Source organism: Struthio camelus, chromosome 16 (assembly GCF_040807025.1).
Source record: "Struthio camelus isolate bStrCam1 chromosome 16, bStrCam1.hap1, whole genome shotgun sequence".
Classification (NCBI taxonomy): Eukaryota; Metazoa; Chordata; class Aves; order Struthioniformes; family Struthionidae; genus Struthio; species Struthio camelus.
This window is the reverse complement of record NC_090957.1, coordinates 6,452,908-6,522,123: the sequence shown is the minus strand read 5'-3', so window position 1 is coordinate 6,522,123 and position 69,216 is coordinate 6,452,908. Positions and strand designations below refer to the sequence as shown.

At 59.2% G+C, this 69,216-nt stretch overlaps 1 protein-coding gene across 1 annotated transcript; it reads right to left on the bottom strand.

Annotated features, from left to right (window-relative positions):
- Positions 1-47,835: 47,835 nt before the first annotated feature.
- On the bottom strand, positions 47,836-50,615 carry LOC138061168 (maestro heat-like repeat-containing protein family member 7). Its single transcript, XM_068909625.1, has 5 exons — positions 50,445-50,615; positions 49,655-49,810; positions 49,259-49,360; positions 48,796-48,898; positions 47,836-48,205 (listed from the first exon to the last, which is right to left on the bottom strand). Exons 1-5 carry the CDS (start codon positions 50,610-50,612, stop codon positions 48,039-48,041), a joined length of 696 nt encoding a protein of 231 aa, XP_068765726.1. The 5' UTR covers positions 50,613-50,615; the 3' UTR covers positions 47,836-48,038.
- Between the last annotated feature and the right edge of the window lie 18,601 nt (positions 50,616-69,216).

Sequence of the window (69,216 nt, the reverse complement as noted above, 5' to 3'; positions counted from 1 at the left end):
TTTTGCCCTCCAGAACCGGCTCCACTGCACTGCAAAGAGAGAGCGAGAGAGAGAGAGAGATGCCTGTTGGACACTGGTGCTGGGAGCAGTGCCTGGATGCCCTGGGGAGGTGGCTGTGGGCCGCTGGGGCAGGAGTCCCCCGGCTGCTACAGAGAGCACGTGAGGGAGCCCTGCAGGGAGGCACCTCCTCCCTCCATGAACTGGCCCAGGGCCAGAGGAGAGCCCAGGCAGCTAGGCCTCCCCCCTTCTCTACCACCTGCCTCCCCTTCTGCACTACAAGCCAAGGGGCCCTGGGGAGCTGCAGCAGGCAACCCTCTGCCCTCCCATCTGCCCTACTGACAAGCCTGGGCCAGGGGAGAGCAGAAGCGCAGCAGACAGCACCGCCAGCCTCCTCCCACCATGGTGCACACCTCCCAGCCAGGGACGGTGCCATCAGGCACATGCTGTGCACAGGTCCTGGCCAAACCAGGGGCTCTGCTAGCTACCTCATTGCCGTGATAGCAAGCATGGCTTGCTGGCGCACTGCTGTGCCCAGGCGCTCCAAGGGCTCCTCTTCCAGCAGCACCTGCACAGCACAACCGGCAGTCAGCGCGGCAACTGCCATCACCCAGCACCAGCAGACCCAGGGCCCAGCTGGCCTTGCCCCTGTCCTCACACCTGCTGCCTCTCCCCTCACCTCGATATGCTCGGCCAGCTCGTGTCGGCAGCAGAACACCTCCAGGCCCCAGGACAAGGTCTTGGCGCTGCTGCCTCCACAGAGGGTGCCGATGGACGCTAGAAACTTCAGCTTCTGCGCCTCTTGCTGACAGACGGGGAAGAGAGACAGAGTGAGCGCGAGAGGAGACAGGAAAGGCCAGCAGGACCAGAGCAGCCAGGGGGCTGCAGTGCTGGGCGGGACCCCGGACGGCAGCAGCTCTGCACAGCCAGCACCTCCCCAGCAGCCTGCCAGCAGACATGGGCGGACCCGCAGGGAGACCCAGGCACAGCCCCCATGGAAACGGCTGCACTTACCTGTTCTCGGCCACCCACAAAGGCCTGGATGAAGTCCAAGGCTTCCTCATCCTCTCTGGACAGCTCGGACCAGCTGCTGATGGAAAACCTTGCACCTGAGAAAGGAAGAGAGCCGGGAGCACTGCAGAGATGGAGGGCAGGCAGCAGAGAGCCGCGCAGTGAGCTCTGCCCGCCGGCCAGCCATGGGCCTGCTCCCGGGCACGCAGTCTCCCCCAGGCTGCTCAAGGCTGCACGGTGCCCAGCACATGGGCTGCCCTGCTGCAGCCAGCCAGCCAGGGCAAACCTCAACTGCACCAGGCTGGGGAACGTGCTGCCAGACAGGCAGCATCCCTCCTCCTGCCACGGAGCTGCCGCTCGCTGCCCGTCCCAGGCAGCAGGAGCTGTGTCCATCTGCGCTCTCCCTCCTGGGCACATGCTGTGCTGGGGCCAGCTCCCAAGCCCCGAGCGGGCCCTGGCATCCGGGCACCGCTGTGCCACCACCCCGGGCACCCCGACACCACGTGCTGGGGAGATGGGAGCCCGGCGCAGAGCAGGGTGCGCTCCCCGGCCCTCACCCCAGCCCGGCCCAGCCCCACGGGGGCTCACTCACCTCTCCGCCACGCCTGGGACTCGAACCCCTCCAAGGGCCTCGAGGCAGAGCTGCTCTCCTCGGCAACCCTGTCCTGCTCCTGGGATGCCCGGCGCGGGCAGCCGTACTCCTGCTCCCAGGCCACCCGTGGGCGGCTGGGGGGTCTCTCCGCCATCCTGCGGCACGGAGCAGAGGCAGGAGGGGGACACTTGTTTAATGCAGAGCTGGGGAGGGTCCCCACGGGGGTGGGGGCAGCGCAGTCAAAGGTCCCCGCGCCCGTCCCGGCCCTGGAGCCAGCTCTCCTGCGCCTCAGCCCCTGCCGCAAGGTCCTGCCCCCGCCACGGCCGAGGGCCCCCGCAGCCCCGTGGCACTGCCGAGCCCGGCCCCGTCGCTCTCACCCGCAGCAGGAGCTGGCAAGGCCTCGGCAAACGCCTCGACTCCGCGGGGCTGCCGGGGCGGCAGGGAAAGACGCGGCTGCGCTCGGGGGCTCCTCCTCGAGCTCCACGCGCTCCTGCCCTCTCCCGTCGCCGTCCGCCCGGACACTGCCCGCACCTGACAGCGCCGCCGGTGTCACAACGGGGGGGGTCACAATGGCCCCGCCGGGGGCGGCTCTGAGGTCACCTCTGCTGCGCGAGCTGCTCCAGCAGCAGCAGCCGGCGCCGCCAGGGGCTCCAGGGCCGCAGCGCGGCCGCCCCGGGCAGGAGGGAGCTGGGGCAGGGCAGGGCGAGGCAGCTCGAGGGGCCGCGCGCGGCTCCGCATGGCCAGCTCCCTCCTCTTTCATCCCCGGCTGCCCACGCCTGGCCGCACTCACCTGCTCACCACTAACCACCAGCACCACCTCAAAACCTGACCCCACCGTACCTCTTGCCCCAATCCCCTCCTCTCATCCCTCACCCCAAACTCTAACCCTCCAGCCACAACCCAGACCTCCAACCCCTTTCCCTAACTCTTGCTCCAGCCCTCACCGGCATCTCCAACCCTCAGCCCTAGACAACAAATGCTAGCCTTCACCCCAGCCCTCACCCCTGCCATAGCCCACTCCCCCACAAAGCTAGCCAACGCTCACAGCAAGCACCAGAAACCCGCAGCACAACCACCAAACCTCGCCCCACGCCTCACCCAACCCCTCACCCCATGCAGCCAGCTCTCGTCCCCAGCCCTGCCCTCAACACCAGCCCCCAAGCACCAACCCCAGGGAGATGCCCGAACCCTCACTGCCAGCCCCAACCCCTTCTCCCGCCCGGCACCTGGCCCCTTCTCTGCACGGCACAGATTATTGGCCTTGCCAGTTCTGCTGGCCCCCGGGGCCGTGGCCGGGCTCCCAAGTGGGCGGAAAACCACACGGACGTCGGGCAAAGAGCTGGTGAGCAGCCTGGACTGCTTCAGGCTGGAGCACGTTGTACGGTGTAGAAATTATGCCCTCCACTCCTGCAAGTAGGAGGATGTTGGCCCGTTCAGCTGGCACGGTTGGAGCTGGAAAAGGATGCCTGCCCGTTGTCTAAAAGAAATTGTTGTAAAACCTAAAACCTTTTCCCTGTGTTTTACAAAAGCAAAACAGCTAACCTCGTGTGAACTCAAGGAGCAATTTCTCTGGGAGGACTGTATGAAAACTGAGGGTTTTTTTTTTGTTTGTTTTGAGGAGAAAAGCACTCTTTCTTTTCCAAACCCTTGAGTTGGTGTTCTTTGACCTTCATACGTGAGTCGATTTCAGCCTAGAAGGCTCTTTTCCCACCGGTAGGTGTTGATGTTGACAGAGGCACCGCTGTGCTTTCTAGTGTGGCATGCTAGCACCTATTCCAAGAAGTGGAACTCTCTCTGCTTATTGCGTTGTGGCCAAGCAATACATCCGCACAATGGAAGAAGGTTGAGGGCAGAAGCCTGGCTGTGACTGACCACAGGTGTTGCCAAGAAAGCTGGATGAATCTCAGCACAAAGGGCGCCACAGGCTGGCCTTTGTTTTAAGGCATGCCCTGGACTCCTGCAAGCACCTGAAGGCTGGAAATCCATCCTTCCAGGAGCAGAAACGATGAGCAGTAGAGGGAATGTGCTGCGCAGGTGAGCTGCAGCTGGTGCAGCAAGCATTGCTGGTTTGAAGCGGTGGCTTGCTCCTTTGCCCTTTCCCAGAGAAATGCAATCTGATAATGGATGACATCTGTAAGAACAAAGAACTGCAAAGGTGGAGTTCTTCCCGTGGAGTCCAGTGGACTTTCCACCTACCGTGTCGAGCTCAATGCAATGGGGGAGGAGAAAGATGCAATGGATGAGAGAAAGGACAGCAATGCAAGAGTGACTCTTCTCTCTTAGAAGACTTCTAAGTGGGGATTGGATTTGTGGGAAGTCTGAAGTTGGCTACGTAAGTGACACCCTCCCACCATGGGAAGTGTCAGAGAAGGACATTGTATCTGATTTAGCTTCAGCTTAGTCTCAGGGCCTAAAGTAGATGAAGCCTGCGGGCCTCAAGGCCGAACTGTGAATGAACTTGAGAAACATTGCTGGCAATGTAGCTGCAAAACCATTTATGACCAGCTACTAAGGCTACAAAAGGGGCTAATGAGGATGTAAAATAGGATGCAGGAGACAAGATGGGATGCACGTGGGTTGGGGTTGACCCTGGAGGAGATAAGGGCCTGGGCTGTAGGCCAGGAGCTGTCCAAAGGAGAGAGAGAGCAGTCAGAAGGGGAGAGACCAGTGACTCAGAAAAGAAGACTGGAGGAGACTGTCACTGGCAGGTGGGGAAATAAGACTGCAAAGGGTCTGATTAGCCCAGAATGTCTTTGTTCAGGGTCCCTGCGTGGAGGCAGCCAGCTCGAGCTGTTACTTCCTGTACTGTCATTTATTCTTGTAATTCATGTCAAAGAAATAATTAATTCTGCTCCTATATGTGCATGAGACTCTGCTCCTCGGAAACCTAGGGTGGGGCCATGTCTACAACAGGAAGTCCCCTAGATGAGGGGTTTGTGTCAGTAGCTGCACAAATTCCTTTGCAAACACTGTCAAGGTCCTGGAGAATCACCGATCACAGGACGGTTGAGGTTGGAATGGACCTCTGGAGATCATCTAGTCCAACCCCCCTGCTCAAGCAGGGTCCTCCAGAGCACATTGCCCAGGACCCCACCCAGAGGGCTTTTGAGTATCTCCAGGGAAGGAGACTGCACAGCCTCTCTGGGCAACCTGTGCCAGTGCTCCGTCACCCTCCCAGCCCAGAAGTTTTTCCTCCTGTGCACATGGAACTGCCTGTGGTTCAGTTTGTGCCCGTTGCCTCTTGTCCTGTCACTGGGCTCTACTGAGATCCCCTCTCAGTCTTGTCTTCTCCAGGCTCTACAGGCCGAGCTCTCGCAGCCTTTCTTCACAGGAGACATGCTGCAGTCCCCTCATCATCTTTGTAGCCCTCCGCCGGACTCTCTCCAGTAGGGCCATGTCTCTCTTGTACCCTCTTTCCAGCAGGTCAACCCCCAGCCTGTCCTGGGCCATGGAGTTCTTCCTCCCTAGGTGCAGGACCCTGCACTTGCCTTTGTTGAACTTGAGAAGGTTCCTCTCTGCCCATGAGGTTGTGATTAAACAAGGTTGTGGCTCTTTTTCTGGATGGTGGACGGGTGGGATGGCAGTAGGACAAGGAGTCATGAGGGGAGGAAGGGGAATTCCATTAACTTCTGCACCTGGGTTAGGTTCTTGGGAGGGTTATTATTGTGGGAAGTGAGGACATATGCAGCGTGAGTGCCCAAGCTGTGCACGAATTCAGCCACAGTCAGGGGTGAATCCTCCTTTGGGAGAAAATCAAGATGTAGGCCGAACTGATGAATGACTAGTTGAGGAGGAATATCCTTGTGCTTGTATTCGATGTGTATGTATGTTTTTGGATGCAATCCCTTTGGCTAGTCAGGGCCGCATAACCAGGAAAGTTGCTGGAAAGCAAGTAACCTTTCTAGTGGCTACAGGGGCTACTTTATCTCTCAAGCCATGGAGCTCAATGACAGTCCTTCCGAGATGGGTGTGTTATAAAGGTCCGCAGGCATTCACCACTAAGTCAGAGTCAGACTCTTATGCGATCGTTTGTTTCAGCTGGAGCTGGGTGCCTCCAAAGAGGGACCCAGAACAAAGACATTCTGGGCTAATTATACTCCTTCCAGTCTTATTTCCCCGCCTGCCAGTGACAGTCTCTTCCAGTCTTCTTTCCTGAGTTGCTGGTCTCTTTCCTTGTAAATGGATTGTGTCTACATCCCAGGACGGTTGCTGTGTTCCTGCTTCAAAGTGCCTTATCTTATCCGGAGGCTAACCGTGACCTCTGTCCATTGTGTTCTGTATGTTGGAGGGCTGATTCTGGCTGCTTCTGCAGTTGTTGCGTCAGCAGCAGCCCACAGGTTCGGTAAAAGCTTCGGCCTGCAGGCTTCAGGGCATTATTTTAAATAAAATAATTACTTATTTAAATGATTTTACAGCATAGAAACAGCTCGAAGTGGGTGCCTCTGGAGAAGGACACCGGACAAAGAAATTCTGGGGTAATTAGACCCCTTACAGTTTTATTTTCCCACCGGCCAGTGAAGGCCTCCTCCAATCTTCTTTACTGAGTCAGTGGTCTCTCCCCTTCTGATTGGTGTCTCTCTCCTTCTGACAGCTCCTGGCCTACAGCCCAGGCTGGATGCCATGTCCTTGTTTCTCCCAGGCCCTTATCTCCTCCAAGGTCAAGCCCAACCCACGTGCATCCCATCTTGTCTCCTGCAGTCTACTTTGTAGCCTCATGAGCTAGTTTTGTATCTTTGTCAGCTAGTTTTAACTGGTTTGGCAGTTACAACATTGGCAAGGTCACATCCTTCGCAAAGTTTCTGGAGTTCAAGGACAGTTCAGCCTTGAGGCCTGCAGGCTTCATCTACTTTAGGCACTGATGCTAAGCAAGAGTGAGACTTATGCGAAGCGGAAGCTAAATCGGCTACAATTTCCTTCTCCAACAGTCCTCCCTTGGTTTCTATGAGCACACCTGCTGGATACATATATTGGGGTAGAGTATTTGTGCACATCATAGAGGAGAATGTGAGGCACTTTTTCTCCCTTTTTTTTTTTTTGTGAAGTTTACCTTAGATTAAATAATCTAATGAAAAGGCGCCCAGGTGTTGCTGGGTTGTTAAGAAAGCCTTACTGCACGGATTTGGTTTGGAGACTCAAGAACTGAGATGCAGCTGTGCTTTTGCAGCCGGGCACTAATTCGTGAAGCACAAAGTATAGGCATTCCTCTTTTTCGATTGTAATCCCGTTCCCAATAGTGCGTTATGACAAACAAGAAGTTACGTTACCATTTTTAGTTATTGAAGGCAGAACACTGAAGGAGATAAGCCCGCCTAGGATAACTAGGATAATCCTTCTGTTAAGCAAACATGAAGATGGTACTGCTCTTTTGGAAGTTTGTCTGCAGCTCTTGAAAAAGCAGGTATCTCCCTAAGAGACAGCATCTCGAAGATGTACACAATATGCTAAACATTTCTCTCTCCTCAGAGTTTCTGGATTCCCCTGTCTCTAGTCATTGTGAATACTGTCCACCCTCCCAAGCTGATCCGCTTGCCTGGGGGCTCCTTACTCCTGGGGGCCTTCTTGGACAAAGGGGACATTCTCTCTGCATACGTCCTACATTGCCACAGAAATAACATTCCGGTCCCTCACTGTCTGCCCATCTTCTCCTGTCCCCTTCTCGTCCTTGCCCTTGGCATTGCCCTAGCCTTCCTCGGCCTCCTCTGTCTCTTCCTCTACCCCTTCCTCTAATTTGCAAGTTCCGTGCTGAAGCTGCTGCTAAGAGATTAGCCTCTTCTTGGTTTTCCTTTTTCCGTTCCTTTGCTTGCTTCCCTTGCTGTTTCTCCTCTCGCCTGTCATAGACCAATACTGCCACGCTTAAAATCCTTTGTGAAGTTTCTCCTTGCCACCCTGGCATGTGCTCCTTCAACTCTTTTGGGCTATCCGGAGCGGCCTGATGGACAAAGACACTAATGGCTAGTGCATCATTCCAATTCTGGAAAGTCCTTCCCCCATAGTTCAACAAGGCTTGCCCTAGTCGTCCCCCAAAATCCCTGGCCTCTTTGTCCAAGCTCTGTCTACGCTCCTGCACTCTAGTCCAATCCACTCCTAGTTTGCTACATGCTCTAATAGCTTCTACCGAGTTCCGGAGTCCTGTCTGGCAAGCGACTCTGTCCCCTGCGTTATTGTAATCCCAATTTGGATCGTTTGCTGGCTAACGATTTGTGTTTCCCCCAGTCTGTTGTACAAACTTTGCCTCTTTATTAACTATTTTATCATCTCGCTCGTTTGGTCAGAACAACTCTCTCAAGAGCACTTGGGTATCCCGCCAGTTTGGATTATACCCAGTGCATATATATTAGAAAACAGCTGAGCGCTCCTTTCCGCATCCTCCCTCAACCTGGGCATTTTGCTTGCCCACAATGCTCAATCACTCGGACTCCAGGGTTGGCTAGTAAATACATGCAGTACCACGTGAGGGGGGTTAGCTCCCCCACCCCGCCCCCGCTGCACTCGGTTGTAATGCTGCTGCATTAGGTAAAACATTAGCAACCATAGGATGGAGGCCTGCCACGGGAGGAGGGGAAGTCTGAGTAAGAGGAGGAGAGGGACAGATAGACAGATCTTCGGGAGGCGCCACCGGAGGAGTGTAAGGTGGAGCAGTAGCTCCTGGGGCGTTATTTGGGACACCTATATCTGCTGCAGCAAGAGTAGTTTTACAGAGGGTGCCGTTTGTCCTCCTTGGATCTCGCCGGTCCCACATCCAATTATCCCCACACATACCAATAATCCATTCAGTGAGGCTTTTCATCTTCCAATATAAGCTGTAGCAGAGCTCATTTCTTAGAATCGAAGGATCCTTCCTTGGGTTAACCCCCACATTAATTGTAAGATGGACAATCATCCTGACATAAAGGGACAGCTAACTAGCTAGGGATCGATTTGACTGTAACGGCTTTTTTCTCCTTTTTGTTCCTTTTCCTTTTCTAAATTTGGATGTTTGGAGCCAAGAGGGTGCAATGGTGGTTGGCTACACTGCCATCTGGGGTGCCAAAGTGCTGTGGAAACACTTTGATCCTAGGTTTCCAAGAAGCAGAGCCTCACGCACATCTAGCAGCAAAATTTTATTTCTTGAAATGATGGTGCAGCATAGTAACTGCTGGAGCTGGGTGCCTCCAGGGAGGGACCTTGAACAAAGGAATTCTGGCCTAATTAGACCCTTTACAGTTTTATTTCCCACCTGCCAGGGAAGGTCTCCCCCAATCTTCTTTACTGAGTCTTCTTTACTCTCCTTCTGGTTGGTCTTGGCCTTCAGCCCACACTGGTTGCCATGTCCTTGTTTCCCACAGTCCCTTATCTCCTCCGAGGTCAACCCCAACCCACGTGCATCCCATCTTGTCCCCTGCAGTCTACTTTTTAGCCCCATGAGCTAGCTGTGTATCTTTATTAGCTGCTTTTAATGGGTTTGGCCGTTACATGCTCAGCAATGATTCTGGAGTTCATGGACGGTTCGGCCTTGAGGCCTGCATGCGCAGGGTAGGCAGTGGCGATAGAAACAGAGCTGCATGTCATACCCCAGCTCTGCCCTTCCACCTGAGATGCAAGCCCTGAAGACAGCAGGGGCCTGCTCTTGCCCTGCGGTGACTGGAGAGGGCAGGGGAGGCCAAAGCTTTTCTCCCCCTTTCCCTTGGCTATTGTGGGCCAGCAGAGCAGTTGACGCTTTGCAGCAAAACCAAAGTGTGTCAGGCCGCTCTACGCTGGCCTGGCATATTGGAACGAGTGGACACCCCGTCCCCCCCAGGACAAGCCAGATTCATGCAGGCAGCAAGTTTTGCCCCTTGCCTTTGGCTCCCTAAAAAAAGAACACTCACTCCGGCTGAGGAAACGGGGCTGTATCTTTGCGGGAAGCCCAACAAAGCCATGAAGCGGTAGCACAACAGGGGCTGTGCTTGAGGAGTCGAGCTGTCCTGGGGCTGCGGGAGATGCCAGCAATGAGCCAGACCTTCCAGCACACTTGCGTGTGTGCGTGGTGTGCAGCACCATGGCATTGGCACAGCTGCGTCAGCTCTGCTCAAACAGAGTCACGTCCTGGCGGGAGGGTGCCACCTCGCCCATGCTCTCGGGAGCCAGGGACACAGTGCTCCGAGGTGGAATCTTGATGTTCTCCTTGGCACCCTCAGGTTCATGATGGTCTGTGACACCAGGCAACGGACTAAAGGTTCTGCATCATTTTCCAGGGGCTGGAGGGCTGCGAGAGAAAGGCACCGAGCTGAGAACAGACTCCCACCTTTGCAGAGATCCCAGGAATCCCCCCCCAGGCAGGGCCAGCCCCACTCAGCTCTTCCCATGCGGAGGAGGCAGCAGGTAAGACAAATGGATCAGCTGGCACTTGCAGGTCGGCCAAGCCCCAGATGCGCCCCAAATACCCCCTGCTCTCCCCCACATAGGGACACAGAGCCTTCCTCACCTGGGGCAGGCCAGTGAACTGCAGCTCACTTCCCAGCCTCCTCCCTCCTCCCTGCCAGGGCTGCCTGACACAGCGCTGCTCTCACTCACCAGTGCACAGCTCCTGCACCTTCTCCTTCCTCCGCTTCTTCACTTGCTGCCCGATGAGCCCTAGGCAAACACCTCCACTCACCCCTCATACTCCCCAGCAAGCCCCCAGCAGCACAGCTCCCATCTGGCCTTGCCAGCTTGGCCACGCAGCCTGCTCCCCTTGGGCAAGGCTGGCCCCAGCCCCGTCCCCACGGTGCAGGACCCAGGGACGGTGGGAGGGACTGAAGACCCTCCTGTGTGCCCGTCTGGGTGGGCAGGCATGGCCCTGGGCTTGTGGCTCACCAATGAACCTCACAGCTGCCTCCCGCAAGGATGCGTCCGGGTTCTCCAGGTAAGGCAGGCTCTGGCGCAGGTGTTGCTCCGCTCTGCTCCTGTCCCTCAGCAGCTGCAGACAGCACAAGGACAGGGGGTTGGCACCGAGCCTCCCCAGAAGGCCAGGCCTGTCCCTCCTCCCAGCTCCGGCCTCCTCTTCCTTCCTGTTCACGCCTCCCAGCTAGAAGCTGGCTGGTAGCCAGGTTCAGAGGGAGCAGAGGGCAGAGCGGGGCCTGCAGGTGCTGAGATCCCCGCCATGCTTCTGCCAAGGCCCAGCCAGGCCAGGGGCCCCTTCAGCACCCCAGCGGGCACTTAGAGTAGAGGGCTCTGGGCTGCAGCAGTGCGTGAGGGGCACAGCTGTGCACCCTGCCCACTGGCCATGGCGGCAGGCCTCATCCCGCCGCGGCCCCGGGGGCTTTGGCCACGTCCTTACCACGCACTCCCCGATCTTCCATGTCTCCGCTCTTCTGGCCAGCTGCTTGAGCTCCTCCCACTTGAGGAACTGTGCAGCGCTCACCAGGGCTTCCTGAGAGGCCTGCAGAGCAACAGAGACCAGGAGATGCCACCGCAGCCACGGCAGGACACCCTGGGTCCCCCTCGTCTTGGCAAGGCTCCCAGCCTTTCCCAGCCCCAAATGGCACGACGCAGCGTGCCACTAGGTCTGGCCCTCCCTGAAGGCAGAGGCAGCTCTGCCTTGTCCTTCGGCACACAGGAAGCTGCACCTCATGCTGCCATGCGTTCCAAGGCACACTTGGCAGCAGCCCTTGCCTTGCTGCTCACCTCCACCCACGGCATGTCAGCATTGCTTCCCCAAAACACTGCTCCCTACCTGGGCCACTCTCTGCACCTTGTCACTCATGTGGAGGAAGAGCGGCACCAGGCTCCTCTGTGCATGCTGCTTCAGGTTCCGTTTGTTCTTCCCCACCACAATCTCCAGCAGGTCTTTGAAGAGGAGCATGGAGAGCTCTCGCACTCTGCTGTCTTCCTGCAGGCAGGGAGGAGAGGAGGGGAGGCCTCAGCAACGACTCCAGGAACGGGGCCCGACAAGAGCGTTTGCCGTGGCAAGGCCTCGTCCTCTCCGGGCACAACTGTCCCCCAGCCCGGCCAGAGGTCGGAGCTGAGGACAAGCCTCTGCTGAGGCAGCCTGGACAATGAGGGTTGTCGGCAGCAGCACGACAAGCCTCCCTGGGCTCTGTCTCCCTCTCCCTCTGGAGGGAGCTTCTTGGATTTCCCGAGGCCTCCATCAGGGCCCCCGCACACAACAAGAGGACAGAAAGGGACAGCCCCGCGGCACGGCCTCTCCCTTGCTCTCTAGCCTGCTCCTACCTCTCTGCTCATCGCTGCCCCAGGCCACGGCAAGCGCCGCACGCAGTCAAGCACGAGACGCAGCAGCCGAGAGCAGACAGGGAGCTGGTTTGCTCTACTCCCACAGCCCTGGACACCAAGGCCAGCACAGGGCATGGGCTGAGAACCACAGGGCAAAAGGTTTCCTGACATACAGCAGGGCCTGTGCGGGGACGTGCCAACAGGCACGTATGCAGAGGGGCACACAGCACCCAGACCACGCATACGGACCCCCGGACACACCAGCAGAGCCCCGGCTCTCCCATCAGCCTTACGTCATCAAAGCGAGGCAGAAGCTTCTCGGCCAGCTGCAGAACAATCGGGTTGGAGCCCTTCTGTTCCAGGTAGCTGAGGATGTTTCTCAGCAGCATCAGGCTTCCCACACGCACTTCCCTGCAAGCATCCTGCAGCCACTCCATGCTGTCTGGGAGCAGGCTCTGCATTCTCCTTTTCTGTGGGAAACACACAACTTTCTTTGTGGGAAGCAAGGCCAGACCCCCCCCCGCCCCCCGCCCGCCCAAAAGTGCTCTGCCTGCTCTTTTCCCATCAGGGCTCAGTGGCCAGGGCCAGGGCTCTGCACACACGCAGGCCTTGGGCACAGAGGCTGCAGTGCAGGGCACAGATCTCCAAGGGGGCCCTCAGCATGCACTGGCCTCTGTAGGGAGCAAAGCTGCTGCCTCAAGGCCCAGGAGCAGCTGGCTGCCTTAGCCCGGCCCTGTGCTCCAGCTCATTGTCCCTCTCCCAGATCTTCCCGCTGGGCACTGGTGCCTTTCTCCTTGTGCAGCACGGCCAAGGGCCTGGCATGACACTCGGGGCAGATGAATGGGGCAGCGGAGACTTGGGAGCAGCTACCACACCTCCGGATTGCCAGCCAAGTCCAAGCCACTCTCTGACCCAGTGTCTCCTGTCAAGCCCCAGGCTGCCAGCATGGCTTCACCCGCCTGCCCCCCTCCTCACCATCTTGGGTCTATTCAACAGGGCCACGAGGCCTCTGAACGCCAGTCTGCGCATCTCCAGGCTCTCACTCTGCGCATAACCCTGGATGAGTGGCAGGACCTCCTCATCCATGTCGGCAAGGTCAGGGCATTCCAGCAGCTGAAATGGACACAGCACTGAAAGACTGGCACAGCCGGCAGCACTGCCCGCAGCGTGCAGCTCTCCATCCCACCCACCATCCAGGGCAAGGGCACCAGGCCCTCACAAAGCTCAGCCCAAACACAGCAGGCATTGTGCAGACACCCCTGGGCCCTGCTCACAGCCCCGCGCCTCACGGCACACTGCACACACTGCTCGCCTCCTCCTCCCGTCCCCTGAACCCTCCGCAGCCTCTTGTTCTCATCCCTTGGAGGAGCAATTGAACACAGAGAGCTGCCACAAAGCAGGCACGAAATACAAGTGCTTACGAGTGGTCGCCCAGCAGAAACGAGCCAAGGCCGGGGCTACTACCAGGAGCGTATGCATTGCCCCAGCTCCATTCACCAGCATCACCCCACACGCATGTGCACAAGCGAGCACAGCATTTAGAGGCCCCTCCAGAGAGGCACTGCTTGCCATGAGGCCCACCTCGACAAAGAAAGCCATGACGGGCAGCTGATGAAACTGGTCCTCCCTCCTCAGCAGCCTTGCCAGCTGGCGGAAGATCCAGCGACGCAGGTGACTGGCAGCCCCCCTCATTGCTCTGTCAGAGGCAAGAAGGCAGTGTTGGGCCTCAGCCGAGCAGGCAAACCTCCTCTGGCATCGCTCTGCTTGGCACGCAGCTCCTGCAGCCAGCGGCATTTGCTCATGGAGCACTGCTCTTGCCCTACCACACCTTGCCATTAGAAAGTCAGCGTCAGGCATCATTACGTTCCTCTTGGTGGGAGACCGGAGAAACAGCCTTCCTGCCCAGGCGGCATGGCCTGCCCACACATCCCCTCTCCTGCCCGCTTTGGATTCCTGTGCCCCTGGGCCCTCCCCAGGTTCTCCTGCGCACGACCCTCTCCCACAGCTCCTAACACCACCTGCTCCCCCAGCAGCTCTCCAAGCTGGGCAGCATGGCAGCTCCCAGGGCCCTTCTGCTGGGCGAGCCCTTGCCACAAGGGCTGAGGCTGCAGCCCCTTTCTTGGAGAAGTGGCGTTCCCCCTCCCCCACCAAGAAGCACATGGGGAGGCACACTCCACAGCCAGGGAAGAGGTGCTGGGCCAGAGCAGGCCGGAAAGGGCTCTACCTGGCCAGCACCACCACTCCCTTCTGCGAGGTGTCCGCATGCAGAAATAGGTCCCAGCCGCCCTTCCTCTCAACAGTCACGGCTACGGTCTCATAGTGGGCGCAGCGCAGCAGACTTTTCATGGCCTGCACGGCGCACCTGCATGCAGAGCAAAGCCCAGGTCACACTGGCAGCCCGGCCCTGCCTCCAGGTGCAGCGCAGAGACAGGGCGAGCGGGATCGAGCACCTGACGTGGCTGGTGGGACGGGACTCATCCCGTTGGCATTCCCTCAAGAAGATATTTGCTTCCTGGTGGCTGAACTCTGCTGTGAAGACCATCTGCAAGAGCAGCGCCAGGAAGAGCTGGGGGAAAAACGCCTTCACCGCCTCTGGGCAGACGGGCTCCCGGATGATCTCACACAGTGCCCTCGTTGCCTGCAGAAAACACTCAGTCACACCTCTCACTCCCGAGCAGTCCCCGGCATGCTTCCACAGCCCTCCAGGTGGGAGGCTCGAGCACAGCCTTGGAGCATGGGAAATGCAGCTGGAGGCCTCAGCCTGGCTGCCTGACCAGGGCCAGCGCCCGCAGGCTCTTGGGCCTCAGCTCCTGGTTGTACACAGTGAGCCTTCCTGCCTCAGCATGACCATCACCTCGGCAGGCTTCGTGTAGCGTGCACGCTCGGCCAGGCTCCCTGTCCCAGGCCGTGCTGCCTGCCCAGGTTTTGCAGGAGCCCTACTCCTGCCCCTCACCTTGCCCCCAACCCGACCCTGGCTTTCCAGCCTGCTGAGCGAGGTCGGCGGATGCAGGGACAGCGTCGGATGGAGATTTCCTGGGCATGGCCAGCCTGGCTGTTGGTGTGCAGAGAGGCCAGGCAGCACTTGGCAGCCCTGTGCGCTGGCACAGTCGGAGGCCTGGCGCTGGCCATGTTGTAGCCATGGGCCCAGGAGAGGTCCCTGCTTGGGGGCACACGGGCAGCGGAGAGGGGGAGGGGGCCCAGGGAGGCAGGCACCAGCCTGGGGGCACGGGAGGCCTTGTCCCCTAACTCACGGCCAGCGGAAGGATGCAGTTGTTGTCCCTGTCGGAGCTGGACTGCTTGCGCAGTGGCCGCTCCTCCAGCAAGCTCAGCAGCTCCCGCAGCATGTCCGGCGCAAGCATCGGCTTATCCATCAGCACCTTCCACATGCTCACGGCAGTGCTGCAGGCCCAGAGCGCCTTGTCAGTGGCACTTCCTTGGCCGCAGCACCGTAGCCTGGGCCAGCCCTGGAGGTCCCCAGCTGTGTGCCAGCCCTGCCCCTGCCCACCCCCTCCTCCCTGGCAGCCCCAAGAGGGTCCTGCCCAGGCAGGCAGCACATGACCAAGCTGAAGCCCCTTGCGCGGCAGGGAGCGTGCAGAGCCGCTGCGCTCTGCGGCTCAAGGCAGGGACACTTGCTCAGCTCTGGCTCCTCAAGGCCTGCTTGAGGCACCAGGGCTGGGAAACGGTGGGCGAGACACAGGGCCCTGCCCCTCAGCCGTGTGCTGGCCATCTGCTTGCCTCTGGCCCTCTTTGGGCCCTTCTCCCCATGGCCAAGGAGCCACTGGAGCCGTCCAGGCTGACGGGCCCCATACCTGTTGCACAGTGGCGAGCAGTACAGCAGGCTCACGGTCACCTCGCTGGGCTCCAAGCAGGCCAGCTGGCAAAGGGTCTTGTTTAGGGTGACCCGGGCCGACAGCTCCCTCACATACTTGACGTTCCTGTAGAGGCACCTTATGATGCGTGGCACCTGGAAGACACAAGGCGGACGGTGAGGCTGCTCCCAGAGAGCAGCCAATACCCCAGCTCCCACTCACTTCTCCTTCCCTCTCCACCACTCCCACCGCTCCTTGCTGCCTTCCAAGGGGCTCCGCTGCCCACGAACACTGGCTCTCGGCGGGGAAACAGCGCCCCAGAGGGTCGAGCCCCACGCACGCCAGCCCCAGGCTCCTTACATCTTCCAGCACAGAGAAAGCGTCCAGCAGGAACATGGTCAGCATGTGGGAAGCCACCTCCGTATTGTAGGTGCTGCAGTTCCTCATGCCCTCGATGGCTGTGACAATGACGTCTGTCCTTTCGGAAGGCTGCAGGTTTTTCACAAACAGCTGGGGCAGAAAGGACCCAGGAGAGAAGAAATGTCACGCTGCGGGCCGCACTACTGCTGCTTAGCTAAGCAGTGGATGTGGCTCTGGAGAGAGGTGCGGGGCAGTGCTGGCACCGTGGCCCAGGAGAGCCAGGAGCACGCGCTGTGCTGGGTAGCAGCAGCATGGGGCATGTGGCCAGAGGGCCACCAGGGCAAGGCAGGATGCTCGGGAGCAGGCTCACAGTGCACTGGCTCTGCAGGCAACCCTAGCTTGCCGGTGGCCAGCAGGCTGCAGCTGCTGCTGGGACTCTTGGAGCCAAGCCTCTGGCTAGTCCCCCCGCTCAGGGACAGCGGGAGACACAGCAGTGAGAGCAGGGCTGCTACCAGGCAGCAACCAGTACTCTAGGTGCCACTCAGAGCTGCTTCCTTCTCCACCACCACCTCTGCATCAACCCCAAGGCCCCCTCAGCCCCACTCGTTAGGCATCCCTTTGCTCATCCACGTCTCCTCAGGACCCCATGGCCAACAGTCCCAGCAAGGGAAGTGCTCCTCACCCTCATGATCACGCTCATGTTGCTCGTCCACGAAAGGCAGAGCTCATTGTCGGCTTCCCTCTCCTTCTGGGGCTCCACATACTCTGGATCATCCTGCAGCATCGCCCGGCCTGAACAGCAGCAGAAAGACACAGCGGTCAGCAGGAGTCATGCAGAGCTGCAGCTGGCAGACTCATGGCATCAGAGAGAAACCAGCCTGGCAGAGACAAAGGGCATGCCACGAATGGATGGGGAGCAGGATTCCCAGGGAGGGTCGGGGCCTATTCCAGGGCAGAGAAGGGCAACTGCTTCAAAGGGTACCAAAAGCCTCACGGGCTTTCCGGTGCGAAGCCCGACACAAGCCGTAGCCTCTGAGCAGGGGCTGCTGAGCGTTTTCCAGGCCAGTGGTATCCAGGACAGGTACTAAGAGCCCACTCCCCTGCTCCTACATCAGCCGCGCCTCCTGCTCCTTTGCCTCACTGAGCAGAGGGGCCGAGGCAGTGCGATGCCTTCCCCGGCCTTGCCAGCGTGGCCGCGTGCAGAAGCACACAGCCCAGCACAGCTTCTCTTACGTTTTCGCTGCACGACGAATCTGAAGAGGCAATGAAGAGCATCCAAGGCCCCGCCCTTGGTCTCCGCGTCCTCGTAAGCACAGCAAAGGATGAGACAGCCCACCAGCTGTCCCAGCATCGGCACGGGGATCTTCCCATAGCAGGCAGGGCTCTCATCCACTCCTCCAAAGGGGTGCCACACCTGGGCAAGGCGGGTGGGACAGGTAGAAGGGCTGACGGGAGGCAGTCGCCACCAAAGCCCTGAAGCCAAGACTCTGCCCAGGCATGGATCCCAGCGGAGCCAAAGCTCTCGAGGGCCCTGCAGGCCTTGCCTCCCAAAGCAGCAGCCCAGCAAAGGCAGCACTGCCAGGCTGCGGCTCACATCATGCTCCGCGCGCACTGCTCCCCTGCACAGGGCTGGGGGCACAGCTGGCTCCTGCGACAAAGGGACTGCAGAGAAAAGCCCATGGAGAGAGGGCCAAAGAGCTTTGCTTCAGGGCAGAGCCTTGCTCAGTGCCTTAACCTGTGCCCACGCTTCCCTCCGAGGGACCCCCTGAGCTGCACTGTGCTCTGGGCTGCTGCAAAGGGCCAAAGCGGGGGCTGCACGGTGCTTGGCTCCTTACCTCCAGCGAGGAATAGTTGGCCAGCAACTTGCTCAGCCTCCCAATCCTCCCCACGGCCCTCTCACGCACAGCTGCTCTCTCCGTCTTGGTGAAGGGCAGCAGCATCTGCAAGGAGAAAGGCTACTGCTCTGCCCGGGGAGCTGACGCCCACTCCAGCAGAAGCAGCTCTGCTAAGCGCCTGCCTGCAGTCCTACAGTGCACCAAGGCTTCCTCGGAGCTAGAGCCAAGCCTGGAATGGCCTTCCTGCCCCTACAGGCCCCAGCCTGCAAGGCCCACCTTGCCCTCAGGCAGCCAGCCACACCCAAGCCCCCTCCCAGCCTCTGCTCCTGGCCATGCACATGGCCCCGGGTGCCCTCTTCAGGATGGCAGGCCTTTCAGGCCACACCTTCCCTAGGGGTCTGCAGTGGGCAGCCTGGCCTCCGGCCTCCTGGCATGGCAGAAGAACCAAGCTTCCGGGCTCGGCTCCCCTTGCAGCACGGGCAGCTCCCAGTGGGTCTCTGCCCCATTCCGATCTGGCAAGGAAAGCACAAGGCACGCGGAGGCAGGGGGGCAGCAGCACCAGCTGCCATCAGTGCAGTGCCTAGAGAAGAAGGGTGACATTCCTCCCACTGCTTTGGTGCAAGGAGAGCTTTGGGGGCAGAGGTGGCCCAGGAGTGCTCATGGGGGCAAGGTGTTCCCAAGAGCCTGGAGGATGTTTGGGGTGGGAAGGGACTTGGGCTGTAGCCAGGGGGCACTGGGCTCACAGAAGAGCCCAGTGGGGAACCTCCGCTCACCCAAGCGAGAAACGCCCCCTGCCTGCAGCGTGCTGCCTGTACATGGCACTCAGGGGGGGAATGTCCACTCGAGGGTGTCACTTCCCTCTGGGCTGAGGAACAGGCCCAATGCAGCCCACTCTTTGCAAATGCCACACCTGCAAGATCTTCTGCAGCTCCAGGAGGCTGGAAGTGGCCGACTTGAGCACCAGCACCTCCAACATGTTGTCCATGGCATCGAGGGTCTGCAAGGAGGACAGGGGGCTGTGGCATTCCTTCCCCACTGCCTCTGACCCACAGCAGACTCAGTTGAACCCCTGCTGCCCAGCGAGGACACCCGCTGCCCTGCACGGGCCAACGAGAGGCCTCAGGGCAGGAGACCTGCTGTGCACGGACCAGCCCCTGGGCACTGCCCATGGCCCAGCCCACGGGAAGGGCATGAAGGCAGGAGGGTGGGAAAACAAAGCTGAGATCCTGCCCAGCCTTGGAGCTGACAGTCACCTCTCAGCACAGCGGAGCCAGGGGCAAGCCCAGAGGGGCTGGCGGGCTCCCTGTAGCTCACCCAGCACCTACCTTGGAGTAGAGGGACATGTCCACGGTCTCCATGTCTTCTCTTGGAGGAAGCAAGAAGACACTCTTGAAGCAGGCATGGAGAAGGCTGCTCTTTTTGCCCTCCAGAACCGGCTCCACTGCACTGCAAAGAGAGAGCGAGAGAGAGAGAGAGATGCCTGTTGGACACTGGTGCTGGGAGCAGTGCCTGGATGCCCTGGGGAGGTGGCTGTGGGCCGCTGGGGCAGGAGTCCCCCGGCTGCTACAGAGAGCACGTGAGGGAGCCCTGCAGGGAGGCACCTCCTCCCTCCATGAACTGGCCCAGGGCCAGAGGAGAGCCCAGGCAGCTAGGCCTCCCCCCTTCTCTACCACCTGCCTCCCCTTCTGCACTACAAGCCAAGGGGCCCTGGGGAGCTGCAGCAGGCAACCCTCTGCCCTCCCATCTGCCCTACTGACAAGCCTGGGCCAGGGGAGAGCAGAAGCGCAGCAGACAGCACCGCCAGCCTCCTCCCACCATGGTGCACACCTCCCAGCCAGGGACGGTGCCATCAGGCACATGCTGTGCACAGGTCCTGGCCAAACCAGGGGCTCTGCTAGCTACCTCATTGCCGTGATAGCAAGCATGGCTTGCTGGCGCACTGCTGTGCCCAGGCGCTCCAAGGGCTCCTCTTCCAGCAGCACCTGCACAGCACAACCGGCAGTCAGCGCGGCAACTGCCATCACCCAGCACCAGCAGACCCAGGGCCCAGCTGGCCTTGCCCCTGTCCTCACACCTGCTGCCTCTCCCCTCACCTCGATATGCTCGGCCAGCTCGTGTCGGCAGCAGAACACCTCCAGGCCCCAGGACAAGGTCTTGGCGCTGCTGCCTCCACAGAGGGTGCCGATGGACGCTAGAAACTTCAGCTTCTGCGCCTCTTGCTGACAGACGGGGAAGAGAGACAGAGTGAGCGCGAGAGGAGACAGGAAAGGCCAGCAGGACCAGAGCAGCCAGGGGGCTGCAGTGCTGGGCGGGACCCCGGACGGCAGCAGCTCTGCACAGCCAGCACCTCCCCAGCAGCCTGCCAGCAGACATGGGCGGACCCGCAGGGAGACCCAGGCACAGCCCCCATGGAAACGGCTGCACTTACCTGTTCTCGGCCACCCACAAAGGCCTGGATGAAGTCCAAGGCTTCCTCATCCTCTCTGGACAGCTCGGACCAGCTGCTGATGGAAAACCTTGCACCTGAGAAAGGAAGAGAGCCGGGAGCACTGCAGAGATGGAGGGCAGGCAGCAGAGAGCCGCGCAGTGAGCTCTGCCCGCCGGCCAGCCATGGGCCTGCTCCCGGGCACGCAGTCTCCCCCAGGCTGCTCAAGGCTGCACGGTGCCCAGCACATGGGCTGCCCTGCTGCAGCCAGCCAGCCAGGGCAAACCTCAACTGCACCAGGCTGGGGAACGTGCTGCCAGACAGGCAGCATCCCTCCTCCTGCCACGGAGCTGCCGCTCGCTGCCCGTCCCAGGCAGCAGGAGCTGCGTCCATCTGCGCTCTCCCTCCTGGGCGCATGCTGTGCTGGGGCCAGCTCCCAAGCCCCGAGCGGGCCCTGGCATCCGGGCACCGCTGTGCCACCACCCCGGGCACCCCGACACCACGTGCTGGGGAGATGGGAGCCCGGCGCAGAGCAGGGTGCGCTCCCCGGCCCTCACCCCAGCCCGGCCCAGCCCCACGGGGGCTCACTCACCTCTCCGCCACGCCTGGGACTCGAACCCCTCCAAGGGCCTCGAGGCAGAGCTGCTCTCCTCGGCAACCCTGTCCTGCTCCTGGGATGCCCGGCGCGGGCAGCCGTACTCCTGCTCCCAGGCCACCCGTGGGCGGCTGGGGGGTCTCTCCGCCATCCTGCGGCACGGAGCAGAGGCAGGAGGGGGACACTTGTTTAATGCAGAGCTGGGGAGGGTCCCCACGGGGGTGGGGGCAGCGCAGTCAAAGGTCCCCGCGCCCGTCCCGGCCCTGGAGCCAGCTCTCCTGCGCCTCAGCCCCTGCCGCAAGGTCCTGCCCCCGCCACGGCCGAGGGCCCCCGCAGCCCCGTGGCACTGCCGAGCCCGGCCCCGTCGCTCTCACCCGCAGCAGGAGCTGGCAAGGCCTCGGCAAACGCCTCGACTCCGCGGGGCTGCCGGGGCGGCAGGGAAAGACGCGGCTGCGCTCGGGGGCTCCTCCTCGAGCTCCACGCGCTCCTGCCCTCTCCCGTCGCCGTCCGCCCGGACACTGCCCGCACCTGACAGCGCCGCCGGTGTCACAACGGGGGGGGTCACAATGGCCCCGCCGGGGGCGGCTCTGAGGTCACCTCTGCTGCGCGAGCTGCTCCAGCAGCAGCAGCCGGCGCCGCCAGGGGCTCCAGGGCCGCAGCGCGGCCGCCCCGGGCAGGAGGGAGCTGGGGCAGGGCAGGGCGAGGCAGCTCGAGGGGCCGCGCGCGGCTCCGCATGGCCAGCTCCCTCCTCTTTCATCCCCGGCTGCCCACGCCTGGCCGCACTCACCTGCTCACCACTAACCACCAGCACCACCTCAAAACCTGACCCCACCGTACCTCTTGCCCCAATCCCCTCCTCTCATCCCTCACCCCAAACTCTAACCCTCCAGCCACAACCCAGACCTCCAACCCCTTTCCCTAACTCTTGCTCCAGCCCTCACCGGCATCTCCAACCCTCAGCCCTAGACAACAAATGCTAGCCTTCACCCCAGCCCTCACCCCTGCCATAGCCCACTCCCCCACAAAGCTAGCCAACGCTCACAGCAAGCACCAGAAACCCGCAGCACAACCACCAAACCTCGCCCCACGCCTCACCCAACCCCTCACCCCATGCAGCCAGCTCTCGTCCCCAGCCCTGCCCTCAACACCAGCCCCCAAGCACCAACCCCAGGGAGATGCCCGAACCCTCACTGCCAGCCCCAACCCCTTCTCCCGCCCGGCACCTGGCCCCTTCTCTGCACGGCACAGGTTATTGGCCTTGCCAGTTCTGCTGGCCCCCGGGGCCGTGGCCGGGCTCCCAAGTGGGCGGAAAACCACACGGACGTCGGGCAAAGAGCTGGTGAGCAGCCTGGACTGCTTCAGGCTGGAGCACGTTGTACGGTGTAGAAATTATGCCCTCCACTCCTGCAAGTAGGAGGATGTTGGCCCGTTCAGCTGGCACGGTTGGAGCTGGAAAAGGATGCCTGCCCGTTGTCTAAAAGAAATTGTTGTAAAACCTAAAACCTTTTCCCTGTGTTTTACAAAAGCAAAACAGCTAACCTCGTGTGAACTCAAGGAGCAATTTCTCTGGGAGGACTGTATGAAAACTGAGGGGGTTTTTTTTGTTTGTTTTGAGGAGAAAAGCACTCTTTCTTTTCCAAACCCTTGAGTTGGTGTTCTTTGACCTTCATACGTGAGTCGATTTCAGCCTAGAAGGCTCTTTTCCCACCGGTAGGTGTTGATGTTGACAGAGGCACCGCTGTGCTTTCTAGTGTGGCATGCTAGCACCTATTCCAAGAAGTGGAACTCTCTCTGCTTATTGCGTTGTGGCCAAGCAATACATCCGCACAATGGAAGAAGGTTGAGGGCAGAAGCCTGGCTGTGACTGACCACAGGTGTTGCCAAGAAAGCTGGATGAATCTCAGCACAAAGGGCGCCACAGGCTGGCCTTTGTTTTAAGGCATGCCCTGGACTCCTGCAAGCACCTGAAGGCTGGAAATCCATCCTTCCAGGAGCAGAAACGATGAGCAGTAGAGGGAATGTGCTGCGCAGGTGAGCTGCAGCTGGTGCAGCAAGCATTGCTGGTTTGAAGCGGTGGCTTGCTCCTTTGCCCTTTCCCAGAGAAATGCAATCTGATAATGGATGACATCTGTAAGAACAAAGAACTGCAAAGGTGGAGTTCTTCCCGTGGAGTCCAGTGGACTTTCCACCTACCGTGTCGAGCTCAATGCAATGGGGGAGGAGAAAGATGCAATGGATGAGAGAAAGGACAGCAATGCAAGAGTGACTCTTCTCTCTTAGAATACTTCTAAGTGGGGATTGGATTTGTGGGAAGTCTGAAGTTGGCTACGTAAGTGACACCCTCCCACCATGGGAAGTGTCAGAGAAGGACATTGTATCTGATTTAGCTTCAGCTTAGTCTCAGGGCCTAAAGTAGATGAAGCCTGCGGGCCTCAAGGCCGAACTGTGAATGAACTTGAGAAACATTGCTGGCAATGTAGCTGCAAAACCATTTATGACCAGCTACTAAGGCTACAAAAGGGGCTAATGAGGATGTAAAATAGGATGCAGGAGACAAGATGGGATGCACGTGGGTTGGGGTTGACCCTGGAGGAGATAAGGGCCTGGGCTGTAGGCCAGGAGCTGTCCGAAGGAGAGAGAGAGCAGTCAGAAGGGGAGAGAGCAGTGACTCAGAAAAGAAGACTGGAGGAGACTGTCACTGGCAGGTGGGGAAATAAGACTGCAAAGGGTCTGATTAGCCCAGAATGTCTTTGTTCAGGGTCCCTGCGTGGAGGCAGCCAGCTCGAGCTGTTACTTCCTGTACTGTCATTTATTCTTGTAATTCATGTCAAAGAAATAATTAATTCTGCTCCTATATGTGCATGAGACTCTGCTCCTCGGAAACCTAGGGTGGGGCCATGTCTACAACAGGAAGTCCCCTAGATGAGGGGTTTGTGTCAGTAGCTGCACAAATTCCTTTGCAAACACTGTCAAGGTCCTGGAGAATCACCGATCACAGGACGGTTGAGGTTGGAATGGACCTCTGGAGATCATCTAGTCCAACCCCCCTGCTCAAGCAGGGTCCTCCAGAGCACATTGCCCAGGACCCCACCCAGAGGGCTTTTGAGTATCTCCAGGGAAGGAGACTGCACAGCCTCTCTGGGCAACCTGTGCCAGTGCTCCGTCACCCTCCCAGCCCAGAAGTTTTTCCTCCTGTGCACATGGAACTGCCTGTGGTTCAGTTTGTGCCCATTGCCTCTTGTCCTGTCACTGGGCTCTACTGAGATCCCCTCTCAGTCTTGTCTTCTCCAGGCTCTACAGGCCGAGCTCTCGCAGCCTTTCTTCACAGGAGACATGCTGCAGTCCCCTCATCATCTTTGTAGCCCTCCGCCGGACTCTCTCCAGTAGGGCCATGTCTCTCTTGTACCCTCTTTCCAGCAGGTCAACCCCCAGCCTGTCCTGGGCCATGGAGTTCTTCCTCCCTAGGTGCAGGACCCTGCACTTGCCTTTGTTGAACTTGAGAAGGTTCCTCTCTGCCCATGAGGTTGTGATTAAACAAGGTTGTGGCTCTTTTTCTGGATGGTGGACGGGTGGGATGGCAGTAGGACAAGGAGTCATGAGGGGAGGAAGGGGAATTCCATTAACTTCTGCACCTGGGTTAGGTTCTTGGGAGGGTTATTATTGTGGGAAGTGAGGACATATGCAGCGTGAGTGCCCAAGCTGTGCACGAATTCAGCCACAGTCAGGGGTGAATCCTCCTTCGGGAGAAAATCAAGATGTAGGCCGAACTGATGAATGACTAGTTGAGGAGGAATATCCTTGTGCTTGTATTCAATGTGTATGTATGTTTTTGGATGCAATCCCTTTGGCTAGTCAGGGCCGCATAACCAGGAAAGTTGCTGGAAAGCAAGTAACCTTTCTAGTGGCTACAGGGGCTACTTTATCTCTCAAGCCATGGAGCTCAATGACAGTCCTTCCGAGATGGGTGTGTTATAAAGGTCCGCAGGCATTCACCACTAAGTCAGAGTCAGACTCTTATGCGATCGTTTGTTTCAGCTGGAGCTGGGTGCCTCCAAAGAGGGACCCAGAACAAAGACATTCTGGGCTAATTATACTCCTTCCAGTCTTATTTCCCCGCCTGCCAGTGACAGTCTCTTCCAGTCTTCTTTCCTGAGTTGCTGGTCTCTTTCCTTGTAAATGGATTGTGTCTACATCCGAGGACGGTTGCTGTGTTCCTGCTTCAAAGTGCCTTATCTTATCCGGAGGCTAACCGTGACCTCTGTCCATTGTGTTCTGTATGTTGGAGGGCTGATTCTGGCTGCTTCTGCAGTTGTTGCGTCAGCAGCAGCCCACAGGTTCGGTAAAAGCTTCGGCCTGCAGGCTTCAGGGCATTATTTTAAATAAAATAATTACTTATTTAAATGATTTTACAGCATAGAAACAGCTCGAAGTGGGTGCCTCTGGAGAAGGACACCGGACAAAGAAATTCTGGGGTAATTAGACCCCTTACAGTTTTATTTTCCCACCGGCCAGTGAAGGCCTCCTCCAATCTTCTTTACTGAGTCAGTGGTCTCTCCCCTTCTGATTGGTGTCTCTCTCCTTCTGACAGCTCCTGGCCTACAGCCCAGGCTGGATGCCATGTCCTTGTTTCTCCCAGGCCCTTATCTCCTCCAAGGTCAAGCCCAACCCACGTGCATCCCATCTTGTCTCCTGCAGTCTACTTTGTAGCCTCATGAGCTAGTTTTGTATCTTTGTCAGCTAGTTTTAACTGGTTTGGCAGTTACAACATTGGCAACGTCACATCCTTCACAAAGTTTCTGGAGTTCAAGGACAGTTCAGCCTTGAGGCCTGCAGGCTTCATCTACTTTAGGCACTGATGCTAAGCAAGAGTGAGACTTATGCGAAGCGGAAGCTAAATCGGCTACAATTTCCTTCTCCAACAGTCCTCCCTTGGTTTCTATGAGCACACCTGCTGGATACATATATTGGGGTAGAGTATTTGTGCACATCATAGAGGAGAATGTGAGGCACTTTTTCTCCCTTTTTTTTTTTTTGTGAAGTTTACCTTAGATTAAATAATCTAATGAAAAGGCGCCCAGGTGTTGCTGGGTTGTTAAGAAAGCCTTACTGCACGGATTTGGTTTGGAGACTCAAGAACTGAGATGCAGCTGTGCTTTTGCAGCCGGGCACTAATTCGTGAAGCACAAAGTATAGGCATTCCTCTTTTTCGATTGTAATCCCGTTCCCAATAGTGCGTTATGACAAACAAGAAGTTACGTTACCATTTTTAGTTATTGAAGGCAGAACACTGAAGGAGATAAGCCCGCCTTAACTAGGATAATCCTTCTGTTAAGCAAACATGAAGATGGTACTGCTCTTTTGGAAGTTTGTCTGCAGCTCTTGAAAAAGCAGGTATCTCCCTAAGAGACAGCATCTCGAAGATGTACACAATATGCTAAACATTTCTCTCTCCTCAGAGTTTCTGGATTCCCCTGTCTCTAGTCATTGTGAATACTGTCCACCCTCCCAAGCTGATCCGCTTGCCTGGGGGCTCCTTACTCCTGGGGGCCTTCTTGGACAAAGGGGACATTCTCTCTGCATACGTCCTACATTGCCACAGAAATAACATTCCGGTCCCTCACTGTCTGCCCATCTTCTCCTGTCCCCTTCTCGTCCTTGCCCTTGGCATTGCCCTAGCCTTCCTCGGCCTCCTCTGTCTCTTCCTCTACCCCTTCCTCTAATTTGCAAGTTCCGTGCTGAAGCTGCTGCTAAGAGATTAGCCTCTTCTTGGTTTTCCTTTTTCCGTTCCTTTGCTTGCTTCCCTTGCTGTTTCTCCTCTCGCCTGTCATAGACCAATACTGCCACGCTTAAAATCCTTTGTGAAGTTTCTCCTTGCCACCCTGGCATGTGCTCCTTCAACTCTTTTGGGCTATCCGGAGCGGCCTGATGGACAAAGACACTAATGGCTAGTGCATCATTCCAATTCTGGAAAGTCCTTCCCCCATAGTTCAACAAGGCTTGCCCTAGTCGTCCCCCAAAATCCCTGGCCTCTTTGTCCAAGCTCTGTCTACGCTCCTGCACTCTAGTCCAATCCACTCCTAGTTTGCTACATGCTCTAATAGCTTCTACCGAGTTCCGGAGTCCTGTCTGGCAAGCGACTCTGTCCCCTGCGTTATTGTAATCCCAATTTGGATCGTTTGCTGGCTAACGATTTGTGTTTCCCCCAGTCTGTTGTACAAACTTTGCCTCTTTATTAACTATTTTATCATCTCGCTCGTTTGGTCAGAACAACTCTCTCAAGAGCACTTGGGTATCCCGCCAGTTTGGATTATACCCAGTGCATATATATTAGAAAACAGCTGAGCGCTCCTTTCCGCATCCTCCCTCAACCTGGGCATTTTGCTTGCCCACAATGCTCAATCACTCGGACTCCAGGGTTGGCTAGTAAATACATGCAGTACCACGTGAGGGGGGTTAGCTCCCCCACCCCGCCCCCGCTGCACTCGGTTGTAATGCTGCTGCATTAGGTAAAACATTAGCAACCATAGGATGGAGGCCTGCCACGGGAGGAGGGGAAGTCTGAGTAAGAGGAGGAGAGGGACAGATAGACAGATCTTCGGGAGGCGCCACCGGAGGAGTGTAAGGCGGAGCAGTAGCTCCTGGGGCGTTATTTGGGACACCTATATCTGCTGCAGCAAGAGTAGTTTTACAGAGGGTGCCGTTTGTCCTCCTTGGATCTCGCCGGTCCCACATCCAATTATCCCCACACATACCAATAATCCATTCAGTGAGGCTTTTCATCTTCCAATATAAGCTGTAGCAGAGCTCATTTCTTAGAATCGAAGGATCCTTCCTTGGGTTAACCCCCACATTAATTGTAAGATGGACAATCATCCTGACATAAAGGGACAGCTAACTAGCTAGGGATCGATTTGACTGTAACGGCTTTTTTCTCCTTTTTGTTCCTTTTCCTTTTCTAAATTTGGATGTTTGGAGCCAAGAGGGTGCAATGGTGGTTGGCTACACTGCCATCTGGGGTGCCAAAGTGCTGTGGAAACACTTTGATCCTAGGTTTCCAAGAAGCAGAGCCTCACGCACATCTAGCAGCAAAATTTTATTTCTTGAAATGATGGTGCAGCATAGTAACTGCTGGAGCTGGGTGCCTCCAGGGAGGGACCTTGAACAAAGGAATTCTGGCCTAATTAGACCCTTTACAGTTTTATTTCCCACCTGCCAGGGAAGGTCTCCCCCAATCTTCTTTACTGAGTCTTCTTTACTCTCCTTCTGGTTGGTCTTGGCCTTCAGCCCACACTGGTTGCCATGTCCTTGTTTCCCACAGTCCCTTATCTCCTCCGAGGTCAACCCCAACCCACGTGCATCCCATCTTGTCCCCTGCAGTCTACTTTTTAGCCCCATGAGCTAGCTGTGTATCTTTATTAGCTGCTTTTAATGGGTTTGGCCGTTACATGCTCAGCAATGATTCTGGAGTTCATGGACGGTTCGGCCTTGAGGCCTGCATGCGCAGGGTAGGCAGTGGCGATAGAAACAGAGCTGCATGTCATACCCCAGCTCTGCCCTTCCACCTGAGATGCAAGCCCTGAAGACAGCAGGGGCCTGCTCTTGCCCTGCGGTGACTGGAGAGGGCAGGGGAGGCCAAAGCTTTTCTCCCCCTTTCCCTTGGCTATTGTGGGCCAGCAGAGCAGTTGACGCTTTGCAGCAAAACCAAAGTGTGTCAGGCCGCTCTACGCTGGCCTGGCATATTGGAACGAGTGGACACCCCGTCCCCCCCAGGACAAGCCAGATTCATGCAGGCAGCAAGTTTTGCCCCTTGCCTTTGGCTCCCTAAAAAAAGAACACTCACTCCGGCTGAGGAAACGGGGCTGTATCTTTGCGGGAAGCCCAACAAAGCCATGAAGCGGTAGCACAACAGGGGCTGTGCTTGAGGAGTCGAGCTGTCCTGGGGCTGCGGGAGATGCCAGCAATGAGCCAGACCTTCCAGCACACTTGCGTGTGTGCGTGGTGTGCAGCACCATGGCATTGGCACAGCTGCGTCAGCTCTGCTCAAACAGAGTCACGTCCTGGCGGGAGGGTGCCACCTCGCCCATGCTCTCGGGAGCCAGGGACACAGTGCTCCGAGGTGGAATCTTGATGTTCTCCTTGGCACCCTCAGGTTCATGATGGTCTGTGACACCAGGCAACGGACTAAAGGTTCTGCATCATTTTCCAGGGGCTGGAGGGCTGCGAGAGAAAGGCACCGAGCTGAGAACAGACTCCCACCTTTGCAGAGATCCCAGGAATCCCCCCCCAGGCAGGGCCAGCCCCACTCAGCTCTTCCCATGCGGAGGAGGCAGCAGGTAAGACAAATGGATCAGCTGGCACTTGCAGGTCGGCCAAGCCCCAGATGCGCCCCAAATACCCCCTGCTCTCCCCCACATAGGGACACAGAGCCTTCCTCACCTGGGGCAGGCCAGTGAACTGCAGCTCACTTCCCAGCCTCCTCCCTCCTCCCTGCCAGGGCTGCCTGACACAGCGCTGCTCTCACTCACCAGTGCACAGCTCCTGCACCTTCTCCTTCCTCCGCTTCTTCACTTGCTGCCCGATGAGCCCTAGGCAAACACCTCCACTCACCCCTCATACTCCCCAGCAAGCCCCCAGCAGCACAGCTCCCATCTGGCCTTGCCAGCTTGGCCACGCAGCCTGCTCCCCTTGGGCAAGGCTGGCCCCAGCCCCGTCCCCACGGTGCAGGACCCAGGGACGGTGGGAGGGACTGAAGACCCTCCTGTGTGCCCGTCTGGGTGGGCAGGCATGGCCCTGGGCTTGTGGCTCACCAATGAACCTCACAGCTGCCTCCCGCAAGGATGCGTCCGGGTTCTCCAGGTAAGGCAGGCTCTGGCGCAGGTGTTGCTCCGCTCTGCTCCTGTCCCTCAGCAGCTGCAGACAGCACAAGGACAGGGGGTTGGCACCGAGCCTCCCCAGAAGGCCAGGCCTGTCCCTCCTCCCAGCTCCGGCCTCCTCTTCCTTCCTGTTCACGCCTCCCAGCTAGAAGCTGGCTGGTAGCCAGGTTCAGAGGGAGCAGAGGGCAGAGCGGGGCCTGCAGGTGCTGAGATCCCCGCCATGCTTCTGCCAAGGCCCAGCCAGGCCAGGGGCCCCTTCAGCACCCCAGCGGGCACTTAGAGTAGAGGGCTCTGGGCTGCAGCAGTGCGTGAGGGGCACAGCTGTGCACCCTGCCCACTGGCCATGGCGGCAGGCCTCATCCCGCCGCGGCCCCGGGGGCTTTGGCCACGTCCTTACCACGCACTCCCCGATCTTCCATGTCTCCGCTCTTCTGGCCAGCTGCTTGAGCTCCTCCCACTTGAGGAACTGTGCAGCGCTCACCAGGGCTTCCTGAGAGGCCTGCAGAGCAACAGAGACCAGGAGATGCCACCGCAGCCACGGCAGGACACCCTGGGTCCCCCTCGTCTTGGCAAGGCTCCCAGCCTTTCCCAGCCCCAAATGGCACGACGCAGCGTGCCACTAGGTCTGGCCCTCCCTGAAGGCAGAGGCAGCTCTGCCTTGTCCTTCGGCACACAGGAAGCTGCACCTCATGCTGCCATGCGTTCCAAGGCACACTTGGCAGCAGCCCTTGCCTTGCTGCTCACCTCCACCCACGGCATGTCAGCATTGCTTCCCCAAAACACTGCTCCCTACCTGGGCCACTCTCTGCACCTTGTCACTCATGTGGAGGAAGAGCGGCACCAGGCTCCTCTGTGCATGCTGCTTCAGGTTCCGTTTGTTCTTCCCCACCACAATCTCCAGCAGGTCTTTGAAGAGGAGCATGGAGAGCTCTCGCACTCTGCTGTCTTCCTGCAGGCAGGGAGGAGAGGAGGGGAGGCCTCAGCAACGACTCCAGGAACGGGGCCCGACAAGAGCGTTTGCCGTGGCAAGGCCTCGTCCTCTCCGGGCACAACTGTCCCCCAGCCCGGCCAGAGGTCGGAGCTGAGGACAAGCCTCTGCTGAGGCAGCCTGGACAATGAGGGTTGTCGGCAGCAGCACGACAAGCCTCCCTGGGCTCTGTCTCCCTCTCCCTCTGGAGGGAGCTTCTTGGATTTCCCGAGGCCTCCATCAGGGCCCCCGCACACAACAAGAGGACAGAAAGGGACAGCCCCGCGGCACGGCCTCTCCCTTGCTCTCTAGCCTGCTCCTACCTCTCTGCTCATCGCTGCCCCAGGCCACGGCAAGCGCCGCACGCAGTCAAGCACGAGACGCAGCAGCCGAGAGCAGACAGGGAGCTGGTTTGCTCTACTCCCACAGCCCTGGACACCAAGGCCAGCACAGGGCATGGGCTGAGAACCACAGGGCAAAAGGTTTCCTGACATACAGCAGGGCCTGTGCGGGGACGTGCCAACAGGCACGTATGCAGAGGGGCACACAGCACCCAGACCACGCATACGGACCCCCGGACACACCAGCAGAGCCCCGGCTCTCCCATCAGCCTTACGTCATCAAAGCGAGGCAGAAGCTTCTCGGCCAGCTGCAGAACAATCGGGTTGGAGCCCTTCTGTTCCAGGTAGCTGAGGATGTTTCTCAGCAGCATCAGGCTTCCCACACGCACTTCCCTGCAAGCATCCTGCAGCCACTCCATGCTGTCTGGGAGCAGGCTCTGCATTCTCCTTTTCTGTGGGAAACACACAACTTTCTTTGTGGGAAGCAAGGCCAGACCCCCCCCCGCCCCCCGCCCGCCCAAAAGTGCTCTGCCTGCTCTTTTCCCATCAGGGCTCAGTGGCCAGGGCCAGGGCTCTGCACACACGCAGGCCTTGGGCACAGAGGCTGCAGTGCAGGGCACAGATCTCCAAGGGGGCCCTCAGCATGCACTGGCCTCTGTAGGGAGCAAAGCTGCTGCCTCAAGGCCCAGGAGCAGCTGGCTGCCTTAGCCCGGCCCTGTGCTCCAGCTCATTGTCCCTCTCCCAGATCTTCCCGCTGGGCACTGGTGCCTTTCTCCTTGTGCAGCACGGCCAAGGGCCTGGCATGACACTCGGGGCAGATGAATGGGGCAGCGGAGACTTGGGAGCAGCTACCACACCTCCGGATTGCCAGCCAAGTCCAAGCCACTCTCTGACCCAGTGTCTCCTGTCAAGCCCCAGGCTGCCAGCATGGCTTCACCCGCCTGCCCCCCTCCTCACCATCTTGGGTCTATTCAACAGGGCCACGAGGCCTCTGAACGCCAGTCTGCGCATCTCCAGGCTCTCACTCTGCGCATAACCCTGGATGAGTGGCAGGACCTCCTCATCCATGTCGGCAAGGTCAGGGCATTCCAGCAGCTGAAATGGACACAGCACTGAAAGACTGGCACAGCCGGCAGCACTGCCCGCAGCGTGCAGCTCTCCATCCCACCCACCATCCAGGGCAAGGGCACCAGGCCCTCACAAAGCTCAGCCCAAACACAGCAGGCATTGTGCAGACACCCCTGGGCCCTGCTCACAGCCCCGCGCCTCACGGCACACTGCACACACTGCTCGCCTCCTCCTCCCGTCCCCTGAACCCTCCGCAGCCTCTTGTTCTCATCCCTTGGAGGAGCAATTGAACACAGAGAGCTGCCACAAAGCAGGCACGAAATACAAGTGCTTACGAGTGGTCGCCCAGCAGAAACGAGCCAAGGCCGGGGCTACTACCAGGAGCGTATGCATTGCCCCAGCTCCATTCACCAGCATCACCCCACACGCATGTGCACAAGCGAGCACAGCATTTAGAGGCCCCTCCAGAGAGGCACTGCTTGCCATGAGGCCCACCTCGACAAAGAAAGCCATGACGGGCAGCTGATGAAACTGGTCCTCCCTCCTCAGCAGCCTTGCCAGCTGGCGGAAGATCCAGCGACGCAGGTGACTGGCAGCCCCCCTCATTGCTCTGTCAGAGGCAAGAAGGCAGTGTTGGGCCTCAGCCGAGCAGGCAAACCTCCTCTGGCATCGCTCTGCTTGGCACGCAGCTCCTGCAGCCAGCGGCATTTGCTCATGGAGCACTGCTCTTGCCCTACCACACCTTGCCATTAGAAAGTCAGCGTCAGGCATCATTACGTTCCTCTTGGTGGGAGACCGGAGAAACAGCCTTCCTGCCCAGGCGGCATGGCCTGCCCACACATCCCCTCTCCTGCCCGCTTTGGATTCCTGTGCCCCTGGGCCCTCCCCAGGTTCTCCTGCGCACGACCCTCTCCCACAGCTCCTAACACCACCTGCTCCCCCAGCAGCTCTCCAAGCTGGGCAGCATGGCAGCTCCCAGGGCCCTTCTGCTGGGCGAGCCCTTGCCACAAGGGCTGAGGCTGCAGCCCCTTTCTTGGAGAAGTGGCGTTCCCCCTCCCCCACCAAGAAGCACATGGGGAGGCACACCCCACAGCCAGGGAAGAGGTGCTGGGCCAGAGCAGGCCGGAAAGGGCTCTACCTGGCCAGCACCACCACTCCCTTCTGCGAGGTGTCCGCATGCAGAAATAGGTCCCAGCCGCCCTTCCTCTCAACAGTCACGGCTACGGTCTCATAGTGGGCGCAGCGCAGCAGACTTTTCATGGCCTGCACGGCGCACCTGCATGCAGAGCAAAGCCCAGGTCACACTGGCAGCCCGGCCCTGCCTCCAGGTGCAGCGCAGAGACAGGGCGAGCGGGATCGAGCACCTGACGTGGCTGGTGGGACGGGACTCATCCCGTTGGCATTCCCTCAAGAAGATATTTGCTTCCTGGTGGCTGAACTCTGCTGTGAAGACCATCTGCAAGAGCAGCGCCAGGAAGAGCTGGGGGAAAAACGCCTTCACCGCCTCTGGGCAGACGGGCTCCCGGATGATCTCACACAGTGCCCTCGTTGCCTGCAGAAAACACTCAGTCACACCTCTCACTCCCGAGCAGTCCCCGGCATGCTTCCACAGCCCTCCAGGTGGGAGGCTCGAGCACAGCCTTGGAGCATGGGAAATGCAGCTGGAGGCCTCAGCCTGGCTGCCTGACCAGGGCCAGCGCCCGCAGGCTCTTGGGCCTCAGCTCCTGGTTGTACACAGTGAGCCTTCCTGCCTCAGCATGACCATCACCTCGGCAGGCTTCGTGTAGCGTGCACGCTCGGCCAGGCTCCCTGTCCCAGGCCGTGCTGCCTGCCCAGGTTTTGCAGGAGCCCTACTCCTGCCCCTCACCTTGCCCCCAACCCGACCCTGGCTTTCCAGCCTGCTGAGCGAGGTCGGCGGATGCAGGGACAGCGTCGGATGGAGATTTCCTGGGCATGGCCAGCCTGGCTGTTGGTGTGCAGAGAGGCCAGGCAGCACTTGGCAGCCCTGTGCGCTGGCACAGTCGGAGGCCTGGCGCTGGCCATGTTGTAGCCATGGGCCCAGGAGAGGTCCCTGCTTGGGGGCACACGGGCAGCGGAGAGGGGGAGGGGGCCCAGGGAGGCAGGCACCAGCCTGGGGGCACGGGAGGCCTCGTCCCCTAACTCACGGCCAGCGGAAGGATGCAGTTGTTGTCCCTGTCGGAGCTGGACTGCTTGCGCAGTGGCCGCTCCTCCAGCAAGCTCAGCAGCTCCCGCAGCATGTCCGGCGCAAGCATCGGCTTATCCATCAGCACCTTCCACATGCTCACGGCAGTGCTGCAGGCCCAGAGCGCCTTGTCAGTGGCACTTCCTTGGCCGCAGCACCGTAGCCTGGGCCAGCCCTGGAGGTCCCCAGCTGTGTGCCAGCCCTGCCCCTGCCCACCCCCTCCTCCCTGGCAGCCCCAAGAGGGTCCTGCCCAGGCAGGCAGCACATGACCAAGCTGAAGCCCCTTGCGCGGCAGGGAGCGTGCAGAGCCGCTGCGCTCTGCGGCTCAAGGCAGGGACACTTGCTCAGCTCTGGCTCCTCAAGGCCTGCTTGAGGCACCAGGGCTGGGAAACGGTGGGCGAGACACAGGGCCCTGCCCCTCAGCCGTGTGCTGGCCATCTGCTTGCCTCTGGCCCTCTTTGGGCCCTTCTCCCCATGGCCAAGGAGCCACTGGAGCCCGTCCAGGCTGACGGGCCCCATACCTGTTGCACAGTGGCGAGCAGTACAGCAGGCTCACGGTCACCTCGCTGGGCTCCAAGCAGGCCAGCTGGCAAAGGGTCTTGTTTAGGGTGACCCGGGCCGACAGCTCCCTCACATACTTCACGTTCCTGTAGAGGCACCTTATGATGCGTGGCACCTGGAAGACACAAGGCGGACGGTGAGGCTGCTCCCAGAGAGCAGCCAATACCCCAGCTCCCACTCACTTCTCCTTCCCTCTCCACCACTCCCACCGCTCCTTGCTGCCTTCCAAGGGGCTCCGCTGCCCACGAACACTGGCTCTCGGCGGGGAAACAGCGCCCCAGAGGGTCGAGCCCCACGCACGCCAGCCCCAGGCTCCTTACATCTTCCAGCACAGAGAAAGCGTCCAGCAGGAACATGGTCAGCATGTGGGAAGCCACCTCCGTATTGTAGGTGCTGCAGTTCCTCATGCCCTCGATGGCTGTGACAATGACGTCTGTCCTTTCGGAAGGCTGCAGGTTTTTCACAAACAGCTGGGGCAGAAAGGACCCAGGAGAGAAGAAATGTCACGCTGCGGGCCGCACTACTGCTGCTTAGCTAAGCAGTGGATGTGGCTCTGGAGAGAGGTGCGGGGCAGTGCTGGCACCGTGGCCCAGGAGAGCCAGGAGCACGCGCTGTGCTGGGTAGCAGCAGCATGGGGCATGTGGCCAGAGGGCCACCAGGGCAAGGCAGGATGCTCGGGAGCAGGCTCACAGTGCACTGGCTCTGCAGGCAACCCTAGCTTGCCGGTGGCCAGCAGGCTGCAGCTGCTGCTGGGACTCTTGGAGCCAAGCCTCTGGCTAGTCCCCCCGCTCAGGGACAGCGGGAGACACAGCAGTGAGAGCAGGGCTGCTACCAGGCAGCAACCAGTACTCTAGGTGCCACTCAGAGCTGCTTCCTTCTCCACCACCACCTCTGCATCAACCCCAAGGCCCCCTCAGCCCCACTCGTTAGGCATCCCTTTGCTCATCCACGTCTCCTCAGGACCCCATGGCCAACAGTCCCAGCAAGGGAAGTGCTCCTCACCCTCATGATCACGCTCATGTTGCTCGTCCACGAAAGGCAGAGCTCATTGTCGGCTTCCCTCTCCTTCTGGGGCTCCACATACTCTGGATCATCCTGCAGCATCGCCCGGCCTGAACAGCAGCAGAAAGACACAGCGGTCAGCAGGAGTCATGCAGAGCTGCAGCTGGCAGACTCATGGCATCAGAGAGAAACCAGCCTGGCAGAGACAAAGGGCATGCCACGAATGGATGGGGAGCAGGATTCCCAGGGAGGGTCGGGGCCTATTCCAGGGCAGAGAAGGGCAACTGCTTCAAAGGGTACCAAAAGCCTCACGGGCTTTCCGGTGCGAAGCCCGACACAAGCCGTAGCCTCTGAGCAGGGGCTGCTGAGCGTTTTCCAGGCCAGTGGTATCCAGGACAGGTACTAAGAGCCCACTCCCCTGCTCCTACATCAGCCGCGCCTCCTGCTCCTTTGCCTCACTGAGCAGAGGGGCCGAGGCAGTGCGATGCCTTCCCCGGCCTTGCCAGCGTGGCCGCGTGCAGAAGCACACAGCCCAGCACAGCTTCTCTTACGTTTTCGCTGCACGACGAATCTGAAGAGGCAATGAAGAGCATCCAAGGCCCCGCCCTTGGTCTCCGCGTCCTCGTAAGCACAGCAAAGGATGAGACAGCCCACCAGCTGTCCCAGCATCGGCACGGGGATCTTCCCATAGCAGGCAGGGCTCTCATCCACTCCTCCAAAGGGGTGCCACACCTGGGCAAGGCGGGTGGGACAGGTAGAAGGGCTGACGGGAGGCAGTCGCCACCAAAGCCCTGAAGCCAAGACTCTGCCCAGGCATGGATCCCAGCGGAGCCAAAGCTCTCGAGGGCCCTGCAGGCCTTGCCTCCCAAAGCAGCAGCCCAGCAAAGGCAGCACTGCCAGGCTGCGGCTCACATCATGCTCCGCGCGCACTGCTCCCCTGCACAGGGCTGGGGGCACAGCTGGCTCCTGCGACAAAGGGACTGCAGAGAAAAGCCCATGGAGAGAGGGCCAAAGAGCTTTGCTTCAGGGCAGAGCCTTGCTCAGTGCCTTAACCTGTGCCCACGCTTCCCTCCGAGGGACCCCCTGAGCTGCACTGTGCTCTGGGCTGCTGCAAAGGGCCAAAGCGGGGGCTGCACGGTGCTTGGCTCCTTACCTCCAGCGAGGAATAGTTGGCCAGCAACTTGCTCAGCCTCCCAATCCTCCCCACGGCCCTCTCACGCACAGCTGCTCTCTCCGTCTTGGTGAAGGGCAGCAGCATCTGCAAGGAGAAAGGCTACTGCTCTGCCCGGGGAGCTGACGCCCACTCCAGCAGAAGCAGCTCTGCTAAGCGCCTGCCTGCAGTCCTACAGTGCACCAAGGCTTCCTCGGAGCTAGAGCCAAGCCTGGAATGGCCTTCCTGCCCCTACAGGCCCCAGCCTGCAAGGCCCACCTTGCCCTCAGGCAGCCAGCCACACCCAAGCCCCCTCCCAGCCTCTGCTCCTGGCCATGCACATGGCCCCGGGTGCCCTCTTCAGGAAGGCAGGCCTTTCAGGCCACACCTTCCCTAGGGGTCTGCAGTGGGCAGCCTGGCCTCCGGCCTCCTGGCATGGCAGAAGAACCAAGCTTCCGGCCTCGGCTCCCCTTGCAGCACGGGCAGCTCCCAGTGGGTCTCTGCCCCATTCCGATCTGGCAAGGAAAGCACAAGGCACGCGGAGGCAGGGGGGCAGCAGCACCAGCTGCCATCAGTGCAGTGCCTAGAGAAGAAGGGTGACATTCCTCCCACTGCTTTGGTGCAAGGAGAGCTTTGGGGGCAGAGGTGGCCCAGGAGTGCTCATGGGGGCAAGGTGTTCCCAAGAGCCTGGAGGATGTTTGGGGTGGGAAGGGACTTGGGCTGTAGCCAGGGGGCACTGGGCTCACAGAAGAGCCCAGTGGGGAACCTCCGCTCACCCAAGCGAGAAACGCCCCCTGCCTGCAGCGTGCTGCCTGTACATGGCACTCAGGGGGGGAATGTCCACTCGAGGGTGTCACTTCCCTCTGGGCTGAGGAACAGGCCCAATGCAGCCCACTCTTTGCAAATGCCACACCTGCAAGATCTTCTGCAGCTCCAGGAGGCTGGAAGTGGCCGACTTGAGCACCAGCACCTCCAACATGTTGTCCATGGCATCGAGGGTCTGCAAGGAGGACAGGGGGCTGTGGCATTCCTTCCCCACTGCCTCTGACCCACAGCAGACTCAGTTGAACCCCTGCTGCCCAGCGAGGACACCCGCTGCCCTGCACGGGCCAACGAGAGGCCTCAGGGCAGGAGACCTGCTGTGCACGGACCAGCCCCTGGGCACTGCCCATGGCCCAGCCCACGGGAAGGGCATGAAGGCAGGAGGGTGGGAAAACAAAGCTGAGATCCTGCCCAGCCTTGGAGCTGACAGTCACCTCTCAGCACAGCGGAGCCAGGGGCAAGCCCAGAGGGGCTGGCGGGCTCCCTGTAGCTCACCCAGCACCTACCTTGGAGTAGAGGGACATGTCCACGGTCTCCATGTCTTCTCTTGGAGGAAGCAAGAAGACACTCTTGAAGCAGGCATGGAGAAGGCTGCTCTTTTTGCCCTCCAGAACCGGCTCCACTGCACTGCAAAGAGAGAGCGAGAGAGAGAGAGAGATGCCTGTTGGACACTGGTGCTGGGAGCAGTGCCTGGATGCCCTGGGGAGGTGGCTGTGGGCCGCTGGGGCAGGAGTCCCCCGGCTGCTACAGAGAGCACGTGAGGGAGCCCTGCAGGGAGGCACCTCCTCCCTCCATGAACTGGCCCAGGGCCAGAGGAGAGCCCAGGCAGCTAGGCCTCCCCCCTTCTCTACCACCTGCCTCCCCTTCTGCACTACAAGCCAAGGGGCCCTGGGGAGCTGCAGCAGGCAACCCTCTGCCCTCCCATCTGCCCTACTGACAAGCCTGGGCCAGGGGAGAGCAGAAGCGCAGCAGACAGCACCGCCAGCCTCCTCCCACCATGGTGCACACCTCCCAGCCAGGGACGGTGCCATCAGGCACATGCTGTGCACAGGTCCTGGCCAAACCAGGGGCTCTGCTAGCTACCTCATTGCCGTGATAGCAAGCATGGCTTGCTGGCGCACTGCTGTGCCCAGGCGCTCCAAGGGCTCCTCTTCCAGCAGCACCTGCACAGCACAACCGGCAGTCAGCGCGGCAACTGCCATCACCCAGCACCAGCAGACCCAGGGCCCAGCTGGCCTTGCCCCTGTCCTCACACCTGCTGCCTCTCCCCTCACCTCGATATGCTCGGCCAGCTCGTGTCGGCAGCAGAACACCTCCAGGCCCCAGGACAAGGTCTTGGCGCTGCTGCCTCCACAGAGGGTGCCGATGGACGCTAGAAACTTCAGCTTCTGCGCCTCTTGCTGACAGACGGGGAAGAGAGACAGAGTGAGCGCGAGAGGAGACAGGAAAGGCCAGCAGGACCAGAGCAGCCAGGGGGCTGCAGTGCTGGGCGGGACCCCGGACGGCAGCAGCTCTGCACAGCCAGCACCTCCCCAGCAGCCTGCCAGCAGACATGGGCGGACCCGCAGGGAGACCCAGGCACAGCCCCCATGGAAACGGCTGCACTTACCTGTTCTCGGCCACCCACAAAGGCCTGGATGAAGTCCAAGGCTTCCTCATCCTCTCTGGACAGCTCGGACCAGCTGCTGATGGAAAACCTTGCACCTGAGAAAGGAAGAGAGCCGGGAGCACTGCAGAGATGGAGGGCAGGCAGCAGAGAGCCGCGCAGTGAGCTCTGCCCGCCGGCCAGCCATGGGCCTGCTCCCGGGCACGCAGTCTCCCCCAGGCTGCTCAAGGCTGCACGGTGCCCAGCACATGGGCTGCCCTGCTGCAGCCAGCCAGCCAGGGCAAACCTCAACTGCACCAGGCTGGGGAACGTGCTGCCAGACAGGCAGCATCCCTCCTCCTGCCACGGAGCTGCCGCTCGCTGCCCGTCCCAGGCAGCAGGAGCTGTGTCCATCTGCGCTCTCCCTCCTGGGCACATGCTGTGCTGGGGCCAGCTCCCAAGCCCCGAGCGGGCCCTGGCATCCGGGCACCGCTGTGCCACCACCCCGGGCACCCCGACACCACGTGCTGGGGACATGGGAGCCCGGCGCAGAGCAGGGTGCGCTTCCCGGCCCTCACCCCAGCCCGGCCCAGCCCCACGGGGGCTCACTCACCTCTCCGCCACGCCTGGGACTCGAACCCCTCCAAGGGCCTCGAGGCAGAGCTGCTCTCCTCGGCAACCCTGTCCTGCTCCTGGGATGCCCGGCGCGGGCAGCCGTACTCCTGCTCCCAGGCCACCCGTGGGCGGCTGGGGGGTCTCTCCGCCATCCTGCGGCACGGAGCAGAGGCAGGAGGGGGACACTTGTTTAATGCAGAGCTGGGGAGGGTCCCCACGGGGGTGGGGGCAGCGCAGTCAAAGGTCCCCGCGCCCGTCCCGGCCCTGGAGCCAGCTCTCCTGCGCCTCAGCCCCTGCCGCAAGGTCCTGCCCCCGCCACGGCCGAGGGCCCCCGCAGCCCCGTGGCACTGCCGAGCCCGGCCCCGTCGCTCTCACCCGCAGCAGGAGCTGGCAAGGCCTCGGCAAACGCCTCGACTCCGCGGGGCTGCCGGGGCGGCAGGGAAAGACGCGGCTGCGCTCGGGGGCTCCTCCTCGAGCTCCACGCGCTCCTGCCCTCTCCCGTCGCCGTCCGCCCGGACACTGCCCGCACCTGACAGCGCCGCCGGTGTCACAACGGGGGGGGGTCACAATGGCCCCGCCGGGGGCGGCTCTGAGGTCACCTCTGCTGCGCGAGCTGCTCCAGCAGCAGCAGCCGGCGCCGCCAGGGGCTCCAGGGCCGCAGCGCGGCCGCCCCGGGCAGGAGGGAGCTGGGGCAGGGCAGGGCGAGGCAGCTCGAGGGGCCGCGCGCGGCTCCGCATGGCCAGCTCCCTCCTCTTTCATCCCCGGCTGCCCACGCCTGGCCGCACTCACCTGCTCACCACTAACCACCAGCACCACCTCAAAACCTGACCCCACCGTACCTCTTGCCCCAATCCCCTCCTCTCATCCCTCACCCCAAACTCTAACCCTCCAGCCACAACCCAGACCTCCAACCCCTTTCCCTAACTCTTGCTCCAGCCCTCACCGGCATCTCCAACCCTCAGCCCTAGACAACAAATGCTAGCCTTCACCCCAGCCCTCACCCCTGCCATAGCCCACTCCCCCACAAAGCTAGCCAACGCTCACAGCAAGCACCAGAAACCCGCAGCACAACCACCAAACCTCGCCCCACGCCTCACCCAACCCCTCACCCCATGCAGCCAGCTCTCGTCCCCAGCCCTGCCCTCAACACCAGCCCCCAAGCACCAACCCCAGGGAGATGCCCGAACCCTCACTGCCAGCCCCAACCCCTTCTCCCGCCCGGCACCTGGCCCCTTCTCTGCACGGCACAGATTATTGGCCTTGCCAGTTCTGCTGGCCCCCGGGGCCGTGGCCGGGCTCCCAAGTGGGCGGAAAACCACACGGACGTCGGGCAAAGAGCTGGTGAGCAGCCTGGACTGCTTCAGGCTGGAGCACGTTGTACGGTGTAGAAATTATGCCCTCCACTCCTGCAAGTAGGAGGATGTTGGCCCGTTCAGCTGGCACGGTTGGAGCTGGAAAAGGATGCCTGCCCGTTGTCTAAAAGAAATTGTTGTAAAACCTAAAACCTTTTCCCTGTGTTTTACAAAAGCAAAACAGCTAACCTCGTGTGAACTCAAGGAGCAATTTCTCTGGGAGGACTGTATGAAAACTGAGGGTTTTTTTTTGTTTGTTTTGAGGAGAAAAGCACTCTTTCTTTTCCAAACCCTTGAGTTGGTGTTCTTTGACCTTCATACGTGAGTCGATTTCAGCCTAGAAGGCTCTTTTCCCACCGGTAGGTGTTGATGTTGACAGAGGCACCGCTGTGCTTTCTAGTGTGGCATGCTAGCACCTATTCCAAGAAGTGGAACTCTCTCTGCTTATTGCGTTGTGGCCAAGCAATACATCCGCACAATGGAAGAAGGTTGAGGGCAGAAGCCTGGCTGTGACTGACCACAGGTGTTGCCAAGAAAGCTGGATGAATCTCAGCACAAAGGGCGCCACAGGCTGGCCTTTGTTTTAAGGCATGCCCTGGACTCCTGCAAGCACCTGAAGGCTGGAAATCCATCCTTCCAGGAGCAGAAACGATGAGCAGTAGAGGGAATGTGCTGCGCAGGTGAGCTGCAGCTGGTGCAGCAAGCATTGCTGGTTTGAAGCGGTGGCTTGCTCCTTTGCCCTTTCCCAGAGAAATGCAATCTGATAATGGATGACATCTGTAAGAACAAAGAACTGCAAAGGTGGAGTTCTTCCCGTGGAGTCCAGTGGACTTTCCACCTACCGTGTCGAGCTCAATGCAATGGGGGAGGAGAAAGATGCAATGGATGAGAGAAAGGACAGCAATGCAAGAGTGACTCTTCTCTCTTAGAATACTTCTAAGTGGGGATTGGATTTGTGGGAAGTCTGAAGTTGGCTACGTAAGTGACACCCTCCCACCATGGGAAGTGTCAGAGAAGGACATTGTATCTGATTTAGCTTCAGCTTAGTCTCAGGGCCTAAAGTAGATGAAGCCTGCGGGCCTCAAGGCCGAACTGTGAATGAACTTGAGAAACATTGCTGGCAATGTAGCTGCAAAACCATTTATGACCAGCTACTAAGGCTACAAAAGCAGCTAATGAGGATGTAAAATAGGATGCAGGAGACAAGATGGGATGCACGTGGGTTGGGGTTGACCCTGGAGGAGATAAGGGCCTGGGCTGTAGGCCAGGAGCTGTCCAAAGGAGAGAGAGAGCAGTCAGAAGGGGAGAGACCAGTGACTCAGAAAAGAAGACTGGAGGAGACTGTCACTGGCAGGTGGGGAAATAAGACTGCAAAGGGTCTGATTAGCCCAGAATGTCTTTGTTCAGGGTCCCTGCGTGGAGGCAGCCAGCTCGAGCTGTTACTTCCTGTACTGTCATTTATTCTTGTAATTCATGTCAAAGAAATAATTAATTCTGCTCCTATATGTGCATGAGACTCTGCTCCTCGGAAACCTAGGGTGGGGCCATGTCTACAACAGGAAGTCCCCTAGATGAGGGGTTTGTGTCAGTAGCTGCACAAATTCCTTTGCAAACACTGTCAAGGTCCTGGAGAATCACCGATCACAGGACGGTTGAGGTTGGAATGGACCTCTGGAGATCATCTAGTCCAACCCCCCTGCTCAAGCAGGGTCCTCCAGAGCACATTGCCCAGGACCCCACCCAGAGGGCTTTTGAGTATCTCCAGGGAAGGAGACTGCACAGCCTCTCTGGGCAACCTGTGCCAGTGCTCCGTCACCCTCCCAGCCCAGAAGTTTTTCCTCCTGTGCACATGGAACTGCCTGTGGTTCAGTTTGTGCCCATTGCCTCTTGTCCTGTCACTGGGCTCTACTGAGATCCCCTCTCAGTCTTGTCTTCTCCAGGCTCTACAGGCCGAGCTCTCGCAGCCTTTCTTCACAGGAGACATGCTGCAGTCCCCTCATCATCTTTGTAGCCCTCCGCCGGACTCTCTCCAGTAGGGCCATGTCTCTCTTGTACCCTCTTTCCAGCAGGTCAACCCCCAGCCTGTCCTGGGCCATGGAGTTCTTCCTCCCTAGGTGCAGGACCCTGCACTTGCCTTTGTTGAACTTGAGAAGGTTCCTCTCTGCCCATGAGGTTGTGATTAAACAAGGTTGTGGCTCTTTTTCTGGATGGTGGACGGGTGGGATGGCAGTAGGACAAGGAGTCATGAGGGGAGGAAGGGGAATTCCATTAACTTCTGCACCTGGGTTAGGTTCTTGGGAGGGTTATTATTGTGGGAAGTGAGGACATATGCAGCGTGAGTGCCCAAGCTGTGCACGAATTCAGCCACAGTCAGGGGTGAATCCTCCTTCGGGAGAAAATCAAGATGTAGGCCGAACTGATGAATGACTAGTTGAGGAGGAATATCCTTGTGCTTGTATTCAATGTGTATGTATGTTTTTGGATGCAATCCCTTTGGCTAGTCAGGGCCGCATAACCAGGAAAGTTGCTGGAAAGCAAGTAACCTTTCTAGTGGCTACAGGGGCTACTTTATCTCTCAAGCCATGGAGCTCAATGACAGTCCTTCCGAGATGGGTGTGTTATAAAGGTCCGCAGGCATTCACCACTAAGTCAGAGTCAGACTCTTATGCGATCGTTTGTTTCAGCTGGAGCTGGGTGCCTCCAAAGAGGGACCCAGAACAAAGACATTCTGGGCTAATTATACTCCTTCCAGTCTTATTTCCCCGCCTGCCAGTGACAGTCTCTTCCAGTCTTCTTTCCTGAGTTGCTGGTCTCTTTCCTTGTAAATGGATTGTGTCTACATCCGAGGACGGTTGCTGTGTTCCTGCTTCAAAGTGCCTTATCTTATCCGGAGGCTAACCGTGACCTCTGTCCATTGTGTTCTGTATGTTGGAGGGCTGATTCTGGCTGCTTCTGCAGTTGTTGCGTCAGCAGCAGCCCACAGGTTCGGTAAAAGCTTCGGCCTGCAGGCTTCAGGGCATTATTTTAAATAAAATAATTACTTATTTAAATGATTTTACAGCATAGAAACAGCTCGAAGTGGGTGCCTCTGGAGAAGGACACCGGACAAAGAAATTCTGGGGTAATTAGACCCCTTACAGTTTTATTTTCCCACCGGCCAGTGAAGGCCTCCTCCAATCTTCTTTACTGAGTCAGTGGTCTCTCCCCTTCTGATTGGTGTCTCTCTCCTTCTGACAGCTCCTGGCCTACAGCCCAGGCTGGATGCCATGTCCTTGTTTCTCCCAGGCCCTTATCTCCTCCAAGGTCAAGCCCAACCCACGTGCATCCCATCTTGTCTCCTGCAGTCTACTTTGTAGCCTCATGAGCTAGTTTTGTATCTTTGTCAGCTAGTTTTAACTGGTTTGGCAGTTACAACATTGGCAACGTCACATCCTTCACAAAGTTTCTGGAGTTCAAGGACAGTTCAGCCTTGAGGCCTGCAGGCTTCATCTACTTTAGGCACTGATGCTAAGCAAGAGTGAGACTTATGCGAAGCGGAAGCTAAATCGGCTACAATTTCCTTCTCCAACAGTCCTCCCTTGGTTTCTATGAGCACACCTGCTGGATACATATATTGGGGTAGAGTATTTGTGCACATCATAGAGGAGAATGTGAGGCACTTTTTCTCCCTTTTTTTTTTTTTTTGTGAAGTTTACCTTAGATTAAATAATCTAATGAAAAGGCGCCCAGGTGTTGCTGGGTTGTTAAGAAAGCCTTACTGCACGGGTTTGGTTTGGAGACTCAAGAACTGAGATGCAGCTGTGCTTTTGCAGCCGGGCACTAATTCGTGAAGCACAAAGTATAGGCATTCCTCTTTTTCGATTGTAATCCCGTTCCCAATAGTGCATTATGACAAACAAGAAGTTACGTTACCATTTTTAGTTATTGAAGGCAGAACACTGAAGGAGATAAGCCCGCCTAGGATAACTAGGATAATCCTTCTGTTAAGCAAACATGAAGATGGTACTGCTCTTTTGGAAGTTTGTCTGCAGCTCTTGAAAAAGCAGGTATCTCCCTAAGAGACAGCATCTCGAAGATGTACACAATATGCTAAACATTTCTCTCTCCTCAGAGTTTCTGGATTCCCCTGTCTCTAGTCATTGTGAATACTGTCCACCCTCCCAAGCTGATCCGCTTGCCTGGGGGCTCCTTACTCCTGGGGGCCTTCTTGGACAAAGGGGACATTCTCTCTGCATACGTCCTACATTGCCACAGAAATAACATTCCGGTCCCTCACTGTCTGCCCATCTTCTCCTGTCCCCTTCTCGTCCTTGCCCTTGGCATTGCCCTAGCCTTCCTCGGCCTCCTCTGTCTCTTCCTCTACCCCTTCCTCTAATTTGCAAGTTCCGTGCTGAAGCTGCTGCTAAGAGATTAGCCTCTTCTTGGTTTTCCTTTTTCCGTTCCTTTGCTTGCTTCCCTTGCTGTTTCTCCTCTCGCCCGTCATAGACCAATACTGCCACGCTTAAAATCCTTTGTGAAGTTTCTCCTTGCCACCCTGGCATGTGCTCCTTCAACTCTTTTGGGCTATCCGGAGCGGCCTGATGGACAAAGACACTAATGGCTAGTGCATCATTCCAATTCTGGAAAGTCCTTCCCCCATAGTTCAACAAGGCTTGCCCTAGTCGTCCCCCAAAATCCCTGGCCTCTTTGTCCAAGCTCTGTCTACGCTCCTGCACTCTAGTCCAATCCACTCCTAGTTTGCTACATGCTCTAATAGCTTCTACCGAGTTCCGGAGTCCTGTCTGGCAAGCGACTCTGTCCCCTGCGTTATTGTAATCCCAATTTGGATCGTTTGCTGGCTAACGATTTGTGTTTCCCCCAGTCTGTTGTACAAACTTTGCCTCTTTATTAACTATTTTATCATCTCGCTCGTTTGGTCAGAACAACTCTCTCAAGAGCACTTGGGTATCCCGCCAGTTTGGATTATACCCAGTGCATATATATTAGAAAACAGCTGAGCGCTCCTTTCCGCATCCTCCCTCAACCTGGGCATTTTGCTTGCCCACAATGCTCAATCACTCGGACTCCAGGGTTGGCTAGTAAATACATGCAGTACCACGTGAGGGGGGTTAGCCCCCCCACCCCGCCCCCGCTGCACTCGGTTGTAATGCTGCTGCATTAGGTAAAACATTAGCAACCATAGGATGGAGGCCTGCCACGGGAGGAGGGGAAGTCTGAGTAAGAGGAGGAGAGGGACAGATAGACAGATCTTCGGGAGGCGCCACCGGAGGAGTGTAAGGCGGAGCAGTAGCTCCTGGGGCGTTATTTGGGACACCTATATCTGCTGCAGCAAGAGTAGTTTTACAGAGGGTGCCGTTTGTCCTCCTTGGATCTCGCCGGTCCCACATCCAATTATCCCCACACATACCAATAATCCATTCAGTGAGGCTTTTCATCTTCCAATATAAGCTGTAGCAGAGCTCATTTCTTAGAATCGAAGGATCCTTCCTTGGGTTAACCCCCACATTAATTGTAAGATGGACAATCATCCTGACATAAAGGGACAGCTAACTAGCTAGGGATCGATTTGACTGTAACGGCTTTTTTCTCCTTTTTGTTCCTTTTCCTTTTCTAAATTTGGATGTTTGGAGCCAAGAGGGTGCAATGGTGGTTGGCTACACTGCCATCTGGGGTGCCAAAGTGCTGTGGAAACACTTTGATCCTAGGTTTCCAAGAAGCAGAGCCTCACGCACATCTAGCAGCAAAATTTTATTTCTTGAAATGATGGTGCAGCATAGTAACTGCTGGAGCTGGGTGCCTCCAGGGAGGGACCTTGAACAAAGGAATTCTGGCCTAATTAGACCCTTTACAGTTTTATTTCCCACCTGCCAGGGAAGGTCTCCCCCAATCTTCTTTACTGAGTCTTCTTTACTCTCCTTCTGGTTGGTCTTGGCCTTCAGCCCACACTGGTTGCCATGTCCTTGTTTCCCACAGTCCCTTATCTCCTCCGAGGTCAACCCCAACCCACGTGCATCCCATCTTGTCCCCTGCAGTCTACTTTTTAGCCCCATGAGCTAGCTGTGTATCTTTATTAGCTGCTTTTAATGGGTTTGGCCGTTACATGCTCAGCAATGATTCTGGAGTTCATGGACGGTTCGGCCTTGAGGCCTGCATGCGCAGGGTAGGCAGTGGCGATAGAAACAGAGCTGCATGTCATACCCCAGCTCTGCCCTTCCACCTGAGATGCAAGCCCTGAAGACAGCAGGGGCCTGCTCTTGCCCTGCGGTGACTGGAGAGGGCAGGGGAGGCCAAAGCTTTTCTCCCCCTTTCCCTTGGCTATTGTGGGCCAGCAGAGCAGTTGACGCTTTGCAGCAAAACCAAAGTGTGTCAGGCCGCTCTACGCTGGCCTGGCATATTGGAACGAGTGGACACCCCGTCCCCCCCAGGACAAGCCAGATTCATGCAGGCAGCAAGTTTTGCCCCTTGCCTTTGGCTCCCTAAAAAAAGAACACTCACTCCGGCTGAGGAAACGGGGCTGTATCTTTGCGGGAAGCCCAACAAAGCCATGAAGCGGTAGCACAACAGGGGCTGTGCTTGAGGAGTCGAGCTGTCCTGGGGCTGCGGGAGATGCCAGCAATGAGCCAGACCTTCCAGCACACTTGCGTGTGTGCGTGGTGTGCAGCACCATGGCATTGGCACAGCTGCGTCAGCTCTGCTCAAACAGAGTCACGTCCTGGCGGGAGGGTGCCACCTCGCCCATGCTCTCGGGAGCCAGGGACACAGTGCTCCGAGGTGGAATCTTGATGTTCTCCTTGGCACCCTCAGGTTCATGATGGTCTGTGACACCAGGCAACGGACTAAAGGTTCTGCATCATTTTCCAGGGGCTGGAGGGCTGCGAGAGAAAGGCACCGAGCTGAGAACAGACTCCCACCTTTGCAGAGATCCCAGGAATCCCCCCCCAGGCAGGGCCAGCCCCACTCAGCTCTTCCCATGCGGAGGAGGCAGCAGGTAAGACAAATGGATCAGCTGGCACTTGCAGGTCGGCCAAGCCCCAGATGTGCCCCAAATACCCCCTGCTCTCCCCCACATAGGGACACAGAGCCTTCCTCACCTGGGGCAGGCCAGTGAACTGCAGCTCACTTCCCAGCCTCCTCCCTCCTCCCTGCCAGGGCTGCCTGACACAGCGCTGCTCTCACTCACCAGTGCACAGCTCCTGCACCTTCTCCTTCCTCCGCTTCTTCACTTGCTGCCCGATGAGCCCTAGGCAAACACCTCCACTCACCCCTCATACTCCCCAGCAAGCCCCCAGCAGCACAGCTCCCATCTGGCCTTGCCAGCTTGGCCATGCAGCCTGCTCCCCTTGGGCAAGGCTGGCCCCAGCCCCGTCCCCACGGTGCAGGACCCAGGGACGGTGGGAGGGACTGAAGACCCTCCTGTGTGCCCGTCTGGGTGGGCAGGCATGGCCCTGGGCTTGTGGCTCACCAATGAACCTCACAGCTGCCTCCCGCAAGGATGCGTCCGGGTTCTCCAGGTAAGGCAGGCTCTGGCGCAGGTGTTGCTCCGCTCTGCTCCTGTCCCTCAGCAGCTGCAGACAGCACAAGGACAGGGGGTTGGCACCGAGCCTCCCCAGAAGGCCAGGCCTGTCCCTCCTCCCAGCTCCGGCCTCCTCTTCCTTCCTGTTCACGCCTCCCAGCTAGAAGCTGGCTGGTAGCCAGGTTCAGAGGGAGCAGAGGGCAGAGCGGGGCCTGCAGGTGCTGAGATCCCCGCCATGCTTCTGCCAAGGCCCAGCCAGGCCAGGGGCCCCTTCAGCACCCCAGCGGGCACTTAGAGTAGAGGGCTCTGGGCTGCAGCAGTGCGTGAGGGGCACAGCTGTGCACCCTGCCCACTGGCCATGGCGGCAGGCCTCATCCCGCCGCGGCCCCGGGGGCTTTGGCCACGTCCTTACCACGCACTCCCCGATCTTCCATGTCTCCGCTCTTCTGGCCAGCTGCTTGAGCTCCTCCCACTTGAGGAACTGTGCAGCGCTCACCAGGGCTTCCTGAGAGGCCTGCAGAGCAACAGAGACCAGGAGATGCCACCGCAGCCACGGCAGGACACCCTGGGTCCCCCTCGTCTTGGCAAGGCTCCCAGCCTTTCCCAGCCCCAAATGGCACGACGCAGCGTGCCACTAGGTCTGGCCCTCCCTGAAGGCAGAGGCAGCTCTGCCTTGTCCTTCAGCACACAGGAAGCTGCACCTCATGCTGCCATGCGTTCCAAGGCACACTTGGCAGCAGCCCTTGCCTTGCTGCTCACCTCCACCCACGGCATGTCAGCATTGCTTCCCCAAAACACTGCTCCCTACCTGGGCCACTCTCTGCACCTTGTCACTCATGTGGAGGAAGAGCGGCACCAGGCTCCTCTGTGCATGCTGCTTCAGGTTCCGTTTGTTCTTCCCCACCACAATCTCCAGCAGGTCTTTGAAGAGGAGCATGGAGAGCTCTCGCACTCTGCTGTCTTCCTGCAGGCAGGGAGGAGAGGAGGGGAGGCCTCAGCAACGACTCCAGGAACGGGGCCCGACAAGAGCGTTTGCCGTGGCAAGGCCTCGTCCTCTCCGGGCACAACTGTCCCCCAGCCCGGCCAGAGGTCGGAGCTGAGGACAAGCCTCTGCTGAGGCAGCCTGGACAATGAGGGTTGTCGGCAGCAGCACGACAAGCCTCCCTGGGCTCTGTCTCCCTCTCCCTCTGGAGGGAGCTTCTTGGATTTCCCGAGGCCTCCATCAGGGCCCCCGCACACAACAAGAGGACAGAAAGGGACAGCCCCGCGGCACGGCCTCTCCCTCGCTCTCTAGCCTGCTCCTACCTCTCTGCTCATCGCTGCCCCAGGCCACGGCAAGCGCCGCACGCAGTCAAGCATGAGACGCAGCAGCCGAGAGCAGACAGGGGGCTGGTTTGCTCTACTCCCACAGCCCTGGACACCAAGGCCAGCACAGGGCATGGGCTGAGAACCACAGGGCAAAAGGTTTCCTGACATACAGCAGGGCCTGTGCGGGGACGTGCCAACAGGCACGTATGCAGAGGGGCACACAGCACCCAGACCACGCATACGGACCCCCGGACACACCAGCAGAGCCCCGGCTCTCCCATCAGCCTTACGTCATCAAAGCGAGGCAGAAGCTTCTCGGCCAGCTGCAGAACAATCGGGTTGGAGCCCTTCTGTTCCAGGTAGCTGAGGATGTTTCTCAGCAGCATCAGGCTTCCCACACGCACTTCCCTGCAAGCATCCTGCAGCCACTCCATGCTGTCTGGGAGCAGGCTCTGCATTCTCCTTTTCTGTGGGAAACACACAACTTTCTTTGTGGGAAGCAAGGCCAGACCCCCCCCCCGCCCCCCGCCCGCCCAAAAGTGCTCTGCCTGCTCTTTTCCCATCAGGGCTCAGTGGCCAGGGCCAGGGCTCTGCACACACGCAGGCCTTGGGCACAGAGGCTGCAGTGCAGGGCACAGATCTCCAAGGGGGCCCTCAGCATGCACTGGCCTCTGTAGGGAGCAAAGCTGCTGCCTCAAGGCCCAGGAGCAGCTGGCTGCCTTAGCCCGGCCCTGTGCTCCAGCTCATTGTCCCTCTCCCAGATCTTCCCGCTGGGCACTGGTGCCTTTCTCCTTGTGCAGCACGGCCAAGGGCCTGGCATGACACTCGGGGCAGATGAATGGGGCAGCGGAGACTTGGGAGCAGCTACCACACCTCCGGATTGCCAGCCAAGTCCAAGCCACTCTCTGACCCAGTGTCTCCTGTCAAGCCCCAGGCTGCCAGCATGGCTTCACCCGCCTGCCCCCCTCCTCACCATCTTGGGTCTATTCAACAGGGCCACGAGGCCTCTGAACGCCAGTCTGCGCATCTCCAGGCTCTCACTCTGCGCATAACCCTGGACGAGTGGCAGGACCTCCTCATCCATGTCGGCAAGGTCAGGGCATTCCAGCAGCTGAAATGGACACAGCACTGAAAGACTGGCACAGCCGGCAGCACTGCCTGCAGCGTGCAGCTCTCCATCCCACCCACCATCCAGGGCAAGGGCACCAGGCCCTCACAAAGCTCAGCCCAAACACAGCAGGCATTGTGCAGACACCCCTGGGCCCTGCTCCCAGCCCCGCGCCTCACGGCACACTGCACACACTGCTCGCCTCCTCCTCCCGTCCCCTGAACCCTCCGCAGCCTCTTGTTCTCATCCCTTGGAGGAGCAATTGAACACAGACAGCTGCCACAAAGCAGGCACGAAATACAAGTGCTTACGAGTGGTCGCCCAGCAGAAACGAGCCAAGGCCGGGGCTACTACCAGGAGCGTATGCATTGCCCCAGCTCCATTCACCAGCATCACCCCACACGCATGTGCACAAGCGAGCACAGCATTTAGAGGCCCCTCCAGAGAGGCACTGCTTGCCATGAGGCCCACCTCGACAAAGAAAGCCATGACGGGCAGCTGATGAAACTGGTCCTCCCTCCTCAGCAGCCTTGCCAGCTGGCGGAAGATCCAGCGACGCAGGTGACTGGCAGCCCCCCTCATTGCTCTGTCAGAGGCAAGAAGGCAGTGTTGGGCCTCAGCCGAGCAGGCAAACCTCCTCTGGCATTGCTCTGCTTGGCACGCAGCTCCTGCAGCCAGCGGCATTTGCTCATGGAGCACTGCTCTTGCCCTACCACACCTTGCCATTAGAAAGTCAGCGTCAGGCATCATTACGTTCCTTTTGGTGGGAGACCGGAGAAACAGCCTTCCTGCCCAGGCGGCATGGCCTGCCCACACATCCCCTCTCCTGCCCGCTTTGGATTCCTGTGCCCCTGGGCCCTCCCCAGGTTCTCCTGCGCACGACCCTCTCCCACAGCTCCTAACACCACCTGCTCCCCCAGCAGCTCTCCAAGCTGGGCAGCATGGCAGCTCCCAGGGCCCTTCTGCTGGGCGAGCCCTTGCCACAAGGGCTGAGGCTGCAGCCTCTTTCTTGGAGAAGTGGCGTTCCCCCTCCCCCACCAAGAAGCACATGGGGAGGCACACCCCACAGCCAGGGAAGAGGTGCTGGGCCAGAGCAGGCTGGAAAGGGCTCTACCTGGCCAGCACCACCACTCCCTTCTGGGAGGTGTCCGCATGCAGAAATAGGTCCCAGCCGCCCTTCCTCTCAACAGTCACGGCTACGGTCTCATAGTGGGTGCAGCGCAGCAGACTTTTCATGGCCTGCACGGCGCACCTGCATGCAGAGCAAAGCCCAGGTCACACTGGCAGCCCGGCCCTGCCTCCAGGTGCAGCGCAGAGACAGGGCGAGCGGGATCGAGCACCTGACGTGGCTGGTGGGACGGGACTCATCCCGTTGGCATTCCCTCAAGAAGATATTTGCTTCCTGGTGGCTGAACTCTGCTGTGAAGACCATCTGCAAGAGCAGCGCCAGGAAGAGCTGGGGGAAAAACGCCTTCACCGCCTCTGGGCAGACGGGCTCCCGGATGATCTCACACAGTGCCCTCGTTGCCTGCAGAAAACACTCAGTCACACCTCTCACTCCCGAGCAGTCCCCAGCATGCTTCCACAGCCCTCCAGGTGGGAGGCTCGAGCACAGCCTTGGAGCATGGGAAATGCAGCTGGAGGCCTCAGCCTGGCTGCCTGACCAGGGCCAGCGCCCGCAGGCTCTTGGGCCTCAGCTCCTGGTTGTACACAGTGAGCCTTCCTGCCTCAGCATGACCATCACCTCGGCAGGCTTCGTGTAGCGTGCACGCTCGGCCAGGCTCCCTGTCCCAGGCCGTGCTGCCTGCCCAGGTTTTGCAGGAGCCCTACTCCTGCCCCTCACCTTGCCCCCAACCCGACCCTGGCTTTCCAGCCTGCTGAGCGAGGTCGGCGGATGCAGGGACAGCGTCGGATGGAGATTTCCTGGGCATGGCCAGCCTGGCTGTTGGTGTGCAGAGAGGCCAGGCAGCACTTGGCAGCCCTGTGCGCTGGCACAGTCGGAGGCCTGGCGCTGGCCATGTTGTAGCCATGGGCCCAGGAGAGGTCCCTGCTTGGGGGCACACGGGCAGCGGAGAGGGGGAGGGGGCCCAGGGAGGCAGGCACCAGCCTGGGGGCACGGGAGGCCTCGTCCCCTAACTCACGGCCAGCGGAAGGATGCAGTTGTTGTCCCTGTCGGAGCTGGACTGCTTGCGCAGTGGCCGCTCCTCCAGCAAGCTCAGCAGCTCCCGCAGCATGTCCGGCGCAAGCATCGGCTTATCCATCAGCACCTTCCACATGCTCACGGCAGTGCTGCAGGCCCAGAGCGCCTTGTCAGTGGCACTTCCTTGGCCGCAGCACCGTAGCCTGGGCCAGCCCTGGAGGTCCCCAGCTGTGTGCCAGCCCTGCCCCTGCCCACCCCCTCCTCCCTGGCAGCCCCAAGAGGGTCCTGCCCAGGCAGGCAGCACATGACCAAGCTGAAGCCCCTTGCGCGGCAGGGAGCGTGCAGAGCCGCTGCGCTCTGCGGCTCAAGGCAGGGACACTTGCTCAGCTCTGGCTCCTCAAGGCCTGCTTGAGGCACCAGGGCTGGGAAACGGTGGGCGAGACACAGGGCCCTGCCCCTCAGCCGTGTGCTGGCCATCTGCTTGCCTCTGGCCCTCTTTGGGCCCTTCTCCCCATGGCCAAGGAGCCACTGGAGCCCGTCCAGGCTGACGGGCCCCATACCTGTTGCACAGTGGCGAGCAGTACAGCAGGCTCACGGTCACCTCGCTGGGCTCCAAGCAGGCCAGCTGGCAAAGGGTCTTGTTTAGGGTGACCCGGGCCGACAGCTCCCTCACATACTTCACGTTCCTGTAGAGGCACCTTATGATGCGTGGCACCTGGAAGACACAAGGCGGACGGTGAGGCTGCTCCCAGAGAGCAGCCAATACCCCAGCTCCCACTCACTTCTCCTTCCCTCTCCACCACTCCCACCGCTCCTTGCTGCCTTCCAAGGGGCTCCGCTGCCCACGAACACTGGCTCTCGGCGGGGAAACAGCGCCCCAGAGGGTCGAGCCCCACGCACGCCAGCCCCAGGCTCCTTACATCTTCCAGCACAGAGAAAGCGTCCAGCAGGAACATGGTCAGCATGTGGGAAGCCACCTCCGTATTGTAGGTGCTGCAGTTCCTCATGCCCTCGATGGCTGTGACAATGACGTCTGTCCTTTCGGAAGGCTGCAGGTTTTTCACAAACAGCTGGGGCAGAAAGGACCCAGGAGAGAAGAAATGTCACGCTGCGGGCCGCACTACTGCTGCTTAGCTAAGCAGTGGATGTGGCTCTGGAGAGAGGTGCGGGGCAGTGCTGGCACCGTGGCCCAGGAGAGCCAGGAGCACGCGCTGTGCTGGGTAGCAGCAGCATGGGGCATGTGGCCAGAGGGCCACCAGGGCAAGGCAGGATGCTCGGGAGCAGGCTCACAGTGCACTGGCTCTGCAGGCAACCCTAGCTTGCCGGTGGCCAGCAGGCTGCAGCTGCTGCTGGGACTCTTGGAGCCAAGCCTCTGGCTAGTCCCCCCGCTCAGGGACAGCGGGAGACACAGCAGTGAGAGCAGGGCTGCTACCAGGCAGCAACCAGTACTCTAGGTGCCACTCAGAGCTGCTTCCTTCTCCACCACCACCTCTGCATCAACCCCAAGGCCCCCTCAGCCCCACTCGTTAGGCATCCCTTTGCTCATCCACGTCTCCTCAGGACCCCATGGCCAACAGTCCCAGCAAGGGAAGTGCTCCTCACCCTCATGATCACGCTCATGTTGCTCGTCCACGAAAGGCAGAGCTCATTGTCGGCTTCCCTCTCCTTCTGGGGCTCCACATACTCTGGATCATCCTGCAGCATCGCCCGGCCTGAACAGCAGCAGAAAGACACAGCGGTCAGCAGGAGTCATGCAGAGCTGCAGCTGGCAGACTCATGGCATCAGAGAGAAACCAGCCTGGCAGAGACAAAGGGCATGCCACGAATGGATGGGGAGCAGGATTCCCAGGGAGGGTCGGGGCCTATTCCAGGGCAGAGAAGGGCAACTGCTTCAAAGGGTACCAAAAGCCTCACGGGCTTTCCGGTGCGAAGCCCGACACAAGCCGTAGCCTCTGAGCAGGGGCTGCTGAGCGTTTTCCAGGCCAGTGGTATCCAGGACAGGTACTAAGAGCCCACTCCCCTGCTCCTACATCAGCCGCGCCTCCTGCTCCTTTGCCTCACTGAGCAGAGGGGCCGAGGCAGTGCGATGCCTTCCCCGGCCTTGCCAGCGTGGCCGCGTGCAGAAGCACACAGCCCAGCACAGCTTCTCTTACGTTTTCGCTGCACGACGAATCTGAAGAGGCAATGAAGAGCATCCAAGGCCCCGCCCTTGGTCTCCGCGTCCTCGTAAGCACAGCAAAGGATGAGACAGCCCACCAGCTGTCCCAGCATCGGCATGGGGATCTTCCCATAGCAGGCAGGGCTCTCATCCACTCCTCCAAAGGGGTGCCACACCTGGGCAAGGCGGGTGGGACAGGTAGAAGGGCTGACGGGAGGCAGTCGCCACCAAAGCCCTGAAGCCAAGACTCTGCCCAGGCATGGATCCCAGCGGAGCCAAAGCTCTCGAGGGCCCTGCAGGCCTTGCCTCCCAAAGCAGCAGCCCAGCAAAGGCAGCACTGCCAGGCTGCGGCTCACATCATGCTCCGCGCGCACTGCTCCCCTGCACAGGGCTGGGGGCACAGCTGGCTCCTGCGACAAAGGGACTGCAGAGAAAAGCCCATGGAGAGAGGGCCAAAGAGCTTTGCTTCAGGGCAGAGCCTTGCTCAGTGCCTTAACCTGTGCCCACGCTTCCCTCCGAGGGACCCCCTGAGCTGCACTGTGCTCTGGGCTGCTGCAAAGAGCCAAAGCGGGGGCTGCACGGTGCTTGGCTCCTTACCTCCAGCGAGGAATAGTTGGCCAGCAACTTGCTCAGCCTCCCAATCCTCCCCACGGCCCTCTCACGCACAGCTGCTCTCTCCGTCTTGGTGAAGGGCAGCAGCATCTGCAAGGAGAAAGGCTACTGCTCTGCCCGGGGAGCTGACGCCCACTCCAGCAGAAGCAGCTCTGCTAAGCGCCTGCCTGCAGTCCTACAGTGCACCAAGGCTTCCTCGGAGCTAGAGCCAAGCCTGGAATGGCCTTCCTGCCCCTACAGGCCCCAGCCTGCAAGGCCCACCTTGCCCTCAGGCAGCCAGCCACACCCAAGCCCCCTCCCAGCCTCTGCTCCTGGCCATGCACATGGCCCCGGGTGCCCTCTTCAGGAAGGCAGGCCTTTCAGGCCACACCTTCCCTAGGGGTCTGCAGTGGGCAGCCTGGCCTCCGGCCTCCTGGCATGGCAGAAGAACCAAGCTTCCGGCCTCGGCTCCCCTTGCAGCACGGGCAGCTCCCAGTGGGTCTCTGCCCCATTCCGATCTGGCAAGGAAAGCACAAGGCACGCGGAGGCAGGGGGGCAGCAGCACCAGCTGCCATCAGTGCAGTGCCTAGAGAAGAAGGGTGACATTCCTCCCACTGCTTTGGTGCAAGGAGAGCTTTGGGGGCAGAGGTGGCCCAGGAGTGCTCATGGGGGCAAGGTGTTCCCAAGAGCCTGGAGGATGTTTGGGGTGGGAAGGGACTTGGGCTGTAGCCAGGGGGCACTGGGCTCACAGAAGAGCCCAGTGGGGAACCTCCGCTCACCCAAGCGAGAAACGCCCCCTGCCTGCAGCGTGCTGCCTGTACATGGCACTCAGGGGGGGAATGTCCACTCGAGGGTGTCACTTCCCTCTGGGCTGAGGAACAGGCCCAATGCAGCCCACTCTTTGCAAATGCCACACCTGCAAGATCTTCTGCAGCTCCAGGAGGCTGGAAGTGGCCGACTTGAGCACCAGCACCTCCAACATGTTGTCCATGGCATCGAGGGTCTGCAAGGAGGACAGGGGGCTGTGGCATTCCTTCCCCACTGCCTCTGACCCACAGCAGACTCAGTTGAACCCCTGCTGCCCAGCGAGGACACCCGCTGCCCTGCACGGGCCAACGAGAGGCCTCAGGGCAGGAGACCTGCTGTGCACGGACCAGCCCCTGGGCACTGCCCATGGCCCAGCCCACGGGAAGGGCATGAAGGCAGGAGGGTGGGAAAACAAAGCTGAGATCCTGCCCAGCCTTGGAGCTGACAGTCACCTCTCAGCACAGCGGAGCCAGGGGCAAGCCCAGAGGGGCTGGCGGGCTCCCTGTAGCTCACCCAGCACCTACCTTGGAGTAGAGGGACATGTCCACGGTCTCCATGTCTTCTCTTGGAGGAAGCAAGAAGACACTCTTGAAGCAGGCATGGAGAAGGCTGCTCTTTTTGCCCTCCAGAACCGGCTCCACTGCACTGCAAAGAGAGAGCGAGAGAGAGAGAGAGAGATGCCTGTTGGACACTGGTGCTGGGAGCAGTGCCTGGATGCCCTGGGGAGGTGGCTGTGGGCCGCTGGGGCAGGAGTCCCCCGGCTGCTACAGAGAGCACGTGAGGGAGCCCTGCAGGGAGGCACCTCCTCCCTCCATGAACTGGCCCAGGGCCAGAGGAGAGCCCAGGCAGCTAGGCCTCCCCCCTTCTCTACCACCTGCCTCCCCTTCTGCACTACAAGCCAAGGGGCCCTGGGGAGCTGCAGCAGGCAACCCTCTGCCCTCCCATCTGCCCTACTGACAAGCCTGGGCCAGGGGAGAGCAGAAGCGCAGCAGACAGCACCGCCAGCCTCCTCCCACCATGGTGCACACCTCCCAGCCAGGGACGGTGCCATCAGGCACATGCTGTGCACAGGTCCTGGCCAAACCAGGGGCTCTGCTAGCTACCTCATTGCCGTGATAGCAAGCATGGCTTGCTGGCGCACTGCTGTGCCCAGGCGCTCCAAGGGCTCCTCTTCCAGCAGCACCTGCACAGCACAACCGGCAGTCAGCGCGGCAACTGCCATCACCCAGCACCAGCAGACCCAGGGCCCAGCTGGCCTTGCCCCTGTCCTCACACCTGCTGCCTCTCCCCTCACCTCGATATGCTCGGCCAGCTCGTGTCGGCAGCAGAACACCTCCAGGCCCCAGGACAAGGTCTTGGCGCTGCTGCCTCCACAGAGGGTGCCGATGGACGCTAGAAACTTCAGCTTCTGCGCCTCTTGCTGACAGACGGGGAAGAGAGACAGAGTGAGCGCGAGAGGAGACAGGAAAGGCCAGCAGGACCAGAGCAGCCAGGGGGCTGCAGTGCTGGGCGGGACCCCGGACGGCAGCAGCTCTGCACAGCCAGCACCTCCCCAGCAGCCTGCCAGCAGACATGGGCGGACCCGCAGGGAGACCCAGGCACAGCCCCCATGGAAACGGCTGCACTTACCTGTTCTCGGCCACCCACAAAGGCCTGGATGAAGTCCAAGGCTTCCTCATCCTCTCTGGACAGCTCGGACCAGCTGCTGATGGAAAACCTTGCACCTGAGAAAGGAAGAGAGCCGGGAGCACTGCAGAGATGGAGGGCAGGCAGCAGAGAGCCGCGCAGTGAGCTCTGCCCGCCGGCCAGCCATGGGCCTGCTCCCGGGCACGCAGTCTCCCCCAGGCTGCTCAAGGCTGCACGGTGCCCAGCACATGGGCTGCCCTGCTGCAGCCAGCCAGCCAGGGCAAACCTCAACTGCACCAGGCTGGGGAACGTGCTGCCAGACAGGCAGCATCCCTCCTCCTGCCACGGAGCTGCCGCTCGCTGCCCGTCCCAGGCAGCAGGAGCTGCGTCCATCTGCGCTCTCCCTCCTGGGCGCATGCTGCGCTGGGGCCAGCTCCCAAGCCCCGAGCGGGCCCTGGCATCCGGGCACCGCTGTGCCACCACCCCGGGCACCCCGACACCACGTGCTGGGGACATGGGAGCCCGGCGCAGAGCAGGGTGCGCTCCCCGGCCCTCACCCCAGCCCGGCCCAGCCCCACGGGGGCTCACTCACCTCTCCGCCACGCCTGGGACTCGAACCCCTCCAAGGGCCTCGAGGCAGAGCTGCTCTCCTCGGCAACCCTGTCCTGCTCCTGGGATGCCCGGCGCGGGCAGCCGTACTCCTGCTCCCAGGCCACCCGTGGGCGGCTGGGGGGTCTCTCCGCCATCCTGCGGCACGGAGCAGAGGCAGGAGGGGGACACTTGTTTAATGCAGAGCTGGGGAGGGTCCCCACGGGGGTGGGGGCAGCGCAGTCAAAGGTCCCCGCGCCCGTCCCGGCCCTGGAGCCAGCTCTCCTGCGCCTCAGCCCCTGCCGCAAGGTCCTGCCCCCGCCACGGCCGAGGGCCCCCGCAGCCCCGTGGCACTGCCGAGCCCGGCCCCGTCGCTCTCACCCGCAGCAGGAGCTGGCAAGGCCTCGGCAAGCGCCTCGACTCCGCGGGGCTGCCGGGGCGGCAGGGAAAGACGCGGCTGCGCTCGGGGGCTCCTCCTCGAGCTCCACGCGCTCCTGCCCTCTCCCGTCGCCGTCCGCCCGGACACTGCCCGCACCTGACAGCGCCGCCGGTGTCACAACGGGGGGGGGTCACAATGGCCCCGCCGGGGGCGGCTCTGAGGTCACCTCTGCTGCGCGAGCTGCTCCAGCAGCAGCAGCCGGCGCCGCCAGGGGCTCCAGGGCCGCAGCGCGGCCGCCCCGGGCAGGAGGGAGCTGGGGCAGGGCAGGGCGAGGCAGCTCGAGGGGCCGCGCGCGGCTCCGCATGGCCAGCTCCCTCCTCTTTCATCCCCGGCTGCCCACGCCTGGCCGCACTCACCTGCTCACCACTAACCACCAGCACCACCTCAAAACCTGACCCCACCGTACCTCTTGCCCCAATCCCCTCCTCTCATCCCTCACCCCAAACTCTAACCCTCCAGCCACAACCCAGACCTCCAACCCCTTTCCCTAACTCTTGCTCCAGCCCTCACCGGCATCTCCAACCCTCAGCCCTAGACAACAAATGCTAGCCGTCACCCCAGCCCTCACCCCTGCCATAGCCCACTCCCCCACAAAGCTAGCCAACGCTCACAGCAAGCACCAGAAACCCGCAGCACAACCACCAAACCTCGCCCCACGCCTCACCCAACCCCTCACCCCATGCAGCCAGCTCTCGTCCCCAGCCCTGCCCTCAACACCAGCCCCCAAGCACCAACCCCAGGGACATGCCCGAACCCCCACTGCCAGCCCCAACCCCTTCCCCAGCCGCCCTCCCCCTCGCACCAGCCCCCTACCCTGCAGCCCCGCCGCTCACCCTCACGCTCCCGCCGGGCCCCCTCGCGCCCCACCCCGGCAGGCAGAGGAAGGGCAGCACCGGGCCGTGCTGGGGCAGCTGAGCGTGGCAGGCACCGCTGCAGATGCTCTGCTCCAGCCCCGCTCCAGCAGGGGCACCTACAGCACGTTGCCCCACACCAGCACAGGCGGCTTTGCAGCTTCTCCTGCAGCGGAGACTCCACAGCCTCTCGCGGAACCTGCTCCACTGCTTAACCGCCCTCGCGGGGAAAAAGCGCTTTCCTGCGCTCAGGGGGAATCGCCTGCTTCGCCATTTTGGGCCACAGCAGCACCCAACTCCTGGGCCGGGGCCGGGGCCGGGGCCGGGGGCGGAGGGGCGGGGCCATGGCAGGGACGGGGCGCCAGCCGGGCCCCCCGCGCCGGCACAGGGAGCGCAGCAGGCTGCTGGGGCGCGGCCGTGGCGCAGACGCCCCCGCCGCACGCCCCTCGCCCACGGGCCCCGCCCGGGCCAGCCCCGGCCCCCGCGCACGCAGCAGGCCGCCGCCGCCGGGCCCTGCGCCACGCTGGCCCCGGCCGCGGCCGCAGGGACAGCCCGCCGGGCGGCCGTTGGGCGGCCTGCGTGTCGCTCACGGCTCACCCCGCCCCTCCCGGGCACCCATTCGCTCGCTGCCTCCCCTCGCTCCCCGATTGGCCGGGCGGGGGGCGGGCTCTCCACCCGCCCGCGGCAGCTGCTGGCGCCAAGCAGAAGCTGCAGCTCGGCTCTGTGGAGAAGAGGTGGCTGCAGAGAGCCGCTCGCTCTGCCCGCAGCCCCGCCGCCTCCGGGCAGCGTTCTCCCGCCCGGCACCTGGCCCCTTCTCTGCACGGCACAGGTTATTGGCCTTGCCAGTTCTGCTGGCCCCCGGGGCCGTGGCAGGGCTCCCAAGTGGGCGGAAAACCACACGGACGTCGGGCAAAGAGCTGGTGAGCAGCCTGGACTGCTTCAGGCTGGAGCACGTTGTACGGCGTAGAAATTATGCCCTCCACTCCTGCAAGTAGGAGGATGTTGGCCCGTTCAGCTGGCACGGTTGGAGCTGGAAAAGGATGCCTGCCCGTTGTCTAAAAGAAATTGTTGTAAAACCTAAAACCTTTTCCCTGTGTTTTACAAAAGCAAAACAGCTAACCTCGTGTGAACTCAAGGAGCAATTTCTCTGGGAGGACTGTATGAAAACTGAGGGGTTTTTTTTGTTTGTTTTGAGGAGAAAAGCACTCTTTCTTTTCCAAACCCTTGAGTTGGTGTTCTTTGACCTTCATACGTGAGTCGATTTCAGCCTAGAAGGCTCTTTTCCCACCGGTAGGTGTTGATGTTGACAGAGGCACCGCTGTGCTTTCTAGTGTGGCATGCTAGCACCTATTCCAAGAAGTGGAACTCTCTCTGCTTATTGCGTTGTGGCCAAGCAATACATCCGCACAATGGAAGAAGGTTGAGGGCAGAAGCCTGGCTGTGACTGACCACAGGTGTTGCCAAGAAAGCTGGATGAATCTCAGCACAAAGGGCGCCACAGGCTGGCCTTTGTTTTAAGGCATGCCCTGGACTCCTGCAAGCACCTGAAGGCTGGAAATCCATCCTTCCAGGAGCAGAAACGATGAGCAGTAGAGGGAATGTGCTGCGCAGGTGAGCTGCAGCTGGTGCAGCAAGCATTGCTGGTTTGAAGCGGTGGCTTGCTCCTTTGCCCTTTCCCAGAGAAATGCAATCTGATAATGGATGACATCTGTAAGAACAAAGAACTGCAAAGGTGGAGTTCTTCCCGTGGAGTCCAGTGGACTTTCCACCTACCGTGTCGAGCTCAATGCAATGGGGGAGGAGAAAGATGCAATGGATGAGAGAAAGGACAGCAATGCAAGAGTGACTCTTCTCTCTTAGAAGACTTCTAAGTGGGGATTGGATTTGTGGGAAGTCTGAAGTTGGCTACGTAAGTGACACCCTCCCACCATGGGAAGTGTCAGAGAAGGACATTGTATCTGATTTAGCTTCAGCTTAGTCTCAGGGCCTAAAGTAGATGAAGCCTGCGGGCCTCAAGGCCGAACTGTGAATGAACTTGAGAAACATTGCTGGCAATGTAGCTGCAAAACCATTTATGACCAGCTACTAAGGCTACAAAAGCAGCTAATGAGGATGTAAAATAGGATGCAGGAGACAAGATGGGATGCACGTGGGTTGGGGTTGACCTTGGAGGAGATAAGGGCCTGGGCTGTAGGCCAGGAGCTGTCCGAAGGAGAGAGAGAGCAGTCAGAAGGGGAGAGACCAGTGACTCAGAAAAGAAGACTGGAGGAGACTGTCACTGGCAGGTGGGGAAATAAGACTGCAAAGGGTCTGATTAGCCCAGAATGTCTTTGTTCAGGGTCCCTGCGTGGAGGCAGCCAGCTCGAGCTGTTACTTCCTGTACTGTCATTTATTCTTGTAATTCATGTCAAAGAAATAATTAATTCTGCTCCTATATGTGCATGAGACTCTGCTCCTCGGAAACCTAGGGTGGGGCCATGTCTACAACAGGAAGTCCCCTAGATGAGGGGTTTGTGTCAGTAGCTGCACAAATTCCTTTGCAAACACTGTCAAGGTCCTGGAGAATCACCGATCACAAGACGGCTGAGGTTGGAATGGACCTCTGGAGATCATCTAGTCCAACCCCCCTGCTCAAGCAGGGTCCTCCAGAGCACATTGCCCAGGACCCCACCCAGAGGGCTTTTGAGTATCTCCAGGGAAGGAGACTGCACAGCCTCTCTGGGCAACCTGTGCCAGTGCTCCGTCACCCTCCCAGCCCAGAAGTTTTTCCTCCTGTGCACATGGAACTGCCTGTGGTTCAGTTTGTGCCCGTTGCCTCTTGTCCTGTCACTGGGCTCTACTGAGATCCCCTCTCAGTCTTGTCTTCTCCAGGCTCTACAGGCCGAGCTCTCGCAGCCTTTCTTCACAGGAGACATGCTGCAGTCCCCTCATCATCTTTGTAGCCCTCCGCCGGACTCTCTCCAGTAGGGCCATGTCTCTCTTGTACCCTCTTTCCAGCAGGTCAACCCCCAGCCTGTCCTGGGCCATGGAGTTCTTCCTCCCTAGGTGCAGGACCCTGCACTTGCCTTTGTTGAACTTGAGAAGGTTCCTCTCTGCCCATGAGGTTGTGATTAAACAAGGTTGTGGCTCTTTTTCTGGATGGTGGACGGGTGGGATGGCAGCAGGACGAGGAGTCATGAGAGGAGGAAGGGGAATTCCATTGACTTCTTCCCCTGGGTTAGGTTCTTGGGAGGGTTATTATTGTGGGAAGTGAGGACATATGCCAGTGACAGTCTCTTCCAGTCTTCTTTCCTGAGTTGCTGGTCTCTTTCCTTGTAAATGGATTGTGTCTACATCCCAGGACGGTTGCTGTGTTCCTGCTTCAAAGTGCCTTATCTTATCCGGAGGCTAACCGTGACCTCTGTCCATTGTGTTCTGTATGTTGGAGGGCTGATTCTGGCTGCTTCTGCAGTTGTTGCGTCAGCAGCAGCCCACAGGTTCGGTAAAAGCTTCGGCCTGCAGGCTTCAGGGCATTATTTTAAATAAAATAATTACTTATTTAAATGATTTTACAGCATAGAAACAGCTCGAAGTGGGTGCCTCTGGAGAAGGACACCGGACAAAGAAATTCTGGGGTAATTAGACCCCTTACAGTTTTATTTTCCCACCGGCCAGTGAAGGCCTCCTCCAATCTTCTTTACTGAGTCAGTGGTCTCTCCCCTTCTGATTGGTGTCTCTCTCCTTCTGACAGCTCCTGGCCTACAGCCCAGGCTGGATGCCATGTCCTTGTTTCTCCCAGGCCCTTATCTCCTCCAAGGTCAAGCCCAACCCACGTGCATCCCATCTTGTCTCCTGCAGTCTACTTTGTAGCCTCATGAGCTAGTTTTGTATCTTTGTCAGCTAGTTTTAACTGGTTTGGCAGTTACAACATTGGCAAGGTCACATCCTTCGCAATGTTTCTGGAGTTCAAGGACAGTTCAGCCTTGAGGCCTGCAGGCTTCATCTACTTTAGGCACTGATGCTAAGCAAGAGTGAGACTTATGCGAAGCGGAAGCTAAATCGGCTACAATTTCCTTCTCCAACAGTCCTCCCTTGGTTTCTATGAGCACACCTGCTGGATACATATATTGGGGTAGAGTATTTGTGCACATCATAGAGGAGAATGTGAGGCACTTTTTCTCCCTTTTTTTTTTTTTGTGAAGTTTACCTTAGATTAAATAATCTAATGAAAAGGCGCCCAGGTGTTGCTGGGTTGTTAAGAAAGCCTTACTGCACGGATTTGGTTTGGAGACTCAAGAACTGAGATGCAGCTGTGCTTTTGCAGCCGGGCACTAATTCGTGAAGCACAAAGTATAGGCATTCCTCTTTTTCGATTGTAATCCCGTTCCCAATAGTGCGTTATGACAAACAAGAAGTTACGTTACCATTTTTAGTTATTGAAGGCAGAACACTGAAGGAGATAAGCCCGCCTTAACTAGGATAATCCTTCTGTTAAGCAAACATGAAGATGGTACTGCTCTTTTGGAAGTTTGTCTGCAGCTCTTGAAAAAGCAGGTATCTCCCTAAGAGACAGCATCTCGAAGATGTACACAATATGCTAAACATTTCTCTCTCCTCAGAGTTTCTGGATTCCCCTGTCTCTAGTCATTGTGAATACTGTCCACCCTCCCAAGCTGATCCGCTTGCCTGGGGGCTCCTTACTCCTGGGGGCCTTCTTGGACAAAGGGGACATTCTCTCTGCATACGTCCTACATTGCCACAGAAATAACATTCCGGTCCCTCACTGTCTGCCCATCTTCTCCTGTCCCCTTCTCGTCCTTGCCCTTGGCATTGCCCTAGCCTTCCTCGGCCTCCTCTGTCTCTTCCTCTACCCCTTCCTCTAATTTGCAAGTTCCGTGCTGAAGCTGCTGCTAAGAGATTAGCCTCTTCTTGGTTTTCCTTTTTCCGTTCCTTTGCTTGCTTCCCTTGCTGTTTCTCCTCTCGCCCGTCATAGACCAATACTGCCACGCTTAAAATCCTTTGTGAAGTTTCTCCTTGCCACCCTGGCATGTGCTCCTTCAACTCTTTTGGGCTATCCGGAGCGGCCTGATGGACAAAGACACTAATGGCTAGTGCATCATTCCAATTCTGGAAAGTCCTTCCCCCATAGTTCAACAAGGCTTGCCCTAGTCGTCCCCCAAAATCCCTGGCCTCTTTGTCCAAGCTCTGTCTACGCTCCTGCACTCTAGTCCAATCCACTCCTAGTTTGCTACATGCTCTAATAGCTTCTACCAAGTTCCGGAGTCCTGTCTGGCAAGCGACTCTGTCCCCTGCGTTATTGTAATCCCAATTTGGATCGTTTGCTGGCTAACGATTTGTGTTTCCCCCAGTCTGTTGTACAAACTTTGCCTCTTTATTAACTATTTTATCATCTCGCTCGTTTGGTCAGAACAACTCTCTCAAGAGTACTTGGGTATCCCGCCAGTTTGGATTATACCCAGTGCATATATATTAGAAAACAGCTGAGCGCTCCTTTCCGCATCCTCCCTCAACCTGGGCATTTTGCTTGCCCACAATGCTCAATCACTCGGACTCCAGGGTTGGCTAGTAAATACATGCAGTACCACGTGAGGGGGGTTAGCTCCCCCACCCCGCCCCCGCTGCACTCGGTTGTAGTGCTGCTGCATTAGGTAAAACATTAGCAACCATAGGATGGAGGCCTGCCACGGGAGGAGGGGAAGTCTGAGTAAGAGGAGGAGAGGGACAGATAGACAGATCTTCAGGAGGCGCCACCGGAGGAGTGTAAGGCGGAGCAGTAGCTCCTGGGGCGTTATTTGGGACACCTATATCTGCTGCAGCAAGAGTAGTTTTACAGAGGGTGCCGTTTGTCCTCCTTGGATCTCGCCGGTCCCACATCCAATTATCCCCACACATACCAATAATCCATTCAGTGAGGCTTTTCATCTTCCAATATAAGCTGTAGCAGAGCTCATTTCTTAGAATCGAAGGATCCTTCCTTGGGTTAACCCCCACATTAATTGTAAGATGGACAATCATCCTGACATAAAGGGACAGCTAACTAGCTAGGGATCGATTTGACTGTAACGGCTTTTTTCTCCTTTTTGTTCCTTTTCCTTTTCTAAATTTGGATGTTTGGAGCCAAGAGGGTGCAATGGTGGTTGGCTACACTGCCATCTGGGGTGCCAAAGTGCTGTGGAAACACTTTGATCCTAGGTTTCCAAGAAGCAGAGCCTCACGCACATCTAGCAGCAAAATTTTATTTCTTGAAATGATGGTGCAGCATAGTAACTGCTGGAGCTGGGTGCCTCCAGGGAGGGACCTTGAACAAAGGAATTCTGGCCTAATTAGACCCTTTACAGTTTTATTTCCCACCTGCCAGGGAAGGTCTCCCCCAATCTTCTTTACTGAGTCTTCTTTACTCTCCTTCTGGTTGGTCTTGGCCTTCAGCCCACACTGGTTGCCATGTCCTTGTTTCCCACAGTCCCTTATCTCCTCCGAGGTCAACCCCAACCCACGTGCATCCCATCTTGTCCCCTGCAGTCTACTTTTTAGCCCCATGAGCGAGCTGTGTATCTTTATTAGCTGCTTTTAATGGGTTTGGCCGTTACATGCTCAGCAATGATTCTGGAGTTCATGGACGGTTCGGCCTTGAGGCCTGCATGCGCAGGGTAGGCAGTGGCAATAGAAACAGAGCTGCATGTCATACCCCAGCTCTGCCCTTCCACCTGAGATGCAAGCCCTGAAGACAGCAGGGGCCTGCTCTTGCCCTGCGGTGACTGGAGAGGGCAGGGGAGGCCAAAGCTTTTCTCCCCCTTTCCCTTGGCTATTGTGGGCCAGCAGAGCAGTTGACGCTTTGCAGCAAAACCAAAGTGTGTCAGGCCGCTCTACGCTGGCCTGGAATATTGGAACGAGTGGACACCCCGTCCCCCCCAGGACAAGCCAGATTCGTGCAGGCAGCAAGTTTTGCCCCTTGCCTTTGGCTCCCTAAAAAAAGAACACTCACTCCGGCTGAGGAAACGGGGCTGTATCTTTGCGGGAAGCCCAACAAAGCCATGAAGCGGTAGCACAACAGGGGCTGTGCTTGAGGAGTCGAGCTGTCCTGGGGCTGCGGGAGATGCCAGCAATGAGCCAGACCTTCCAGCACACTTGTGTGTGTGTGTCCGTGGTGTGCAGCACCATGGCATTGGCACAGCTGCGTCAGCTCTGCTCAAACAGAGTCACGTCCTGGCGGGAGGGTGCCACCTCGCCCATGCTCTCGGGAGCCAGGGACACAGTGCTCCGAGGTGGAATCTTGATGTTCTCCTTGGCACCCTCAGGTTCATGATGGTCTGTGACACCAGGCAACGGACTAAAGGTTCCGCATCATTTTCCAGGGGCTGGAGGGCTGCGAGAGAAAGGCACCGAGCTGAGAACAGACTCCCACCTTTGCAGAGATCCCAGGAATCCCCCCCCAGGCAGGGCCAGCCCCACTCAGCTCTTCCCATGCGGAGGAGGCAGCAGGTAGGACAAATGGATCAGCTGGCACTTGCAGGTCGGCCAAGCCCCAGATGCGCCCCAAATACCCCCTGCTCTCCCCCACATAGGGACACAGCCTTCCTCACCTGGGGCAGGCCAGTGAACTGCAGCTCACTTCCCAGCCTCCTCCCTCCTCCCTGCCAGGGCTGCCTGACACAGCGCTGCTCTCACTCACCAGTGCACAGCTCCTGCACCTTCTCCTTCCTCCGCTTCTTCACTTGCTGCCCGATGAGCCCTAGGCAAACACCTCCGCTCACCCCTCATACTCCCCAGCAAGCCCCCAGCAGCACAGCTCCCATCTGGCCTTGCCAGCTTGGCCATGCAGCCTGCTCCCCTTGGGCAAGGCTGGCCCCAGCCCCGTCCCCACGGTGCAGGACCCAGGGACGGTGGGAGGGACTGAAGACCCTCCTGTGTGCCCGTCTGGGTGGGCAGGCATGGCCCTGGGCTTGTGGCTCACCAATGAACCTCACAGCTGCCTCCCGCAAGGATGCGTCCGGGTTCTCCAGGTATGGCAGGCTCTGGCGCAGGTGTTGCTCCGCTCTGCTCCTGTCCCTCAGCAGCTGCAGACAGCACAAGGACAGGGGGTTGGCACCGAGCCTCCCCAGAAGGCCAGGCCTGTCCCTCCTCCCAGCTCCGGCCTCCTCTTCCTTCCTGTTCACGCCTCCCAGCTAGAAGCTGGCTGGTAGCCAGGTTCAGAGGGAGCAGAGGGCAGAGCGGGGCCTGCGGGTGCTGAGATCCCCGCCATGCTTCTGCCAAGGCCCAGCCAGGCCAGGGGCCCCTTCAGCACCCCAGCGGGCACTTAGAGTAGAGGGCTCTGGGCTGCAGCAGTGCGTGAGGGGCACAGCTGTGCACCCTGCCCACTGGCCATGGCGGCAGGCCTCATCCCGCCGCGGCCCCGGGGGCTTTGGCCACGTCCTTACCACGCACTCCCCGATCTTCCATGTCTCCGCTCTTCTGGCCAGCTGCTTGAGCTCCTCCCACTTGAGGAACTGTGCAGCACTCACCAGGGCTTCCTGAGAGGCCTGCAGAGCAACAGAGACCAGGAGATGCCAGCGCAGCCACGGCAGGACACCCTGGGTCCCCCTCGTCTTGGCAAGGCTCCCAGCCTTTCCCAGCCCCAAATGGCACGACGCAGCGTGCCACTAGGTCTGGCCCTCCCTGAAGGCAGAGGCAGCTCTGCCTTGTCCTTCGGCACACAGGAAGCTGCACCTCATGCTGCCATGCATTCCAAGGCACACTTGGCAGCAGCCCTTGCCTTGC

Bases quoted from the DNA above. Each gene is read 5' to 3' on its own strand.
- LOC138061168 (XM_068909625.1), bottom strand. From the start codon at position 50,612: ATGCAGAGCCTGCTCCCAGACAGCATGGAGTGGCTGCAGGATGCTTGC. The intron at 49,361-49,654 runs GTAGGGAGCAGT...GTTGCTCTGCAG, and splicing joins AGGTGCAGAGAGTGGCCCAG to GCCTCTCAGGAAGCCCTGGT. The intron at 48,206-48,795 runs GTGAGCCACAAG...TTTCTCTCGCAG, and splicing joins GGCAGCTGTGAGGTTCATTG to CCCTCCAGCCCCTGGAAAAT.